A 60,948-nucleotide genomic window follows, 5' to 3' on the forward strand; every position below is an offset into this window, starting at 1 on the left:
GTATTCTCTAAAAATTTACTGAACACCTTTGACCCTCAAGGATTATGTCTTAGAAGATACAATGTTTTGAACAACCAATAATAAAAATTTTTTTAAAAAGATACAATGACTATAATTCATAACCCAGAGCTAGATTCATAAAATGCAAACCCTTGAATATCTATCCCAAAATCTGTAACACATTCAAGAATAGCCATTTAACTCTTGATTTCTGTATCAAAGTTTGGAATTATTCTGTATTCTTCAGAGCTTCCAAAAATAGTAATACTGAATAAAATTTGGTGAAATATAAAAGTTATTTAAAGGCAGGTGTCCTGGCTCAATCTTAGGCCTATCAATTATCTATTGCATGTTTTTCTCTTTTAACTAAAAGTTGGTAATATTTCCTGCATAGTTTTGTATGAGAGAAAGGAAAAATATAATACGTTTGTTAAGTGGAAGTTAACAAACGTATTATATTTAATGCGTTTAATATTTAATGCTATTAAATATATAAATATATTTAATAGCATTAAAGGGCACTGATATGCTTTCAGGAGTCAAGTTCTGATCTCTTTCCTTTTCTCACTCTGGCAGAGGCCAGTTTGGAAATAAAAATAACAGCACTGTAAATATTAAATAAAGGGCTATAAATGATTGTCACTAGAGATGGATTAGGAAAAAAGTTATTTCCAACCATACAAATAGAATTAATATTTCATAGTACCCAAGATACACTGGTTATGCCAAATTCCTAAATATTTACTTCCAGGATAAAAATTGTCAAGAGATTGTGCACAATGAACTGCCCACTTCCTGCGCAAACACAAGTTCTGTAAGTGTGGAGGATAATACAAGCAGCCTCATGCTCAAGAGAGTAGGCACAGAGATGAATTGGATGAGTTCAAATTCTAATTCCAACATTCACTAACTATGTATTATAGGGCAAGTTTCTTGGGGGTTTTTTGGCATTAGTTTCCTTACTTAAAAAAAAATAGTAAAGTTGTGCCTTTCTTGATAAGTAGTTGGTCGGATTAAGCAAGAGAATGCAGGGAAAGTATTTATTAGACAATAGAGTTAAAGCACTCAGCAAAGTGTTACACTATTCTGACAGTTTAATCTCACATGTGTCTGGTTGTCATTTCATCTTGAAAAAAAAACTTTTTTAAAAAATACAAAAGCTACCTTATGTGGATGAGCAGTGTTCTATGGCATCTAAAACTGGGAATGCCACCTAAACAGAGAAGTTGCTTCTACAGTCAATGTTAAAAAATAAATAAATAAATAAAACCTTTGATATTAAATAGTATCCAAATGGGCTGGGGTACAACTCAGTGTCAGAGTGCTTGCCTAGCATGTGCAAGGCCCTGGGTTGGATCTCCAGCATCACCAAGAAAAAAGAGAGAATCTGGAGACAATGCTGAATCAAAGCAGGATAATATCTATGTAGACTCACAATACATAGAAAAATTTCACTCTATGCCTAATGATTATAAAGGCAAGAATTTTTCACTTTCTGATCTGCCCCACAGGCTTTTAGGCTGGAGTCCATAGAAAAATTAATCTGTAAATTCATTATTTTTTTGATAGTAGATGCAAAATATTGCAGATAGAAATGCTTCATATTTTCTCATGAAAAGATATATATCTTTCATAAGATTCTCCAGTCCTTATGGCCTAAAAGAGGTTAGGAGTCTCTGGCCTAGCCTCATCCTACAAATTGCCCCACCTCACCGAATCAGTGTGAGCCCAGTGGTCTTCACAGAACCAGAAACACAAAAGTGTTTTAGCATTCTTTGGAACACCATACTTACTATCTAGTCCTAGGTGACCAAAACAGATCCAAAACATTTACTTATTCTGCTACTTAAAGGCTTTAAACAGGGTTGTGGCATTGAATATAAACATAAAATAGTCAGCAATACAAGGGATAATGATTAAATATTAAAATTGAAGGATACTGAAAAGGGAATACAGCAGGAAAGGGGAGATTAAGGAGTTAGGAAAGCCATTCGGGGAGATGAAAATTGCAGTGGCTAATGATGAGTGGCTGGGATTTGGCGTTTAGCAAATACAGTGATGGAAAGGTGGTAGGAGTAAAAGGTGGATCAAAACCAAAAGTCACTGAGAAAAAGAAGTGACTCTAGCCCAACTTGACTGTGGAGAAAATGCCTAAGAGACAGTTACATGGAAAGACTTGATAAGGTAAACAAGATCCAGATCTTGGAAAGTTTAAAAAGTAAGTAGCAGAATTTTATGAATCCAGAACTTTAGGGGGGAGGAGGGGCAAGACAGTACAGCAGAGAATAAAACATGGCTGGCATGTGAAGAATAAAAAATTAGTTTATTTAATTCTTGAGATATGAAAAGAGTGGAGTCATTTGTCAATAGTGTACTTTTTTTGGTAAATGATGTATAATGAAAACATTTCTGTATTTCACTGAGGAATGGAGTTGTGAAGATGTTACCACTGTTCAAAGCACAGCAGATACGAATAAGATGGAAAACTGTTTGCTAAATGAAAGAGAAGTGAATGGTAAGACATAAAACTTTCCCAGATCATTAACCATGCCTTGATAAAAAAACCCTCCTGGATTTTGATGACAAAATCCAGTGGCTCCCTGTCATTTCTGCACACATCCAGAAGTAGGCTGATACCCAGAGAGGCTGGTTCCATCACCGAGAGTCGTTTTCAGAACAGTGGCAGATACTGTCTGCTGTTTCTTTGTGGACATTATGGTGTTTTCCTCAAGCCACCTCGACTTTCCTCTGGGGTTCACTCCCATGTAAGAATCAGCTTTTGAAGAATTAAATCACCATCTATTCAAAAATGAAAAAGCAATAATAACCATGGGATTTGAAGTGTTTATTTTTTCCCTTTTTTCAAAAGCTGCACATTCTTTAAAGTAATACTCAGTTGTTGTTATACCTTCCAAAACATTTTTCTCCATCTTTATGCTTGATCACATTTGAACATTGTAAGCACTCCAGACTGTCCTACCTTCAACATCTCCCCTTTTGCAAATTTCTCCTCCTCCATCTACAAATAGACAAAAAGTTCCTACTAATTCAACCTTATGTGATTTTCATTGTCACGTAAGAGTGTGAACTGTGTCTGCCTCCTTATTGCTCATTCACATATCTTTTCTGCATTCTTACCTCTATTACTATCTTAATATTAATGTTTACAATTTTGGATAAAATAAACACAATAGTTCTTTCTTGTGGGACTATGACATGTAAATTCAAAAGGAAGGAAAAAATGAAAAAGATAGGGAGATTTCTCATACAATCTGAGTCAAGCATTGGATATTTATCTACAACCTTTCTATGGTTGGACATTTTCTAATTCATTTATGCTTTCCCAAAGACTGACTATCTATTCTGAAAAAAAAAATCCATGCATATGCCTCAAATTTTTTCTTGATTTTAAATAAAGAAAGTTCTCAATTTTCAAACCTAAAAGTTCTTGCAGCCCTCCTAGTCTCATTATTTACTGCAAATTGACTTCAAAGGGATAAATTCCATCAATGTATCCATTTTATTATAATGCTTTTTGATCCAAAAATGAAAACAACCTACTTAAGAATCCTAATTAGCCCTTGGGAATTATTTTAATAATTAGAAAGATTATTTTCCTATTAGTGTAAAATGTGGGGATGTGGAATGAAAGACAGACAACAACTCATAGCAAGGCCAGGGAACGACTGTCCACTTCATTATCAGTAGGATAATTGCTTGGGAACTAAATGGACCTCATCTTTTATTCAGATGAACTATACATTGAAAACATATTTCAATCACCTGATGCTCTCTCCTGGGGATCTGTCATCTTTGATTGGATCATACAGGATGCTATGTTCCTTTCTGATATTGAAGCCATTTCAGCAGAAGGCTTATTCCAGTCTTGCGCCCAGGTATGAAGGGAGGAATTCAGGAGTTCAGTCACCATTGAATACTCCAGCCTTAACAACCAAATCATCTTTGCTTTCCCTTCAACCAACCAATACAAACACACACACACACACACACACACACACACACACACACACCAACCAATACAAATACACAGACACACACACACACATATTCACAATAGAGGATATCACTCCTTTGAACAAGATTTTTCTTTACATCTAAAAGATCTTCGAATGCCTAGCAACAACATCTGTAATCATCATTACGTCATTCTGAAGGAAGTTTATCACTTTTGATAACATAATAGTTTTAGACATCAGTAGTGTCTAGAATTAGACACTGAGAAAAAGTTTGCATTTGTCTTGCTTGTATAAACCTTGTAAACTTCTCCATCTAGTTGAAAGCCTTTCCATCTCTATCGTCTCTTTACCCCATATATTGAAATGTTTTGCTAGACACACACTTCCTGAGCCTCTGCTATATATGCTATGTACTGTGTGGAAATTAGAATTCCCGCATTCTAGATAGGGAAACAGGTTCACAGAAACTTAAGTAATTTCATTAAGGTCACAGAAACAGTATGCAGCAGAGAGATTTAAATATAGGATTATACTTTTTGCACAATTACCTCTTTTATGATCGCACTATCCCAATTATCATCTCTGTATCCTACAGATTTCCCTCCTATGCCTCTTCACTATAGAACTTTTTGCCTGATTGAATACCCTAAATTATGGTACATTTTTATCCTCTTCCTACAACTGCAACCTTATTCATGAAAGTGAGGGTAAGGATTCTATAGCTAGACTAATAAAAATAATTTGATCAAAGTTATTAAGTAACAAATTGCCAAACAATATTTGCATTATAGGACTTGCTTTCAAAATCTTAAATACAAAAAAAAATGTAAAATGTCAATATACAAATATCTGGATTGGAAGAATGGCGAATGGAAAAAATGGAAGGGGAAGAAAGAGAAGATATTTTCACTGACATTTTACAAGTGCCCCTAAACGGTGTCTACTTCCATAACAAATGATATGATGTGCTTGTACAGGCAACTCTATGAGAATGGAACTGGATTCATGTTACCCATCAAGGAATATGGCCCTTTTCTTAGTGCACTGAGAGTTTTGTATGGAAAGACCAAGGAAGAAAATGGAGGGAAAGGAGCAAGAAGCTATAATGTTAGTTCTAGCAATTTCCTCCATTTAATTTTTGATAGCTTCCCATCTTAAACTGTCCGGCAGAAATGAGAGAGTAGGAGAAAAGCAAGACAGAAAGAAAATCTTGCAGAGAGAAAGTTATAAGAAAGATATTAACCATTAGGCTTTCTGCAGGCAGGCATGCACTCACAAAAAACAAAGAAAATATAATGGTGAAAATTTAGTGGGGTCAAAATAGAGGAAGGCTTCAAGACAATGTAGCCAACATGTATAACCTAATGCATTTATCTTTAGGTGATACCATATGGCAGTCATGAGATTGGATATGGTATTGCTCACAGCCCAAGTGATGAATACTTCCATTCCTGTCATTACTACTCATTGTACGTATGATTTATTTCATATCAATTCTTCATATCTCTTTACTACAAAGGCAATGATTGATTCTTCTTCATTTGCATTGTTTGCTATGGCAGGTGAGGAGATTATATTTCATGATGTAAAGCCAAATTTTAAAACAGGAGAGCAAGAGGAAGATGAGAAAGGATTCTGAATCAAAATCCAAGCACTACACAGAAACAAAATTAAAATTTCAGAATTATGGAATTCTAACTTCGAGGATACAATCTTTAAACTACTCATTTTAATTAGTAAATAGGCTCTGTAAATAGGTTCTCTTCTAGAGAATTCATGTCAATATATTCTAGAAATAAAAAAGACCTTCCTTTCAGACTCATTCCTTGTCAAGGGCTGGGTTTCACTCACTTTCTCCTAAGTTAGGACCTGGTAGGACCCCCAAGAAATTCTGAAACAACCCAGCCTTTTAGAGTCCTTGATATTATTAGAATCATCAAAACACCAAATCACAGGATCTAGAAAAGAGCAAATAATAATAGAACAGTTCCTTGGGTCTGGAATACCTCCCAAAGTCTGATTTATTTTAGTGTTCATGCCAATATCACATCTATCCTTGAAATATTCCCCATAACCTTGAATGAATGTATACAAAATAACCACAGCCACTAACAGAGAGAAGTCATGAAACCTAAGAAGCATTTTGAAAACTCTTTCTGATTCTATGTTTAAAATAAATCAAAGGAATGTCTTGCCTCATGAGCATTGTAATGATGCTGATTAAAACCGTAGCAAGGGCAGGGGCTATTGCTCAATGGCAGAGCATTTGCCTAGCATTCACAAGGCCATGAGTACAATCCCAGTACCAAAAAGGAAAAAAAAAGAAAAAAAAAAAACCTAAAATCAAGGGCAGGTAAGGCCGAGGTATAGGGATAATTATTTTGCCATGGACCCTTAAACATATAAAAGTATTTTTGAAAAAAAAGTACATGTTTAGAATTAAAATGTTGCATAATCAAAGGACGAATAAAACCTTAGAACAGCAGAAACACATTGAAAATATGAAACCTATAAAAGAGAAAAGGAGCTAAAGACAAGAATAAAATTTCATTACCTCATGAAATAATTTGATATTAATTGCCAATTCCTCAATGTGAAATTGGTATTTTCGAGGCCTTTATCAAGCAATGCTCATATTAGTCAGAGAATCCAGAAATGGTAGTCCACAAGCAATTACTGTTTTTCCATATTTACCAATTTAATCATTATTGTGACAGCTTCAAAATCTTTATCAATACTTTTCATTGGATAAAACTATTACTGTTATAGCCACTTACACTATTTTAAAAATATATTTACTTAAAACAAAATTCTATGCTAATACCATAAAGGAAAGTCAGAATTATAAATAGGTTAAGAATACAAAAAAATAAAATATTAAATTTAATGAAAGTAGTACATTGCTAATTCTTGCGAGGAGACATTTGTTCACTTTTAAAAAGACAGCCCAGGGGCTGGGGACATAGCTCAGTTGGTAGAGCGCTTGCCTCGCATGCACAACGCCATGGGTTCAGTCCTCAGTAATACACACGCACACACACCAAACAGTTGTAAAAAGTGTAAAAAAAACCTGTAGTACAACATGAATATAGTCTTAAAATTTTGTTAAGTACTTGAAAATATCTGGAGACTATCATGCTAAGTGAAATAAGCCAATCCCCAAAACCAAAAGTTGAATGTTCTCTTCTGATATGAAGTTGCTAACACACAACAAGGTGGAGGTAAAAAGAATAGAAATTCATGTATTAGACAAAGGGGAATGAACAGAAGGGAGTGGTAGATGGGAATAGGAAATACAGTAGAATAAATCAGACATAACTCTGAACACTGGTTATACATAACCAGTGAAATTCCACATCATATACAAGCACAAAAATGGTACTCTAATTAGAATAAGTTATATGCCACGTATGTATAATAAGACAAAATATACTACGTAATGTATATCTTAAAAGAAAAAAAAAGGAAAGAAAACCTAAGAAAAAATTAAATAAATAAATAAAAACATAATTTCTTTGTCTATAAGCTCCAAGGCTACATAGCCACATTCACATCATTCATGTGCCACCTAAAATTCTTTCAGCTGTCACTGGTGTTACACACAGCTCATGAAGCACTGGCGCCAGTTTTATAGTCCTCAGACTTCCCTATTTCTCATCTATTCTTTAAACATGAAAGATGCAGAGAAACAAATGAATTCAAGAAGAGAATTTTGAGAAAGCCTAGGACAAGTTGCCCACTTTTGCAGGAGAGGTACATAAGGAATAAGAATTAGAGTCCTCTAGGCTTTTAGTTTCACATGAGTTTAATTGATTGGGAATATTTTTGTACCAACTGTGAGGGTTCTATGAGGGCATATGTTTAAAACTCTTCTACCCTTCAGTCAGAACTTTTTTCAAATGCTATGTATTTCTTTTCTTATTACTGCTCAGATCTTAAATCCCATGAAAAACTGGAATCAAGGTTTAATATAAAATGCTTATTTTAATGTAAAAATTTAATCTCCATGAGGCTTTTGTTTTATAAGATCATTTAATATCTATTTTATTTATTTTATTACTGCACAGAGGAAGCAAGCCAGATTCTATCTCCATACTCCATGATGAAGACTATGAGAGTGGTCCTTTCCTGACTGATGACAGCCACGGTTTGTGCTGTAAGTTTGGGATGAAAAGTCACCTTCTCCTTCCCTACATATTACATATAACTAAACACAATTAAACTGGATGCAGTGGTGCATAGCTGTAATCCTAGCTACTTGGGAGGCTGAGGCAGAGGAACCCCAAGTTCAAGGCCAGCATGGGCAACTTAGCAAGATCCTGTCTCAAAAAAAAATAAAAAGGACTGAGGATGTAGCTCAGTGGTAGTGCACTCCTGGATTTAATCTCCAGTATAAATAAATATAAACAAATAAATACTATCAAGAAAACTGGAAGATAGAGATGAGATATACTTATCAATATGTGTTATTATCTATATATGTGTTATATATACATATGTGTTATCGATATATATGTGTGTTATCAGTATGTGTGTATGTGTGTATATGTGTGTATATACACATATACACACATACTGATAATTTCAAGGGCATCATGCCCCCTAGATGTCTATATGGATAAATAAATTAATAGAACAGAAATAAACAGATCACTAAGTTGAAAATAAATATTTAAATCTTACCAATAAAATATCAGGAGAATTAGAAAAATTTTCTCAATGGATTTTGTAACTTCACATCATCTAGAAATTTTTAACGTTTTTTTTTAAATTTTTTTATCGTTGGTTGTTCAAAACATTACATAGTTCTTGACATATCATATTTCATACTTTGATCTGTATACAAGGTAAAAAATGGGAGTTCATAACCCACTTGAATTAATGTTTTTTTTAATTGTTGTTTGTGGGTTTGATTTGTTTTACCCTCATCTAAAATGTTGTGATAACATAGGTGAGCAGATATTTCTTTATATATATATACACACACACACACCCATATACATATGTATACATATTATATATGTTTTTAATTTTTGTTTATTTTAATTAGTTATACATGACAATAGAATGCATTAATGAACTTGGATATATTATACATAGATGGGATATAATTTCTCATTTTTCTGAGTATACTTTTTAAAATTTTTAAAAACTTGTTTAATTAGTATTAATAGCCTAATTTGGATCTCCTACATCAGAAAAAAAAAGAGAGATTCAGTTATTGAAGTGAATATTAATGGCCTGAACTTTTCCTTTAGAGAAATTTTTTAATTACTTTTTTATTTATATGTGACAACAGAATGCATTACAATTCTTATTACGCATATAGAGCACAATTTTTCATATCTCCGGTTGTATACAAAATATATTCACACCAATTCGTGTCTTCATACATGTACTTTGGATAATAAGGTCCATCTCATTCCACCATCATTTCTAATCCCATGCCCCCCCACCTCTCTGCCCTATCTAGAGTTTATCTATTCCTCTCATACTCCCTCTCCCTATCCCACTATGAATCAGACTCCTTATATCAGAGAAAACATTTGGCATTTGGTTTTTCAGGATTGGAACTTTTAGCATTATCTTCTCTAACTTTATCCATTTACCTACAAATCCCATGATTTTGTTCTCTTTTATTGCTAAGTAATATTTCATTGCATATATATGCCACTTTTTTATCCATTCATCTATTGAAGGGCATCTACAGTTTAGCTATCGTGAATTGTGCTGCTATACATTTTGATGTGGCTGTGTCCCTGCACTGAGTATACATGTTGCAGAATCATATTGGTCATGTAGTTGCATATATACATACAGTAAGAATGTATTTTCTCATTATACTATCTTTCCTATCCCCACATACCCTCCCATCACTTCCTTCTACCTAATCTAAGGTAATTTTATTCTTCCCTAGTACCCCCTGCCTTATTGTGAATTAGCATCCATATGTTAGAGAAAACATTCAGCCTTTGGTTTTGTGGGGTTGGTTTAATTTGCTTAGTATGATATTCCCTAATTCCATCCATTTACTGGCAAATGACATAATTTCATTCTTCTTTAAAGCTGAGTAATTTTCCATTGAGTATATATACCATATTTCTTTTATTCATTCATCTATTGAGGGACACCTAGGTTGGTTCCATAGTCTACCTATTGTGAATTGAGCTACTATAAACATTGATGTGGTTGTATCACTATACTATGCTGATTTTAGGCCCTTTGAGTATAAACCAAGGAGTGGGTTAGCTGGGTCAAATGGTGGTTCCATTCCCAGTTTTCTGAGGAAGCTCCATACTGCTTTCCATAGTGGTTGCACCAACTTGCAGTCCCACCAACAACTATTATGAGTGTACCTCTGTCACCATATCCTGGCCAACATTTATTGTTGCCTGCATTCTTGATGATTGCCATTCTGACAGGAGTGAGATGAAATCTTAGAGTAGTTTTAATTTGCACTTCTCTAATTGTTAGAGATGTTGAACACATTTTTATATATTTGTTGATCAATGGTATTTCTTCTCTGTGAAGCGTCTGTTCAGTTCCTCAGCTGACTTACTGATTGGGTTATTTGGTTTTTTGGTATTAAGTTTTTGGTTCTTTATATATCTTAGAGATTAGTGCTTTATAGAGGTGCACATGGGAAAGATTTTCTCCTAATCTGTAGGCTCTCTCCTCGAGTTATTAATTGTTTCATTTGCTGAGAAGAAGGTTCTTAATTTGAATCCACTACAATTATTGATTCTTGATTTTACTTCTTGCACTTTACAAGTCGTTTTAAGGAAGTCAGGTCCTAGATCAACATGGTGAAGATTTGGGTCTATTTTTTCTCCTATTAGGCAGAGGGTCTCTGTTTTAGTGCCTAAGTCTTTGATCCACTTTGAGTTGATTTTTATGCAGGTTGATAGAGGTTTTTTTCTTTTTTTTCTTTTTTTTCTTTTTTTTATTGGTTGTTCAAAACATTACAAAGCTCTTGACATATCATATTTCATACATTAGATTCAAGTGGGTTATGAACTCCCATTTTTACCCCAAATACAGATTGCAGAATCACATCGGTTACACATCCACATTTTTACATAATGTGCTATTAGTAACTGTTGTATTCTGCTACCTTTCCTATCCTCTACTATCCTCCCACCCCTCCCTCCCATCTTCTCTCTCTACCCCATCTACTGTAATTCATTTCTCTCCTTGTTTATTTTCCCATTCCACTCACAACCTCTTATATGTAATTTTGTATAACAATGAGGGTCTCCCTCTATTTCCAAGCAATTTCCCTTTTCTCTCCCTTTCCCTCCCACCTCATGTCTCTGTTTAATGTTAATCTTTTCTTCTTGCTCTTCCTCCATGCTCTGTTCTTAGTTGCTGTCATTATATCAAAGAAGACATTTGGTATTTGTTTTTTATGGATTCGCTAGCTTCACTAAGCATAATCTGCTCTAGTGCCATCCATTTCCCTGCAAATTCCATGATTTTGTCATTTTTTGGTGCTGTGTAATACTCCATGGTGTATAAATGCCACATTTTTTTATCCATTCATCTATTGAAGGGCATCTAGGTTGGTTCCACAGTCTAGCAATTGTGAATTGTGCTGCTATGAACATCAATGTGGCAGTATCCCTGTAGTACGCTCTTTTAAGGTCTTCAGGGAATAGTCCGAGAAGGGCAATAGCTGGGTCAAATGGTGGTTCCATTCCCAGCTTTCCCAGGAATCTCCATACTGCTTTACAAATTGGCCTCACCAGTTTGCAGTCCCACCAGGAATGTACAAGAGTACCCTTTTCCCCACATCCTCGCCAGCACTTGTTCTTGTTTTGACTTCATAATGGGTGCCAATCTTACTGGAGTGAGATGGTATCTTAGGGTGGTTTTGATTTGCATTTCTCTGACTGCTAGAGATGGTGAGCATTTTTTCATGTACTTGTTGATTGATTGTATGTCCTCCTCTGAGAAGTGTCTGTTCAGGTTCTTGGCCCATTTGTTTATTGGGTTATTTGTTGTCTTATTGTCTAATTTTTTGAGTTCTTTGTATATTCTGGATATTAGTGCTCTATCTGAAGTGTGAGGAGTAAAAATTTGTTCCCATGATGTAGGCTCCCTATTTACCTCTCTTATTGTTTCTCTTACTGAGAAAAAACTTTTCAGTTTAAGTAAGTCCCATTTGTTGATTCTTGTTATTAACTCTTGTGCTATGGGTGTCCTATTAAGGAATTTGGAGCCCGATCCCACAATATGTAGATCAGAGCCAACTATTTCTTCTATCAGACGCAGAGTCTCTGATTTGATATCTAGCTCCTTGATCCACTTTGAGTTAACTTTTCTGCATGGCGAGAGGAGGGGATTCAGTTTCATTTTGTTGCATATGGATTTCCAGTTTTCCCAACACCATTTGTTGAAGATGCTATCCTTCCTCCATTCCATGCTTTTAGCTCCTTTATCAAATATAAGATAGTTGTAGCTTTGTGGATTAGTCTCTGTGTCCTCTATTCTGTACCATTGGTCCACCCGCCTGTTTTGGTACCAGTATCATGCTGTTTTTATTACTATTGCTCTGTAATATAGTTTGAAATCTGGTATCCCTATACCACCTGATTCACACTTCCTGCTTAAAATTGCTTTTGCAATTTTAAGTCTTTTATTTTTCCATATGAATTTCATGATTGCTTTATCTATTTCTACCAGAAATGCCATTAGGATTTTTTTTTCAGTTTTTTATTTTTTTTATAATTTTTTATTTTTTTTATTGGTTGTTCACAACATTACAAAGCTTTGACATATCATATTTCATACATTAGATTAAAGTGGGTTATGAACTCCCAATTTTACCCCAAATGCAGATTGCAGAATCACGTCGGTTATACATCCACAATTTTACATAATGCCCAATTAGTAATTGTTGTATTCTGCTACCTTTCCTATCCCCTAGTATCCCCCCTCCCCTCCCCTCCCATCTTCTCTCTCTACCCCATCTACTGTAATTCATTACTCTCCTTGTTTATTTTCCCATTCCCCTCACAACCTCTTATATGTAATTTTGTATAGCAATGAGGGTCTCCCTTCACTTCCATGCAATTTCCCTTTTCTCTCCCTTTCCCTCCCATCTCATGACTCTGTTAAATGTTAGTCTTTTCTTCCTGCTCTTCCTCCTTGCTCTGTTCATAGTTGCTCTCATTATATCAAAGAAGACATTTGGTATTTGTTTTTTAGGGATTGGCTAGCTTCACTAAGCATAATCTGCTCTAGTGCCATCCATTTCCCTGCAAATTCTATGATTTTGTCATTTTTTATTGCTGCATAGTACTCCATTGTGTATAGATGCCACATTTTTTTTTATCCATTCATCTATTGAAGGGCATCTGGGTTGGTTCCACAGTCTAGCTATTGTGAATTGTGCTGCTATGAACATCGATATGGCAGCATCCCTGTAGCATGCTCTTTTAAGGTCTTCAGGGAATAGTCCGAGAAGGGCAATAGCTGGGTCAAATGGTGGTTCCATTCCCAGCTTTCCCAGGAATTTCCAAACTGCTTTCCAAATTGGCTGCACCAATTTGCAGTCCCACCAGCAATGTACAAGAGTACCCTTTTCTCCACATTCTCGCCAGCACTTGTTGTTGTTTGACTTCATAGTGGCTGCCAATCTTACTGGAGTGAGATGGTATCTTAGGGTGGTTTTGATTTGCATTTCTCTGACTGCTAGAGATGGTGAGCATTTTTTCATGTACTTGTTGATTGATTGTATGTCCTCCTCTGAGAAGTGTCTGTTCAGGTTCTTGGCCCATTTGTTTATTGGGTTATTTGTTGTCTTATTGTCTAATTTTTTGAGTTCTTTGTATACTCTGGATATTAGGGCTCTATCTGAAGTGTGAGGTTTTGATTGGCATTGCATTAAACCTATAGAGAACTTTGGGTAATATCGCCATTTTGATGATTATAGTTCTGCCTATCCATGAATAGGGTACATTTTTCCATCTTCTAAGATCTTCTTCTATCTCTCTCTTTAGGGTTCTGTAGTTTTCATTGTATATATCTTTCACCTCTTTTGTTAAGTTGATTCCCAAGTATCTTATTTTCTTTGAGGATTTTGTGAATGGAGTGTTTTTCCGCATTTCCATTTCAGAAGTTTTGTTGCTGATATACAGAAATGCCTTTGATTTATGCGTGTTGATTTTATATCCTGCCACTTTGCTGAATTCATTTATTAGTTCTAGTAGTTTTTTGTAGACCCTTTTGGGTCTTCTAGGTATAGAATCATGTCTTCTGCAAATAGTGATAATTTAAGTTCTTCTTTTTCCTATTTTTATGCCTTTAATTTCTTTTGTCTGTCTAATTGCTCTGACCAGTGTTTCGAGAACTATATTGAATAGAAGTGGTGTTAGAGGGCATCCCTGTCTTGTTCCAGATTTTAGAGGGAATGCCTTCAATTTTTCTCCATTCAGAATGATGCTAGCCTGAGGCTTAGCATAGATAGCTTTTACAATGTCAAGGTAAGTTCCTGTTATCCCTAGTTTTTCTAATGTTTTGAACATAAAGGGATGCTGTATTTTGTCGAATGATTTTTCGGCGTCTATTGAGATGATCATATGGTTCTTGTCTTTAAGTCTATTGATGTGGTGAATAACATTTATTGATTTCCGTATATTGAACCATCCTTGCATCCCAGGGATGAATCCTACTTGATCATGGTGCACAATTTTTTTGATGTGCCTTTGTATCTGATTCGCCAGAATTTTATTGAGGACTTTTGCATCTAGGTTCATCAGACATATTGGTCTGTAGTTTTCTTTCTTTGAGGTGTCTTTGTCTGGTTTCGGAATCAGGGTGATTTTGGCCTCATAGAATAAATTTGGCAGAGCTCCCTCTTTTTCTATTTCCTGAAATAACTTGAAAAGTATTGGTATTAATTCTTCTTTAAAGGTTTTGTAAAACTCCGCTGTATACCCATCCGGTCCTGGGCTTTTCTTGGTTGGTAGTCTTTTGATTGCTTCTTCTATTTCATCCATTGATATTGGTCTGTTTAAATTGTGTGTATCCTCCTGACTCAGTCTGGGCAAATCATATGACTTAAGAAATTTATCAATGTCTTCACTATCTTCTATTTTATTGGAATATAGGTTTTCAAAATAATTTCTAATTGTCTTCTGTATTTCTGTAGCATCTGTTGTGTTATTGCCTTTTTCATCCTGTATATTAGTAATTTGAGTTCTCTCTCTTCTTCTCTTCCTTAGCATGGCTAAGGGTCTGTCGATCTTATTTATTTTTTCGAAGAACCAACTTTTAGTTTTGTTAATTTTTTTAATAGTTTCTTTTGTTTCAGTTTCGTTGATTTCCGCTCTGATTTTAATTATTTCTTGCCTTCTGCTACATTTGCTGTTGTTTTGCTCTTCCTTTTCTAGGGCTTTGAGATAAAGTGTGAGCTCATTTATTTGTTGGTTTTTTTCTTTTTTTGAGGAATGACCTCCAGGCGATGAATTTCCTTCTTAAAACTGCTTTCATTGTGTGCCATAGATTCCGATATATTGTGTCTGTATTTTCATTTATCTCTAAGAATTTTTTATTTCCTCCTTTATGTCTTCTGTAACCCATTGATCATTCAGTAACATATTGTTCATTTTCCATGTGATGTAGGATTTTTCCTTCCTTCTTTTATCATTGATTTTCAGTTTCATTCCATTATGATCAGATAAAATGCATGGTATTATCTCCACCCCTGTATATTTACTGAGCGTTGCCCTATGGCAAAATATATGGTCTATTTTTGAGAAGGATCCATGAGAAAAAAGTATATCTACTTGATGATGGTTGATATATTCTATATATGTCAGTTAAGTCTAGGTTATTGATTGTGCTATTGAGTTCTATAGTTTCTTTATTCAACTTTTGTTTGGAGTATCTGTCCAATGGTGAGAGAGGTATGTTGAAGTCACCCATAATTATTGTGTTGTGGTCTATTTGATTCTTGAACTTGAGGAGAATTTGTTTTATGAACATCGCAGCACCATTATTTGGTGCATAAATATTGATAATTGTCATGTCTTGTTGGTGAATGGTTCCTTTTAACAGTATATAATGTCCTTCCTTATCCCTTTTGATTAACTTAGTCTTGAAGTCGATTTTATTCGATATGAGGATGGCCATCCCTGCTTGCTTACGAGGACCGTGTGCGTGGTATATTTTTTCCCAACCTTTCACCTTCAGCCTGTGTATGTCTTTTCCGATCAGATGTGTCTCCTGGAGGCAACATATTGTTGGATTTGTTTTTTAATCCATGTTACCAGCCTATGTTGCTTTATTGGAGAGTTTAAGCCATTAAAGTTTAGAGTTACTATGATATATGGTTTGTACTGCCATCCATGTTTGATTATTTATCTTTTTTTTTTAATTTAGTTTGTTTCTCCATGATTAGCTTTCCCCCCCCCATCCTCTGTCATTACTGAGGCACTTCCCACTGATGGTTTTGGTTGTTGTTTTTCATTTCTTCCTCGTGTAGTGTTTTGCTCAAGATGTTTTGCAATGCTGGTTTTCTGAATGCAAATTCATTTAGCTTTTGTTTATCATGAAAGATTTTTATTTCGTTGTCATACCTGAAGCTTAATTTTGCTGGATACAGAATTCTTGGTTGGCATCCTTTGTCTTTCAGTGTTTGAAATATGTTGTTCCGGGATCTTCTCGCTTTCAGCGTCTGTGATGAAAAATCTGTTGTTAACCTTATTGGTTTACCCCTGAATGTAATCTGCCTCCTTTCTCTTCTAGCTTTTAATATTTTCTCTTTGTTCTGTATATTGGCTATCTTCATAACAATGTGTCTTGGTGTTGGTCTACTGTGATTTTGTGTGCTCGATGTCCTGTATGCATCTACAATTTGTATATTCTTTTCCTTTTTTATTTCTGAAAAGTTTTCTGTAATTATTTCATTCAGCAGGTTACTCATTCCCTTGGTTTGAATCTCTGTACCTTCCTCTATCCCAATGACTCTTAAGTTTGGTTTTTTTATGTTATCCCATATCTCTGGGATGTTTTTCTCATGATTTTTTACCAGCCTTTCTGAGTTGGCTAGACTCTTTTCAAGATGATATATTTTGTCTTCATTATCTGACGTTCTGGCTTCTACTTGCTCCACTCTGTTAGTGATACTCTCAATTGAGTTTTTAATTTGGTTTATTGTTTCCTTCATTTCTAGAATTATTGTTTGATTTATTTTTATAATCTCTATCTCCTGATAAAGATGCTTAACTTCTTCTTTTATCTGTTTATGTAATTCATTTTCAATGTGTTCTTTCACTGTTTGGATTTGCTGTCTCGTATCCTCTTTAAGTTTCCATTCCATCTGTCTAAGGTATTCCTTGAGTTCTTTATATGACCATTTTTCTGATGACTCTAGGTCCTCCTGAATATTTAGGCTGTCCTTCATTGTTTGTATTACTTTTCTTCCTTGTTTTTTTTTTATGCTGCTCATGTTACTGCTTGTTCTGTTTGACTGCTGAGTTACTGTTTACTCTTATAAGTTTATATGATGCTTGGGAGGAAAGATATTAGAAGGGAAGGAAAGAAGTCACTAAAGAGAATGAGAGTAGGCAGGTAGAATTCAAGGAAGGGGGTATAAGAAAATTGAAAAGAAATGAAAAGACAAAAGAGAAAAAATAGAAAAGAAAGAAAGAAAGGAAAAAAATTTTTTTAAATAATAATGATAATAAAAAAATGAAAATTAAAATTTAAAAAAAAATAATAATAATAAAATAAAAAATTTAAAAAAAAATTAAAAACATTAATTTTTTGTGTTCAGGATTACCCTGAACACAAAGTCAGCAAGTGCGGGACCGCATCCCAGGGCGAGGCGCCAAGGGAAAGTTGCTTCGCCGACGCAGGCCCAGGTCCCAGCCGTCGGCAGCCCCGAGGCGCCTCCGTAGCACAGGCCTCCGCTGCCGCCGCCGCCGCCGCCGAAGCCGCCGCCTTTCAGCTCTGGCAGAAGGTTGATAGAGGTTTAAATTCATTTTGCTACATATGTATTTCCAGGTTTAGCAGCACTATTTGTTGAATAAGCTATCTTTTCTCCAGTGAATGATTCTGGCACCCTTGTCTAGTATGAGATAACTGTATTTATGTGGGTTTGTCTCTGTGTCCTCTATTCTGTAACAATGGTCTATAAGGCTATTTTGGTGCCAACACCATGCTGGTTTTGTTATTATAGCTCTGTAGTATTGTGATGCCTCTGCTTTACTTTTCTTGCTAAAGATTGCTTTAGCTATTCTGTGTCTCATTTTTCCAAATAAATTTCATGATTGCTTTTTCTATTTCTATGAAGAATGTCATTGAGATTTTAATAAAAATTTCATTAAATATGTATAACACTTTTGGAAGTATGGCTATTTTGACAATATTAATTTTTCCTATCTAGAAGCATTAGAGATCTTTCCATCTTCTGAGGTTTTCCTCAATTTCTTTCCTTAGTGTTCTGTAGTTTTCATTGTAGAGGTCTCTCACCTCTTTTGTTAGATTGATTCCCAGGTTTTTTGTTTTATTTTATTTTGTTTTGGTTTTTGGTTGTTTGTTTGTTTGTTTGAGGCTATTGTGAATGGAGTAGTTTTTCTAATTTATCTTTCAGTGGATTCATTGCATGTGTACAGGAATTCATTTGATTTATGGATGTTCATTTTATAGTAATATTTGAGTTCTTCTTTACCCTTTAATTTTTTTCTTTTGTCTAATTGCTCTGGCTAGAGTTTCAAGGATGATGTTGAATAGAGATGATAAAAGAGGACATCCTTGTCTTGTTCAAGTTTTTAGTGGGAATTCTTTCAATTTTTTTTTTAATTTAGAATGATGCTGGCCTTGGGTTTAATATATATATAGCTTTTACAATGTTGAGGTATGTTCCTACTATTCCTAGTTTCTCTAGTGTTTTCAACATGAAGGTGTGCTGTACTTTGTCAAATGTTTTTCTGCACCTATTGAAATAATCATGTGATTCTTGTTTTTAAGTCTATTAATATGATGAATTACATTTATTGATTTCCATATGTTGAACCAACCCTTCATCTCTGGGATGAATCCCACTTGATCATGGTGCACTTTCTTTTTAATATGTTTTTGAATGTGATTTTCCAGAATTTTATTGAGAATTTTTACATCTATGTTCATCAGGAATATTAGTCTGAAGTTTTCTTTCCTTGGTGTGTCTTTGTCTGGTTTTGGAATCAGAATGTTTTTAGGCTCATAGAATGAATTTGTAAGGATTCTCTCCTATTCTATTTCATGGAATACTTTGAGGAGTATTGGTGTTAATTCTTCTTTGAAAGTCTTTTAAAACTCAGCTAAGAATCCATCTGGTCCCGGGCTTTTCTTGGTTGGTACGATTTTGATAGCATTTTCTATTTTAATACTTGAAATTGATCTGTTTAAATTATGCATGACCTCCTCATTGAGTTTGGGTGGGTCATATATCTCTAGAAATTTGTTGATGTCTTTGATACTTCCTATTTTATTAGAGTGTAGATTTTCAAAATAGCTTCTAATTATCTTCTGTATTTCAGACATGTCTGTTGTGATATTTCCTTCTTCATATTGTATTTTAGTAATTTGAGTTTCCTCTCTTTTTCTCTCCATTCGCATGACTAGGGATTTACTTATTGTATTTATTTTTTCAAAGAACCAACTTTTTGTTTTGACAATTTTTTTTCAATTATTTTTTGTTTATTTGTTTCAATTTCACTTATTTAGCTCTGATTTTAATTATTTCTTGTCTTCTACTTTTTTGATGTTGATTTCTTCTTCTTTTTCTAAAGCTTTGAGGTGTAAGGTTATGCCATTTATTTGTTGACTTTTTATTCTTTTAATTAGTACATTCAATGAAACAAACTTTCCTCTTAGAATTGCCTTCATAGCATCCCAGAGATTTTGATATGTTGTATCAGTGTTCTCATTTACCTCTAAGAATTTTTTTTATTTCATTCTTGATTTCTTCTACTATCCATTAATAATCCAACTGTTTATTATTTAATCTCCACTTGTTACAGTAGCTCCTATTTTTTATTTTATCGTTCATTTCTAATTTCATTCTATTGTGGTCTGATAGAATGCAGGGTATTATCTCTGGATTTTTTGTTTTGTTTTGTCTTGTTTTGTTTGTTTTTGGTATTTACTAATAGTTGCTTTATGGTCTACTTTAGAAAACAAGCCATGTACTCCTAAGAAGAAAGTATCCTTGCTCATGTATGGATAAAATATTATATATATATATACATATAGATATATATATATCTGTTAAGTCTAAATTATTGATTGTATTTGTATCCTTATTTTGTTTTTGTTTAGAAGATCTGTCCAGTAGTGAGAGAGGTGTGGTAAAGTCACACAGTATTATTGTATTGTGGTCTATTTGACTCTTGAAATTGAGAAGGGTTTATTTGATGTACATAGATGCTCCATTATTTGGGATAAATATTTATAATTCTTATGTCCTGCTTGTATAAACTTCCCTTAAAAAGTATGAAATGTGCTTCTTTATCTTCTCTGATTAACTTTTGTTTTAAATCTACTTTATCTGAAATGAGAATAGAAACCCCTGCTTATTTATGCAATCCATATGAATGGTAAGTTTTTTTCCCATCTTTTCACCTTCAACCTGTGGATATCTTTGCTATGGGTGAGTCTCTTGAAGACAGCATATTATTGGATCTTGCTTTTAAATTCAATCTGCCAGTCTGTCTTTTGATTGATGAGTTTAAGCCGATAACATTCAAAGCTATTATTGAGATATGACTTGTATTCCCTGTCATTTTGATTTATTTCTGGTTTTTGATTTGTCTTAGTTTCTCATTTGGTTGAATGTCCCTTTAGTGTAGATCCTCCCTTTACTGATTTTCACTTTTTTTTCCACTCTGTAGTGTAGGCTTTCTAATTGTGAATTCTTTTAATTTCTGCTTATAATGGAATGTTTTAATTTCATCTTCAAATCTGAAACTTAATTTTTCTGGATATAAAATTCTTGTTTGGCATCCGTTTTCTTTCAGAACTTGAAATACATTATTTCTGGACCTCCTAGCTTTGGGGGTCTGGGTTGAGAAATCAGTTGAGATTGAATCGATTTCACCCTATTCGTAATTTGATATTTTTCTCTCACAGCCTTTAAGATTTTTATCTTTATTCTGTGTGTTATTCATTCTCATTATAATGTATCTTTGTGTGGGTCTGCTGGAATTTTGTATATTTGGAGTCCTGCAAGACTCTTGTATTTCAAATTCCATTTCATTCTTTACATTTGGGAAATTTTCTGCTATTATATCATTGAAAATATTGTGCATTCCTTTTGTTTGTACCTCTGCTCCTTCATCAGTTCTGATAACTCTTAAATTTGGTCTTTTTATGTTACCCCATAATTCTTGGATGTTCTTTTCATGGTTTCTTACCATCTTCTCCACATGTTCATTTCTACTTTAAAGACTATATCTTCATTGTCTGATGTTTTGCTTCCAAGTGGTCTAGTCTGTTGGTGATGCTTTCTACTGAATTTATAATTTGCTTTACTGATTCCTTCATTTCAAGAATTTCTTCCTGTTTTGTTTGTTTGGTTTTTTTTGTGATCTCTAACTCTTTATTGAAGTGGTTTTTCATTTTCTATGTTTTTCTTTGATTTTACTTCTCTTACTATCCTTTCCTTCACATATCAATTTAACTGTATACAGTCTGAACTCCTTGGACATTTCTTCTACTGTGTTATCAGTAGCTTCTGTTGTTGAAGCATATTGTTTTGTTTGGAACATTTTATTTCATTGTTTTTTCATGTTGTTATTGTTTTTCCATCTGAAACTATGGATCTAAGGCAGGATAAATTCTACCCTGTAGACCTATAGTGTCCCTTAAGGTTTCTAGTACTTCTCCTCTACTGGTGAGACCAATATCAACAGCACCCAGTATACACAATATATACCCTTAAATCTGATAGCTCCCACTAAGGCATCTACTGTTTTCTCATATTTCACATAATAATACAATAAAAATGCAAAACATCATTCATATATCATTGTCCTTCACACACTGATGCATAAAAAACATTGTATTCCAAATATGGTAGGGAGATTAGTGAATCAGAAAATAAAATAAAATAAAATAAATCTTGCTGGAAGGTCAAACTGTCTCTGTCAGTTTCTCAGCCCTGTCTCTAACGTCACTCAGGATCAACAAACCCAGATCAACCCTCACAAACCCAGTCTCTATCCCACCAATCTGGGCTTCAGATACCTCAGGCTTGACCATGTTGCAATCCCAAGATCTCAATGCTGCTCCTACTTGCAGAGAGACCACTAGGGATACACTCATGCAAAGGAGCAACCCTGAGATACAGCAGCAAGACAAGGGCCATCAACACTCTCAGCTGAAAAACCTTAGGCTCCTCCAAACCCACAGGCACCCCCACATTGGACCACAGGTCCCAACTGGAATTCCCAGTCAGGGCTTCTGTGATGGTAAACCTGCTGGCATCCAGACCCCAGGCCCTGGCTGGTGTCCCAAAATGGGTGCAGCCACAAGCAACCAAACCTGGAATCTCTCCCAAAGCAGTCCTCTAGGCCATGGTAGCAGCAGTAGTGGTGGTGATTGTTGGCAGCAGGCAGCAGGTCAGCAGTTGCAGCGGCTGCAGCTGCACCTGTGGGGACAGCAACATCAGGCAATCTCTAGGATCAGCAGCAGTGTCCGCTTCAGTTGAATTTAGGGCAGCGGTTTCTTCTGTGGCAGCAGCACCCAGAAAGAAGTCCTCCAGATGACCTCAGGCTGGCAGCAGCGGAATCAAAGGCAGCAGCAATGGCGGTAGCAGTGAAGGTAGTAGTTGACTGACAGGAGACTTCCGGTTCAGGGGCAGTGACCTCAGGTAGGGAGAAAGTAACCAAGGCCCAAGGTCTTTCCCAGAGAATAGACCTACAGGCATGGCACCAGCATTTGCAGCAGCCTCTTGGTATACTTTTTAAGGTTAAAATATTTTCATTTAACAAAAGGAAAGGCTGGGGCAAGGGACATAGTTCAGTGGTAGAGCACATATTTAGCATGCATGAGGCCCTGGGCCAATCCCCAGCACAGGAGAATGTGCGAGCACGTGCGGGCGAGCACTCACATACACACACACACACACACACACACACACACACACACCTTTGTTACCTCCCATTAGTCACAGTTAATATCTATATTAGTCATGTTTTCCTACTTGTTGGTGCCTGTTTGCCAAGATCACAGGCCTAGAGGACTGCTCTCATCTTTATATGGGTATCTTCTCTGTCAATCTGTCTGATTTCTCCACATTCCTGACTTCTTCACCATCCTTTTGTCCAGTATTCCATCCCCTCAGGGCCATATGCTCATCCTTAATACAATAAAATCAGGTGAACTAATCCTTGCTAACTTCTTCCTAAATATGCTATTAAATCTCCAGTAAGTATTATGTAACCAAATACAGTAAATCGTAGTTTAATTCCAGAGAGATTTTATAATGTGACCAAAAAGAAGTGGCATTGATTTTTACCATAATCTGCATTTTCTTAGTAGACTTGGTCACATCTGACTAGCTTCTCACTTGCATATCGAATTCCAGAACGTCTTAATGGGGTACCTCCCTTATGAGTCTGCTGAATGAGAAGACATCTCTTAGGCTGATTATATAGAAGGACTTAGGTGAAGATGACTCCATGCTAATACTCATGGCTTGTTACATCATCTCATTCTGAATATGTGTATATTCCTTTAATGAGCAAGCAGCATTATCTTTAAAATTCATTCAATCTATTATGAGATAACTATTATTAATATTCACTTTATAAAGCATAAAACTAGGATTAGGGAGAAGATGCACTCCACACTCTTCTCTTTTTTTCACTTTGCTTCCATATGTTGAACCCTTGAATCCACTCCTAATTCTAATTCTGTGAGTACTTACTTAGTATGCATCATGGTCCCCAGTCTTGCCCCAGTTGTGTAATGGCATGTTTGAAAGCCTACAAAAAAGTTCTTGTGTGTTATTATTTCTATGAGTTTTCAATTTATACAAATAATTCTGCCCAAAAGTATTAACAACCATCAGAAGTATAAATTAGTTCAATTTTTTAATTTTAAGAAGAAGCATATCACAGTAAAAAAAAAAACATCCACTGAAGCTTTATACCTGTCACTAGGATAGGAAGAGTAAAGATAACAACATATATATTATGCTAGCTTAGCAAAGAGAAAAAAAATTGTATAGTTGAATGAACATGAGAATATTATGAATTGAAGTATACTATATGGTACATAAATGTAAGTGGCATGTATATTGAACATCTTAAAATTACATTAAGAATTTAATTGTACTATAATCTGTTTTTTGCAACTGACCTATACATTGGATTCCATACAATATAATGAAATTCATTCTACAGTAATCAAAAACCTTGATGCATAAAAGGACCTAATACATCAACAAAACCAGTCTCTTCTCTTTAGAGGTGAGGGCTTACAGATAAATTAGGGTGAAATGTGTAGCACAGTGCCTGATGGCTTGTCAGTACAGCACTGGAGCTCTGGTATCTTTTTTCCCAGAAGTGGGGATGATCCTCTGCCCAACTGTGAATACCATACAGTAATATAGAAGAAATCATAGAGGGAGGTGACTTTGACTGCTCCAGCATCACTAAAGAGTATTCTGATGAATCAAATAGTCCATCTAGCATGAGCCATACACAAAATTTTATTTTTCAAAGAATTTTATTTTTTTTCCAAAAACTTCAACTTTTCAATTGAATATGCATAACAGAAACTAAATGATATGTAACAATCATATGAAGAATTTAAAAGATTCCATGATATCTCAGCATTAGTGGAGCTCTAGAGTGCCAGTTATAAACCAACCACTTTGAGGCCTTACTTCACCTGTCTGGCTATGTGATCTTAGGCATATAATTTTACTGCCCTCTGCAGTGTTCACAGTGACATCATAATAGTAAACTGTACACAAGTACTCAGCATAGGGATGTTGATATGATTAGTTAATTTATACACAGTAGACACTTAGAGTACTTCTTAGCATACAAAAGAAGCATGGTAAATATTTTTAATTATTTCTGCAGTTAACATCAATTTTAGACATTGTGTAGACATTGTAGATACTTGATATGTTTTTAGAATCACTTCAGGGCATGCTCTGAAAGATGTTTATTACTAGTTGTGATAGCAACATATTTAAACATACATCACTTGCCTCTTTTTATTAAAAAAATAAAATAACCTAAAATATTATTGACTGTGTTTGTTGCTTGAATGTCAGATGACTGAGTGAACATTAATTTCATCTATGTCGATATGCCGGCCTATGTAACACACGTGTGTGTTAAACATACAGTTTAAACTGCCTTTTAGATCAGTTTTCAACCTGTTGCCTCTCCTTGAACTCTTACTGAATCAAGGAAAATTTATCTGTTATTAATGAATAATAACTTTTCATTCTGCTTTGTTTCAGCTAACCCATGGAGCTGTCATAATAAAGGCGACAACTATGATATTTTGCAAGATCAATGCAGTGACAAAGAATTGCAAACTATTTGTAAGGACATATGATAGTGTAAACACAATGAAATAGTATATATTTGGTCTTTGGCATTTGTGTATAAAGTAATAATCATTTTTTAGTCAGAATGGTTTGTGTAATTATAAAATACACTTTTCCGTGTATTCCAGGATTTAGATTTACAATTATGCTGAAATGAAAGCCTCTTCGGGCACAACTATAATGGAATGGAAGCATCTTTTGGGAAAGTTATGCTTTAAGTTGTTAACCAAAATTTATATAATATCTAACATCAGTAATATTAGGCATAGGCTACAAAATTGAATTTATTTTCTCACTTATGATTTTCTATTGATTTCATTGGCTTTTAGAAATAATTATCAAAAATAATTTTTCAAACATACACCCCTCTTTTAATGTTTAAATAAACATTGGTCATTTTATGTAGTTTTTCTACCAATAAGAATAATCAACAAACAGCTAACTTGGTACTTTTTGTTTGCTTTTTGCCCTTATATAATATCATATCCTTTGTCTACAGGGCCTCATTCTGAAGGCTAGACTCTCTTGCGAACATTGCAAGTAAAAAGTATCTTGCTAACTTCTCAGATTTGTCTGAGTTTCATTTGACTTAATGATAGGAATTTACATATCCACTTGCCTCTAACTATTAAAAAGTACTAGTCATACCAAATAAAAAATAGCTGGCATTTACTTCAAAATGAATGCCTTCGCAATGTTAATTTTTTGTTTGTTTGTTGTTTAGGAAAAAAATATATTTAGTTACTTAGGCTCAGTTTAAATTAAAGATAACTAGAGCTTTTTCTTGATTGAGAAAGGATCAACTCATTTTGTATGACCCTTTCTAGTTACAGATCTACCAAATGGACTTTTAAAATATTAATTCATGGTATACTCAAGCTAGAACAGTCTCTTCTTTATTTATCAAATCTGTGATGTTTGATTTATACCTGATATAAATTGATCAGGAACATTTCTGCTTTTCACATGACCCTTTCTATTTCTTTTCCAAATTTACTCCCTTCCCTCAAAAAAAGCATTGCATTTTGCCAATATTGTATTTGTGTAGATGACTGAAAAAAAAGAAAGTGAGATACAGAGAAATGAGTGAGTGAGAAATGAAAGAAGGAGACCAAGCAGAGATACACACCAGAGTTTATTTGTCAGAGCTGACAAGGGCATATCTCTCCATAGACCAAGAGAGAAGACAGGCGTGGGGTTAGGGACTTTTATGGGGCAGGCTCAGGGATTAGAGCCAGGTGAGTCCTAATACTGTTGGTTAAGGGTGGGGTTGGTATGAAGGAGTGGTAAGCCTTTCTCAGAAATGTCCCTGGACAGGAAAGAGAGATTTTTCTTTAAATGGAAGCTGTCACTTAAGATGGCCATCCAGATGCTAAGCAATGAAGGTAAATAAGATAATATAAATATATTTTCTAAGATGCTCTTATTCATCTTTTATTCATGATAAACCCATCACATTGGAAATTGAAACTAAAAAATGTTCATCAACATAAAAATGTGTCTTCTCCTAGTTCACAAAATATAATATTTTAAGTACCTACAAAACTAAATACTAAAGAATAGATTGATATGTTGACTTATATGTATAACTGGTACACTGTGTTACAGAACTGGAAATGAGACAATGAAAAAGGTATACTTCAAGCCAAGGAATTATTAAGAAGTTTAGAGTATCCCTGAACGATAAATGAACATCAATGTCTTTAGTTATTGTTTTTTGTCTGTTTATTTTCTTCAATTTTTAAATTCTAAGGCCTTTGGTTTTTACCACCAGTGAGAAATAAAAAAAGTCCTTTTGAACTAAAATTGACAAAATCCTTTATATTTATATTGATCTGTATAACTCATCGATGTTTTTAAACATTTAAAATCTCTTTTACTGAAAAAAATAATGCATATAAAATTTCAAAGATTTACATAACAGTATGAGTCAAATTTATATGTATTGATAATCCTACCACACAGAAATGATAATCAAATTAATCACTCATATAATTTTCACCCTGTGATCAGAACCAGCCCTAGAGATTATGAGAACCAGAGCTGATAATTGAGTATATTGGCTTTCTTTCAAAATTTAAATATGGATGAAATCTGGTTTATATAAAAAATACAAGGAAGCCCTAAATGAACAATAAAACTACCTGAAGTGGCCATCACAAGCCACAATATCCTTTAGATACTGCTTATAATGTACATTCAGCATCAGGAAATACTGCTTAAAAGGACATTTTATTGAACTAGCTAGGTAATTCATGAAGGATGGTAGTTTAGGATCCAAATCTAGAAAGTGGTAGCAGATGCCCTCAGTAGTGGGACTGTTTAGGTGTTGGTCACAGAGTGGTGTTGTCTCCATAGGAGCAGAGTTTATGGATTCTCTGAAGTGAAAGAAAACTCAAAATAAAGCACAGGCAAAGAACCAAGAAGCTTTGAACAGTTCATTTAAGGCCACAAAATACCCTAGTAAATGTGTCCATTATTCCACAGCAGGTTAAGTCCTAAGTGAACTAATCTTTAATGCTGGGAGCTAAGAACAAACAACGTCAAGTAAGCAGATTTACCCTCAGGTTTTTCTTGGGGTTTTTCATTTGTTTTTGGTTTTGGTAGTTGGAAATGTATTTGTGAGTGGAAAGATCTCAGGTTGATGCATTGTGTCAAGAAGACACTACTGTAAATAAAAAATAGCTCTGGCCATAAAAATAATCCAGTGCCCACTTGATGAAGAGTCTCCATATAAATGAAAACCTAAGTGGAGATTGCCAAGTTGTTACGCACTGGAGAATGCCTGCTGATTTGCTTTTCCTACATGTACAGTGGTTCCAGAATGAAAGTTTACTGCATTCAAAAAATCTTTTTTAAAACATGGAACAATAGACACTTAATTTCTCGTTTAAAGTGACTCTTTTTCACAGATGTGTCTGTAGATAAATAGTGTGAGAAATACCAAGTCTGGTGGTCCATTTTCAGAATATAGTATTCAGCCTTAATTGGATCTAATTGTAGCCCTTCCCTTTTGCCCCACCTAATTCTAATCCTTAGCCAATCACGTGGATTGTAACTCCAAACTCCCCAGAGTGAAGGGCAGCGCTGCCATTAGGTCAGACTGAAGCTGGCAGACTGTTTGGTCAGGTGTGTTTGCTAGCCAGGTTCCTGAAATACACTCTTTGGCAGAAGTTTTGCCTTGCCCACCAGCTTTCCAGCACGCATTTGATTTCTTACTGCCCCTAGTTATTTCTAAAAAACAGACTCATGATTCTGACTTTCATAAACACCATAAATTCAGTGGCAGATCCCACAAGCCCAGTCTCCTTATATGAAGGTGTTTTTCCTGAGCACCTCTTGATTTTGTTCAGTAAGATCACATATTGCTTCTTTCTGTTAGTCCACAGAAAGATCTCAATAAATATTTTCAGTGAATACTGAGTTAAAGGAGGATATAGAAAACACACTGGCTCACCAAAATAAGTTCCTTAGTTACAATCTGCAGGAACCAAATCCTCTCTAAAGCAAAAAAAAAAAAAAAAGAGAGAGAGAAAGAAACCAGGAAGCTCACAAAATCAAAGATTAGAAACCCAAAGGTCAGGATACACATCCCACCAAGTCACCTGATGTCAATGAATCATTTTGCATAACTCTCCCATGATTTTGTAAATTCCTGATTTCAAAAAAAAAATCAATTGACAAAAGTCAAACTCACAGTCTTTAAATGCCAAGGTGGAAGAAGGTAAGAAGGAGGAGCTAGAGAGTGGCATTGGAGGAGGGCAGGTGGCAGAAATTTGCATCTGGTTTCCAGAGATTAATTGCCAGGCAGTTGGCCTCTTAGGAGTATGCAGCTGAAATGAAAGAGAAGTCACCGAAACTAGGTGTGGCCATGAGCAAGCTGCTTTTCAAAGATAAGGTGGGAACTGAAGGGCTTCCTGGAAAACATGACAGATCTTTACTTTTTTTTTTTTCCTTTCTAGAACTTGGTCTCATTCCTTACCACATTTTATCAGTATACCTCAGCTTGATGAGCTTAGGCATTAATAAGTCTTCCGTTACGAGTAAGCATTTGATAGCATTTTTAACATTCACAGGCACCTGATACGTACCAAGCTCTTTACATGTGCTAACTATAATAATCCTTTGAACAGTCCAGCAAGGTAGTTTTTTCTCCTATTTTCTTCTCCATAAAATGACCACCAGTTTATTCCACCATATACTTACTCCCCACTTCCATCCACATACCCAGTAGAGACCACGGCAGTAGATCTGCTCAGTCTTTGACTAAAGCCTCCAAAACAGTGAACCAAAATAAACTTTCTTTCTTATAAGTTAATTGTCTCTGGTATTTCATTATTGTGATGGCAAGCTAATACAGAGGGATATTTGTGTGGGTTAGGAGAACAGAACTTGTGGAAAGAGTGTTTCAATTAGAGAGAAAATCATGAACAGGGATCTAAATTAAACAGCTCTTTTCCAGGTCATACATGATAAAGCATATGAAAGTCTACATTCAGAATAAAGGCAACAAACCTGAACTCCTCCAAATGAATAGACTGAAGTCAAATCCCTCAACAACCCTATCACCTGTCCAGATAGAAACTTCTGTCGTCCATGTGCAGAGTGATTACTGAGCTGATGAAAGTGTCACATAGAAACTGTAATGTAATTGATCCTGTGTTACTTTACCACTTCAATTTATTTGAGCCACATTGATTTTGTTTAGAATGTTTTTGCTCTGTATTATTTTTTACTTGGTTTTCACAAATACTTGTATAGTTTATTAATATAAATACGTAAAGTATATGACTTGCTGGAGTTTTCATGAAGACTCTTTAGACCACTACAAAAGAAGAAATCAAGTATCAATGTCCATGGAAGTTTTCAGAGTTAGGGTTTTGACGTGCCTATTATAAAGAACAATGGAAACAGCCATTTTTTTCAAGTCTTTGGGTTGTACATTTATGAAATTTCAGAGATCATTTAATCCTAATATCTTCTGTTCCATTGTCGGAAAATGTACCAGAAAGACACACACACACACACACACACACACACACATACACACACACACACACACACACATACATTTGCTGTTATTTTTTTTTAAATAAAAGTTTATTATGTTGTAGTATCTAGCCTACCAGTCATTTGTATCTCTCTTCTACACATTTTGTATAGAATCTTTTGGAAATAGGCATTAGTGAAAGGAATTTTATTTCACTGCTAGCTCTAAGTTCTCAAACACAGCCTATTATGCTATGAGGGCAATTTCAGATTAGAGACTGGAATCTCTCCATGCATTTAGTAGTTTTGAATTGCTTATGGTCTTATTTACACCATCAGGATAATAGATCCACTATGTACTTGCTCATATTCCTTCTCTCCTTTTTTAAGACTAAAATGTATATCCCAATGCATTCGTGTATGTGTGTATATATTTGTTTATTTGTAAATACATTTGTGTAAATCAGAGTAAGAAGTCAAAAAATATTGTGTTAAATAAACAAAACTGCTTTTTACAGTTCTATCTATTCCCCATTGCCAGTGAGATACTATTCAACAAATGGCATCCTGCAAATTGAATATAAGACCCTTAACAGTTGAGCCCAGCTGAGAGTACAGCTTTATATTCACTCCTCCACTTCTCACCTGTGCTCCAGCTTTGTTTAACTCATCGATATTCCTTAAGCATGCCATATTCTCCGAAGACCTGTGCTGTTCCTGCTACCAAAGATTCATTACTTTTTTATTTTCCATATCAATATCACCTCACATGTTAGTAGTCTTGGCCCAAAGCAAAGTGTATTAAAGTTGTTAGTCTCTATAATAATTTATGTTCTCTAGTACTTTTATAACCACCATTCACAGTAATTTATTCACATATGTACATAACAGTAGACCTTTTATTATTTGTTTTTCTACCACCATTTCCTTATATTTCTGCCTTCCTCATTTCAAATTTCTTCTTCATAGTTCTGTTCTATATTTTGCTTAAATTTGAGTCTCTTATACATCCGTGTGTAGTGTCTGGTATGTTATAAGCACTTAGGAAAGTTCTATTGCATTAGGTTAAATAGAATTCTAGGCACTTGTGCAATAGACCATTTTTATTAGTGCCATATGGTCATACATAATATTCAAGTTAATTGTGACATGATTAAACATGCATGAAATGTAATTTGCTCCATTTTAGTTCTCTTTCCCTCTCTTACTCCCTCCCCCTGTTCACCTTCCTTTACTTACTGAATCTCCTTTTATTTATTTATAGTTTTTTTAAGTGGTGCTTTATAGCTATACATAAGGTGAAATTCAAGGTAATATATTCACATAAGTAGATAACAGTAGACCTTTTGATGTGTCCCAATCTACGTTAACATAGAATAGTCCTGACTTCTTCCAATCTATAATGTATGTTCTTCAAACCAACATTCAAAATAAAAATTAGATTACAGAGCATAATTTTCTAATGCACAGGGCATTTTAATCAGTATTGCCCTTTTTCTTTCTTGTGATGTCATCAGGTGCCTTGAACATGCAGCCTAATTTCACACAGAGCTCAGCCCTCTGTTCTTATCAACCTCTTGCAGTCTATGAAAGCCTCAGTGTGTCTCTGTCCTTTGCCACAAACATGAGGTTCAGTTTTCCTCTCATGGCCTTAGGCCTAGAGGTGGCTATGATTGTTTTATTTGGATTATTTGCAGAGTATGAGACGGATCATGGTATGATATACCAACCCAATACCACCCAGATAACAGAATCGGAGAGATTCTTCCAGTTATATCCTCGTGAGTAGGCAATTTACTTCATATTATTTGTTTGGGGGTTCTTTGAGTGCTCAGAATGTGAAATCTTTGAATACTATAATACTGTAAGCTCTTGAGCTCCTTGTAGAATATGTGACAGTTGCAAGTGCTGAGAGTATTGTGCCTTTCTCCTGGGGCACTTGATCTTCTTCTCTCCATGATTATGATGATTGTTAGAATCTGTGTCTATTCAAGTGTCAGAACAAGAAACTGAAAATCAAAATAATTGGTCAGTTTTTTGTGTTGCTTACCACTGCCAGATGACTGTCTTTGTCCCTTGAATTGGCTACTCTTTCCATAAATAATAAAAATATTAAACCCCCTCACCATGACCACAAAGAGTTGAAGGTAACTTTGTAGGAGAGAGAATGGAAACAAAATGGAGTGATAGGAAAGGGATTCTGGGTCCCAGGTAGAGTCCTAAGGTGTGAGAAGGGGTATTTAAGATGACAGAGGAAATTTCTGAAATTCAGTTGAAGGGGATACACAAGGTTTTATAATATTTGAAAGAAAAGTATTTTGTTCCTTTGAGATGAAAAGGAAATTGTGAACACCTGACACATGATAAAAGCAGAATCCTTCTCTGGTAATAGTGACTGAGGAGAAATTGGGTTTTAAGCATGGAAGAGGCAGGCTATGAAACAGCTAACATTGGTAGCTACACTTCACTCAGTGCTTATTATGAGCCATACATACTCATTAGCTTGCTGACCAGAAAGGGAGATGATAGTCATTATTACATAGATGGTTTATTTTTTTAAATAAGGGTCAAGTAATTTAAATTTTAATTATTTAAATTAGTAGCAAAGCTTATTATAATTTATAGTGTGTTTAAGCTGTTTAAAAACAATACCTGTGTTTTCATTCCTATGTTTTCTGAAGGAGTTAATAACATGGGGAGTCCCATGTAGAAATTAGGACCTAGAGTGACTTAGAAAAAATACAAAATTGAAAGTTAAGAGTATGTTAGGACCATAGGTCAGAGACTCAGACTCTAAATCTAGTTGCCCTTACACTGTGTAGATAACTAAGCGGGCTCTTGACTAAATAAACTTTATAATTTTCAGGTTAAAGAGCAATAGAAAAAAATCAGAATCATGCTCAACTCTGTCTGCTTAGGCATATTTTATTTATTCATTCATTTATTCATTAGATAAATATATAAGTATCAAATATGTGCTATAGCAAATTTATTCAAAGAGAAAAGAAATACAGTGCCTTAATTGTAAAACCCCACTGGCTAGAAGAGATAGCAAAAACATGAAATAAAATATAATAAGCAAAATGCCAAAAATATGATCTAAGATTGTTATTCAAATAAAATCGTGTCGAGACCTTAATAATTTTTGTCACAGAAACTAAACTTTCTAAGTCCCAAGTCTAATCTCCTAAGTAACATTTTAATTCAGAATTTGAAATAAAAGATAATGCTAAGTGAAGCTAGACAATCCCAAAAAACCAAATGCCAAATGTTTTCTCTGATATAAGGAGGCTGATTCATTGTGGGATAGGGAGAGGGAGCATGGGAGGAATAGATGAACTCTAGATAGGGCAGAGGGGTGGGAGGGGAAGGGAGCCAGTATGGGGTTATAAATGATGGTGGAATGTGATTGTCATTATTATCCAAAGTACATGTATGAAGACAGGAATTGGTGTGAATATACTTTGTATACAACCAGAGATATGAAAAATTGTGCTCTATATGTGTAATCCGAATTGTAATGCATTTCACTGTAATATATTAATTTTAAAAAGACCAATGATAAAAAATGTTACTAAATTAAAGGGAAGTTACTAAAGATCTCAAGATCTGTCGTTCAGCATGTTTATGATAATGGATACTGTATTGCAAACTTATAATTTACTAGGAGAATAAATATGTAATCTTCTGACTATATACACTTACATATTCTTGCAGTGGTAACTATGTAGAAGTCATGGATATGTTGATTAGCTTTATTATGATGATCATTTCACAATGTACATACATATCAAAATGTACAAGGTACACTTTAAATATAAATAACGTTTATATATCAATTATATCTTAAAACAGTTGTTTTACACATATATTCTAACAGTCACAACTCTATTACTTGTAGGGAATATATAAATTCCTTCATTTTATAATTTGTTAAGAAAATAGTTATTAAGTTCCTACTTCTTGTCAAGAATTTTTAAGGCTTTAGGTCCTAGTCAGTGACTAAAACAGGCAAAATGGGCAAAACCCATACTGTTATGAAGTATAGTTTCATGGGGCAAAGGGGTGTGTGTGTGTGGGTGTGTGTGTGTGCGTGCACGCGCATGCATGCACGCACACATAATTGAAGGGTCATAAAATGCCTTGTCTATAAATGAAACAGGATTAGGAAAACTAATACAGCAGGACAAGGATGTCTTTTCAACCTTCCTCATCTAGGGTAATATGAGAGATCTAAGTCCTAATATTCTTGAGTGCAATTAATTAAATTGTCTCCTGTGCATCTGGAATGATACTCATATGAGAAAAAATGAATTTGCATGCACATTTAAATATGTAGATGTACATATTTAGATGGTAGTAAGATGCCACAAAGTAAAATTTTCACAAGGCAGCCTTCATCAATTCAAAATGCTGCTCATTTTCTCATCTATACACAATACTCTCTGCTGTAAGAGTGACTCCCAAGACCTAAAATCCTCATTCTAATATTTTAGCTCAACTACATACACTATCCTTGTTTAACATATCTTGTAGAATAGTCTGAGAAACTACATGATTGTGGTTCAACATATATTTTTCCTACATTTGAAACAATTATACAAAGTTTATGTAACAGCATAAGTCATTGGAGAACAAATTGTTAATATTCATTATTAGAAAACAATGTTCAAGTCAAATCAGCAAACATTTCAGGTGCCTACCTAGTGCCATGAAAGTGTTCCAAGTGCAGGGATTCAAGCATAGTGAGAAAGCTCCTTTTACGTCTTAAGAAATCCACAATAGTTCTCAGTTGCAGGTTGGTGAAAGTTTGGTTTTTTTTTTGTTTTTTGGTTTTTTTTTTTTGCAAATAGGTATAATTACTTATATTTTACTTGCTTTAAAGTGGATACCAGTTTGTTCTCCACAACCCTGCCAACTTATATTCTGCTGTGCTTCTTTGAATAGAAGAAAAGAAACAGTGTTATGTGACCCTTGGATTTGTACACATTCCTATGCACAACTGTGGAAGTGTGATATAATCTGAATATCATGCTTCATGTTATAAATGACCTCTGAGATACTCACTTGAGAAGCTAGCTATGTCCTTTAGCTTCTGTGTACCTGCAAAAGTGTTGATCATTCTGTTGAGTCAAAGAATTTGACAAGAACTGAAGCCTGAGTTAATTTTTACTAACATATAAACAAATCAGAGAAAACTAGAGCTGAAAGAGAAGGCCCTTTGAGGATCCTTTACATCCTATTAGAAACTGCACAAATGTTGGGTCATTAGTATGTAAGGGACATTAAAACCATGTCAGTGATCTATTCATACTCTTGTTACACTAAAATCCCTTGGTATATTCATTCACTTTCAGTGGATCATGTACCTATGTGTAATTTTGTAATATTGTTCATTGTTGATTTGAAACCTATTGACTCACTGAGTTACACAGATCTTCCATGTGTTAACACATTGCATTACAAAATGTCAAAAAAAGTATTTGTTAATACCACCAACAATCTCACCAAAAAAGTATTAAGAAGTAAATAACAGAAACTTGATAAGCTTTTAGTGACAAATTTTTTTGAAATTCGAATTTTTTAAAAACTCAGAAGATTTCATGGCAACAAATACTGTCAATTATTTTAAATGATTGGCAATTTCATTTTATCCATTTTGTAAAAAGTATCTGCCAAATACCCAAATCTGAAATCATTTTTCCACATTTTATTGGTATATTATAATAATACATAATAGTGAAACTTGTTGTTACATATTCATAAATAAAGATAATATAAAAGTGAAATTTGGTCAGTATTGGCCCCCAGTATTTCTCCTTCTCCTCCTCTCCTCCTTCCCCTGGTTCCTTTTCTCTATTGTACAGATCTCCCTTCAATTTTCATGGGATCCCCCACCTTTTATTTCCTTTTTCCTCTCTAGCTTCCACATATGAGAAAAACATACAACTCTTGTCTTTCTGAGTTTGGCTTATTTAATTTATATGTCAGTCTTTCTTTCAAGTAACAATGGAGTTCCTTAGAAAAGATTCTCAATCAGCAGCACAATTCACAATAGTCAAGCTATGGAACCAACCTAGGTGCCCTTCAACAAAAGAATGGATAAAGAAAATATGGTGTATATATACACAGTGAAGTATTACTCGGTCATAAAAAAAAAAAGAATCACATTATGGCATTTGCCGGTGAATGGATGGAACTAGAGACTATCATCCTGAGTCAGACTCAGAATGTTAAAGGTCAAATGTATTCCCTGATTTGGGAAAACTAGTCCAAAATGAGAATGAAAAGAGCAAGAGAGAAAGGGAAAAGTGGGGGGGATTCCATCAAAATAGAAGCAAGATCAATGGTGTAGAGGAAGGGGATTGAGGGTTGAGGGGAGGGAAGAGGGACAAGATAAGAAAAGAACAGTGAAATGGATCTGACCTGACTTTCCTTTTTCCTTTTTCTACTTTTAACGTTCCTATGTACATATATGAATATGTCACAGTAAATTGCACAGTCATGGAATATATATCCACAAGGCACTAAAGACACTAACTTAAAAAAAACTAATAATAAATACCTGAAAGATCCATAGAATAATAAAGAAAGGTAACAGGGGGAGGGGAAAGAAGAAGGGAGGGAAATGGGAAGAATCGGGGAGTAAATTAGAGCAAATTATATTCCATGCTTTTACATTTATGTCAAAATGAATCCTAATGTTATGTATAACTAAAAACAACCAATAAAAAAATGCTCATTCAGTGAACAACTCAAATAAACATAAAAGGACTTTTTTTTCTGTGATACCATTGCATTTCAGAAGGGCTATCTGTGTATTTTCATTTCACTATGCTGATTCACACATAATAGTAAGAAGACATTTGTGGGAGGATTAGAATGAATATAATTGATGATTTTTTTTTACTTCTTCATCAAGAAAATTCTTAAGTAAAACTTGCTTTTATTTTCCCTGCAAGCGTGTGGTGGAGACTAGCATGACTGCTATTTCACTTTGGTGCTGCTCTTTTCATATCTGCCAAAGCCAAAGCAGTTTTACATACCATTGTTTTTCGCCATGTGGAAATATCAACACAGTGAATAAGGCAAACAACATCTCAGAACTATCATGAACATGGGAGTCAAAAGATACATGACACACAGACACGACACAGAGAATTTAAATGGATAACAAGTCAAAATATTCAGTAAAAGGGCAATTTCGTTATAGGGGCAGTAATTAATTCAAAATGATTATTTATAAGAATATTGTATATATCCATATAATATTGTATCAATCAGTCTTGCATTTCTTTGGATGTTGTGGTAATATTGTGGTTTTTTGGAATGATGTACTTTCACTTAGGAGATAAGAACTTAAGTGGTTTGGGACAAAATATCACCTTACTTTTAAATGGTTTAGAAGAAGAAGAGTGTGTGTGTGTGTGTGTGTGTGTGTGTGTGTGTGTGTGTGTGTACAGAAAGGAGACAGAAAGCAAATATAGGAAACATTAATAACTGAAAAAGTGTAGGTGAATAGGTGAAACATTCAGTGTGCATTGTACTGTCTTTTCTAAATATTCGAAATATGAGGGGGGAGGAAAGATATTATCCTAAAGACACTACTCTCATAATAAACAAGAGTTCAACTTGTACATTATTTGTAAAACTGCAAATTAGTACAGACACTACAGAAATCAGTATGAATGTTCCTCAAAAAAGTAGGAATGATACCATATGACCCTGTTATACCACTTCTTGGTATTTTTCCAAAGAATTAATGTTAGCATACTATATAATACAAGCATACCCACGTTTATAGTAATTATAGTAGCCCAGTTCACAATAGACAAATTAAAAAACAAGCCTAGGTGTCCGTTAAAAAATGAATGGATAAAGAATATATGATATATTATATGAAATAAGCCAGACTCAGAAAATCAAGGGTCTTATTTTTTCTCAAGTGTGGAATTTAGGAAATAAGAGGAAAGGATCTCATTACATTAGAAAATAAAACAGCAGAAAAGATGAAGGGAATCAAAAAGAAGGGAGGAAAGGGAAAGAGGAAATGCTCGGGAGTGAAATCAACCAAGTTATGTTATATCATGTACAAATATAATCACAATGAATCACACTGTTGTGTATAATTATAGCACACTAACTAAAAAATACATAGAAGAGCTGGGGTTTTGGCTAAGAGGTAGAGCGCTCACTTAGCATGTGTGAGGCACTGACACCACATTAAATAAAATAAAGACATTGTGTCTACCTATAACTAAAAAATTATACACACACACACACATATACATATGAGAATAGTAGAATAAAGGAAGGAGATGGGGAGGAGAAAGAGAAGAGGAAAAAAAGTAAAGTACTGAGGAACAAAATTAATCAAATTATGTGCATGTATGTGTCACCATGAAGCCCACTATTGTGTACAATTATAACAATAGAAACATTTTTTACAAAGGAAAAGATGACCTCAGAATACAACCCTACTGACTCAAAAGACTGAGACTCACAAGGCCAAAATCCTATATGTACAGCAAACTTACTTTTGCCAGCCCCAAGCCACTAAAATAAGAAAAAATAAAGTCAATGAGCCTCTAATTGGAAAGAAGCTTTGCAATTTTCACCAGTAGACCTACAAACACATTTTATGAATAAAAGCCTTATGGTCTCAATTAGAGAAATTTCCAGTGGTCCTCACCTGTGACCCCTTTATTCAGGGATAGCTAAGGCATTTCCTGAAAAGCTGCAAGTGCCGGGATTTTTGCACAAGCTATCTGATGATTCCTACCTGCAGACTTCCATTCACTTTCTCCTGAAAATGTCTCACTGAATATGCTCCTTCTGTGGTTTGTTTGAATCAATGATAAATGAGAACACAGAACAACAAAACAAACATATAAGCAAATTAAATGCAAGAAGAGGGATATGCAGAAAGGTGCCTAGAAGTCTTCCAGTTGTGAAGATGCTGTGTGTGGGTGGATAGAGACAATTTGTGCAGCAGGCATGTATCTGAAGCAGAAGGAAAAGAGAGCTTCATTTCATTGTGTTTGTTTGGGGTGGTAGGGGATTAGAACAATGTTATGTTTTAAACATGTGGAGTTATTGGGGCTTGCCATACATCCTAGTGCAAGGTATATGTGGAAGTAAAATAGAAAAATTAGCAAAGTGAATTAAACTTTACTAATACAATGAAAGGGATGGTGCTGGAGAGTGGTGGTGGTGATGATGATGTTGATAGTTGAGTCCTGGCCGGTTTGGTGTCCAAACTTAAATCCAAATCCTTTGTAATAGCAAAGGATCATACATTTAATTTATGATAAAACCAGTAATTAAAATGAAGCTTAATTATAATGAAGCTTAATTGCATTTTTTCTAGTCCTCAGAAGAACCACTAGTATACATGTTAAAAAGAAACACCTATGATGAAGTTTGGGTTTAAAGAGATTAAGCAATTTGCCCAAGGTCAGATGGTTAGTAAAAGAAAAAGTCTAGTTGAATTCCAACCCTGGTTGTTTACCTCTAAACTTTATGCTTTAACCACTCCACTACATTATATGGGCAGTGTTGTTTACCAGGTTGGAATTTAGGCAACATCTATCTATAGATGTATTGTCCCAAATAGATTTTTAAAGTATTTTCTGAACTTCACAAACATCCATCGACTTTCAAAGGGCAAGAAGATATTCTTTGTGGGATAATGAATTTACTCAATACAACAAGATGAATGATTTTATTTTCCTTATTTTTAACAAATTATACTGTTCTAATCAATTGCTAAGGATACCCATAATAAACCACTGTGAGCATAAAGCATCCCACGTGCGTGCGTGCATGAGTGCATGCGTGTGTGTGTGTGTGTGTTGTGTGTGTGAATTTTCTACACAGGCATAAAAAGGTTTGATTATTTTATTTTTTAAGAGAGAGAGAGAATTTTTTAATATTCATTTTTTAGTTTTTGGTGGACACAACATCTTTATTTTTTTATTTTTATGTGGTGCTAAGGATCGAACTCAGAGCCCCGCGCATGCCAGGCAAGTGCTACCACTTGAGCCACATCCTCAGCCCAGGTTTGACTATTTTAAAATAGCTAAATTATTGTGGCCTTCCTTAAGACTGATCCTGAATGTGACAGTCTACTTAATATATAACAATACTAAGCATAAACTTTACCAAGTATACTGTATGCACCTGAGTTTTACATGCTTATTCTGTATTTAGAATGTACTCTGTCCCCAGCACTGCAGACTGGAGGAGATAAAAAAAATTCCAAGCCCTCTTGGAGACATATAAAGCAAGATTCATTTTACAAATGAGAAAACCAAGATTCGGGGAGATCCATTGATTATCCAAGGTCACATACAGCGTTTAAAATTCAAATAGAGAATTGAATTATTATTTTTTTATAGCACTAACATGGGTTGCACTTAGTTAAAGAGTGTGACACTTCCTTAAAATGTGAAGACACAATCATCTCAACCAGGGACATGAGAAGTCTAAGGACAATGTAGGATTCTCCACTAAGATTTTTCCACTTTTATATGTTGCAGTATCTCCATTTTCTATTTGTGGTTTTCAGGAAAATATTTAGAATAAAAGCACTAGGGGGTGTGGACTCAGGAAGCAGTAAGTAATGGGAGAAGGGAGCAAGAGAAAACTAGACCCCTGGTTCCACACCCCTGTTATCCTCATTCCAAACTGTGAAACTTGCCATGTACCAGGTAGAGAGTCTCAGGTACATTGAGGCAGACTTTTCTCCTTCAGTGTAAAATGTTTAAAGAAAAGCAAAGTTGTATACCACTCTGAATCCTTATAAAAGCATGATATGACTTAGATGAAGGTTTCTCAACAACAACACTACTAGCATTTTGAACCTAATAGCTCCTTGTTGTGAGGGACTGTCCTGGGCATTACAGGATATGTAGCAGCATCCCTAGTCTCCAGCCTCAGGACTTCAGCTTCCCCATCCCATCCACCCCTCACATTGTGAGAACCACAGACATCTCCAGATTCTGCCAAGTGTATCCAAAATGCTAAAACTGTCCTCTGTTAAGAATAAATAATTTAGGAAAGTCTTGAAAATCTTCAAAACTTTTTGAAAAATCTTACCAATGTGAAGATCCCTAACTAAATCCTTCTTTCCTCTACAAAATGCATACTTCATCCTTTTAGCAGCAAAAACTAGAACAAAACTAAATTTATGGCCTCTTCCTTGTTGGCTCACAAATTCTTTAAAACAGGTGTAAATTATAATATAAATAATAGATGAGGTTTGTGTGCCCTCTTGTGGTGTAATTCAGTAACAAGCATTAGATGGGGGCCGGTGGACAAAAACAAAACATTTGCACAGTTAATGCAGAAAACTCCCTCCCTTTATGGAAAATGTCGGGTTTTCCATCACAGGGAGAAGGGGACAAACCTGAAGGGTAACTTCTCCTGATGTAACACAGTACAAAATTATACAAAAACAATTTTTAAAATTAGTTGGTTACTGCAAACTTTAAAATCAGTAGATTATAGAGAGAACAAGAATACTCTAAGAAATAAGAAAAGAATGTTTAGGAAAGCAACTTTGTGTAATGAGTGTAACAGCGAAGTAAGTGGGTAGTAGCAGAACCTTGAAACATAAAACTAAATCTTTATTTTTATAGGATCCTTATTTTTATTCCAGTCTTTTACAAGTAACTCATTTAACTTCTCTGGGCCTTAGGTTCCTAACATGAAAATCAAATTAAATAAATATTAGATGACACTTTAGACATCATCTAATCCCCAAATCTTCCTTAGAAAAGGAGAAATGGAGTCCCAGAAAGGTTTAGTAAAATCATGGTTAATAAGAGTCATGCTTATTCTCTAAATTGCCCTCCAACTTAGTCTATTATATAAAGCACACATTTACATGTAAAAGTTAAATGGTGGCTATTTATAAAGAGAAATGAATATATATGGTCAACTATATTTCACAGGTTGGTTTTAGTTGACAGGTGACCATCAGTGGCTCAGGTACAATTCCAGCTTTGGGGTTCCCTGGGTAAGTATGGGATGAGGGTCAATGCCGTAATGATCAGCAGGAGAAGGGCTCAGCTCCTCCACGGGAGACTCTGAGGCTGGGATTGTCTATCTTTGGGTGGCCTTCTCCTGAGACAAGGGAATGCTTGTGTGAATCAGTCATGGGGTACAGACCACCCTGGGGAAGAGCTGTGACCATGAGCAAAACGAGAGCATTTTCCAGGAAGAACTGAGAGTTCAGTGCTGTCATCTGGCAGCACTCTGAATAGCTAATGCAAATTGGAGGTATAAGAGCTTTGATTCTGAGAGGACGTCTCATGGTCTATCTAATACAGAAGGCTGGCCTGAGTGGGGTACCCTGGAATCCCACCCTCAGAAACACTGCTTCCTGAGCCTGTGATGGAGCAGAAGAGGAGCCAACCCGACACCCCTACATGCCTTGGGAGACCAAGCAGACCTTGGTCATCTTAATACTCCCACCATGCTTGATTAATGGAAAAATGCATGGAATCAGACCTGAATTCCAATCCTGACACCACCTTTTATGAAACTGATTGACCTCTTATCTCAGCTTCCTCTGGGACATATTTTCTATACCTGTCTTTCCTGCTATCACTTCCACTTACACCTCCATGTACAATAATTACACTAATTCAACACCTAAAATTTTCTCCCTCTGGTTTCACATTTACTTCCAATTGAATTATTTTTTTGGTTCACCTACAATACTGAACTAAAGGAATTGCCAATAGTCAACAATTTTCAGTGGCAAGTTTGGCGCAAAAATATCGATTTGGGTCAGAGGGGAAGGTACCAGGGATTAAACTCAGGGGCACTTGAACACTGAGCCACTCCCCCAGTCCTATTTTGTATTTTACTTAGAGACAGGATCTCACCAAATTGCTTTCACAATCTCACTGATTGAATTCACAATCCTCCTGCCTTATCCTCCACAGCTGCTGGAATTACAGACATGTGCTACGCGCCTGGCAAAAAAAATATCAATTTTGCCTATCCAAACACATGTTTCAGCCACCTAAACTCTAGTTTCCTGAAGGAAAAGCCTATGTTTCACTATACCACATTTGACCATGTGTTTCATTTGCATAATATTTACTGTACACAAATACTTCCACATAGGTTATACCACTTAGAGTAGCCCTGTGTTATAAGATTTGTAGATGAAACACTGAAACCCATAGACAATAGGTGACTACTCAAGGTCACATAATCCTGAGATAGAATAGGGGAGCCTAAGCCCATGTTTCCAGAAACTAAGTCAAGTGCTCTTTCTTTAACAGGGCAGAGCTTTTATGTTTGTTTATAGCCTCATGGTTTTGTAAAGTGGTTTATAAATGTCTATAACAACATTTTCCAAATAGACTCAAATAATGATCCGGTAACACTTCCAGGGCTGGTACTATTATATCCATTTGGTAAATGGATACTCCTTATTTATTCGTTCATCCATCAGACATTTATTGCTACTTCTGTTATATGCAAGGTATCTTCCCAAATTCAAAGAGAAAAAGATAAATATGTCCTAATCCCTTCAACCAAGAAACTCACAGTTTAAGTCACATATGTAATCCCATGTCTGTAATCCCAGGGACTCAGGAGGGTAATGCAGGAGGAACACAGGTTCAAGGTCAGCCTGGGAGACTTACCAAGACTCTGTCTCATAATAAAAATTAAAAAGGGCTGGGGCTCTAGTTTAGTGGCAGAGAATGCTCCTGTGTTCAAACTTTAGCACTCCAAAAAAATTTTTTTTGAAGAACATCATACTAAGTAAAATAAGTGAACCTCAGAAAGTCAAGCATTGACTGTTTTCTTTCATGTGCAGAAGCTAGAGAGAGAAAGAAAACATAAAGGAATCTCACAAAAATACAAAAGAGATCAGTAGAGGAAAGGAATTGAAAGAGGGAAGAGGAAAGAAAGGAAATGGGTAAATGCTGGGGAACGAAATCTACCAAATTACACTATCTGTGTATGAATATGCCACAATGAATCTCATTTACATACATAACTATAATGCACTAATTGGAGTAATAAAATAATTATAATAGAAGGAAGATCAGTATAGCAAGTGGATCAGGAAAAAAGAGGGGGAAAGGAAGGTATTAGGAAATGAGATAGATCAAATTATTATTATGTGAACATAAAAATAAGGTATAATAAATCCCACTTTTTATTTTTCCATATTTTTAGTGTTGCACTATAATTATACACAATGGTGGTATTATATATAATTACAATATACCCATTAAAAATATTTTTAAATAAGATTACAATCCAGTGTAGGAGATAAATACCTCATGGACTAGTTAACCATTACAGTGTAATGTATGCAAGGTAAGTGCTCATGCAACTTGGCAAACAATAAAGCTGAGGTGTAGAAAGAAACTGTGTAAATAACAAGAAGAAATATTAATTTTTTCTGGAATATTGGGAAAGTCTTTCTAGAGGGAGTAACATTTATAGTGTGCTTTGGAAAGCTTTTCTTGGGTACAAAATCTCACACACAAAAAAAAAAACTTGGAAAATCTTTAGAGAATGAAAATCACATTGCTATTATAGTTTATAGTTTTCTAAGAAAAAATTCAAATTGTGCATAACTTGTCAATGTCTTGTGGCTGGTAAGTAGCCAAGTTGGCTTTGGAACCAACCTTTTGCATCCCGGTTGATGCTCTCCTTTTGTAAGTTTTTTATGTAAAGTTTTTATTTTTAATAAATGCTATGTACTATGATACAACACTTTCTTTGTACTCCCCTCATGAAGACTGTCCTCTGTTCTTTTTTAGTATTCCAAGATGTGCATGTAATGATATTTGTTGGGTTTGGCTTCCTCATGACCTTTCTGAAAAAATATGGCTTCAGCGGTGTGGGTATCAACCTGTTTGTCGCTGCTTTGGGCCTCCAATGGGGCATTATTATACAAGGGATCCTGCACAGCCATGGAGAGAAAATTCAGATTGGAATCAAAAAGTGAGTATCTTGGCTATTGTCTGAATGTTTTTGCCTCCTCCCCACCAAATTCATCTGATGATGAATAAAGTGATAGTAGGAGGTGGGCTCTGTGGGAGGTGATTGGTTCAGGAGGGTAGAATTTCCATAAAGGTAGATGCCTTTAAAAAAGAAGCCCAGGGGCTGGGATTGTGGCTCAGTGGTAGAGCGCTTGCCTAGCACAGGCAGGACCCGGGTTTGATCCTCAGCACCACATAAAAATAAGGGCATTGTGTTGTGTCCATCTACACCTAAAAGTATAATAAATATATATTTTTTTTAAAAAAAAAAGAACCCCAAGAGAAAATCTTCTCCCTTTCCATAATGTGAGGACACAGCTGGAAGTAACATCTATGAACCAGAAAGCAAGCCCTCACCAGACACGGAATCTGTCAGCATCTTGATCTTGATCTTATAAGCCTCCAGAATTATGAGAAATAAATTTCTGTTGCTTATAAGTTACCCAATTTATGGTATTTCACTCTAGCAACCAAAGAATAGTAAGACAATCCTTTATTTTTTAACCACTGTGTTTTCAGATCAGTTGTTTCTCTGTTTGGTTCATTGTCACTCTGGCTCTAAATTGTCTCTTTAGGCAACAGAAGAGTATTGAAATCTGAGGGTCCAAATCAGTGTCTTGCTCTACTGAGCTGAGTCATCCATTCATGTCTATAACATCTCTGGTTTAAAATGAGAAATCCCCATTCATAAAATAATTGTCCCTTTCATCTCAGCTATGAGTAACAAAAATCTGTCATTAGATTTTTTTTGAAGATTTTTTTTAGATGGAATTATGTATTCTTGTTGTGAGACTATCAATAATTGCTCTAGGAAATAATTCTGTCTTCAGATAAACAAAACTAAATTACTCTAAATGAGATAAAGGAAAAAGTGAGTTAAAACAAAGAAAAGTGAGTGCAACTGAAGAGCACATGGGCGAAAGGAGGTGGGGGAGGAAGTAGCAGTAAGAGTGGTCCTGGGAGGAATGCAAGATGAATGGAGAGGGGCTTGTGCCCAGCAAGGGTGGTGCTGTAGCTCTGCCTTAGCACTCACATACATTTTGTATGCATTACTTTTCAATTGATTCTTTTTTTTCCTCAGCATAATAAATGCAGACTTCAGTACAGCCACTGTTCTGATTTCTTTTGGAGCTGTCCTAGGAAAAACAAGTCCCATCCAAATGCTCATCATGACAATTTTAGAAATTGCTGCCTTTGCTGGCAATGAATATCTGGTTGGTGAGATATTTCAGGTAAGGATTAAAGTGTTTATACTTGGCTAGCTCTAGCCAAGAGCTCTGACCTCTGCAAGTATTGGGTAGCCTCTCTATTGCTGGGGCAAACCTCAATGACAGGTGATAGCACAGCAGTGACGATAGCCATGGCTTACTGAGTGATGTTGTAAACGAGGGTTTCTATACACCATCTCACCCCATCCTCACAACAGTGTAAGGCAATATAGTTGTGACCATTTACACACAATAAAACTGATGACCAAGCCAGGCGCAGGGGCACACGCCTGTAATCCCAGGAGCTCAGGAGGCTGAGGAAGGAGGATCACAAGTTCAAAGCCTCTGCAAAAGCAAGGCACTAAACTCGATTAGTGAGATCCTGTCTAAATAAAATACAAAATAGGCCTGGGATGTGGCTTAGTGGCCAAGTGCTCCTGAGTTCAATCTCTAGTACCCAAAAATAAAATAAAATGATGACCACAGATGCTAAATGATTGAAACTCACCTTTCTGGGATTGAAACTCACTGTTTTCTAACTCCGTGACTCATTTTCATTACACTTTGTTGCTTATCAAATGATTAACTCCTATTCATATTTCAAAATAGCCTATAAAAAGCCTTATGCAAGCTATTGTTAAGGTCTTGATCAAATTTCTTACTCTCCATGAAAATTTCATTGATTTCCCCAAGGTTTAGAAACAGATTATTTTCTTATTTTATCTGTACATCTATTGAACATTTCATGCAATTTTAAATATTTGAATTTCCCAGGTATTGGTGATTCACTGAGAAACAAAATAGTTGAGGCTCCTGTCTTAATAGAACTTAAAATCTAGTGAAGGAGACAAAAATCAAACAAATAATTACACATCCATCCCACCTGCCACAGGCACAAGAAATAAGGTGTAGGGTGAGGGGACATAAGAAAGTACTTAATTTAGATTATAGAGTCAAGGAGGGGCTTCTCTGAGGAAGTGACAGTTAAGCTGGACCTGAAGGGGAGGTGAGAGTTTCTCAAGTAACTAGTAGGGAGAAATGTACTATAAGCCAAGGTAACAGTAAGTACAGAGCCTCAAACTGGTATTGAGGAACCGAAGGGAAACCTCTAGTTAAAGCAAAGGGAGCAGGGCTCAGTGGTGCACACCTATTATCCCAGTGGCTCAGGAGGCTGAGACAGAAGGATCTCGATTTCAAAGCCAGTCTCAGCAATGGTGAAGCATTATGCAACTTAGTGAGACCCTGTCTCTAAATAAAAACAAAATAGGGCTGGGGATGTGACTCAGTGGTTGAGTGCTCCTGAGTTCAACCCCCCGGGTTCCCTAAAAAAATAAAAATAAAGCAAGGGGAAAGGTTTGGCTGGTACAAATGAAGCCTCCAAGTTAAGAAAATCAGATTAATCAAAGACCCTGCAGACATTTGGTGGCTCCAGCAGGAGAAACAGAACCGTTTATTTTGCCAAAAGTAACGTGGGCTTTTAAAGAGAGACACAGACTCATGTGATATTTGTAGAGTCCAAGCAGGATTAATTGCCGCCTCCTACTCTCCTGAAACCACCAGGTGAAGCTTAGCAAGGTTTCCCAACTGGGAGGGGACCCAGTGTTGGTGGGAGGCTGAAGGTTGACAGAAAGGTCAGAGGTGCTATGAGGACACCTGGAATCATTCCAGCCAAGTATGGCTCTTCAGGGGAACGAGATCCATCCATGTCCAGTCAAAGATGGACACATCCAGAATAATCTTTTTACTTCCCCTCAACCCAATTTGAAAATCTTTAATTTGTATCTTTCTCCTGACTGAACAAATGCTGGAGCAACCAAGTTGGCGTGGCACTCTGCTTTGCTCTAGAGGCAGGAAATTGCAGAAAACTGGGTCACACTGATGTCACGTCTCAAGAGGAAACTAAAACATGTTCTTTCAAGTTAGTCTGTCTCTCTGCCTCTACTATTTGTTTATTATATAACTAGTGTAACAGTCCTTTCATTGACATTCCTCCTGTGGTGAGTTTGGTTTCACCTCTATTTATGTGCATGCCATTTTTCCCCCTTAGGCCACTGATATTGGGGCATCAATGACCATCCACGCCTTTGGGGCCTACTTTGGCTTGGCTGTAGCAGGCATCTTATATCGATCTGGCCTGAGAAAGGGGCATAGGAATGAAGAGTCTACGTACAACTCGGACTTGTTTGCAATGATTGGTGAGTGGGGATGAACTTGGCTGATTTTTTGTCTCTTTGGTCAGGCATGCAGGAAAGTTATTTCAATATGGTTGCGAAGATGCTTAAAAAGGAACCTCCTTTAAAGACCACTCTGTTTATGCTGCCTCAATGCTCCTCCTTTCTCCTAAATCTAGATAACTAAGCCTAAAATTAGAAACAATGTCAGTGACCTCAGCAAACTGCCTCCTTTGCATGGTCTTCCCCATTCAGAACTAATAGTCCTTCGTATGATTTGCAGGGACTATTTTTCTATGGATATTTTGGCCCAGCTTTAATTCAGCCATTGCAGAACCTGGAGACGAACAGAATAGGGCCATCGTCAACACTTACTTCTCTCTTGCTGCCTGTGTGCTCACAGCCTTTGCCTTCTCCAGCCTTGTCACACATGGAGGCAAGCTCAACATGGTGAGTGCCCTGTCAACCCCAGTGCAAATTTCACTTAGTGAAGCTCGCAGTTGCTCCAATAAGTCAAGTCATTCCTGCCTTACTGCTGAGCTACCAGGACAAACCACAAAACCACAGACCTTGGAGAATGTTTTGAAGAAAAGTAATAACATTTATTCATTCACTCATCAAATGTGTACCCTGACAAATTAAGTATTCTCAAGAGATGTGCAGTCTATAGGAAAGGTACTTGTGTAAAAATCAAAGCTTTAAGGTATACTTCTTTCATAATAGACCTAACTGTTCCCAAGTTCTTAAAAAAAATAAAAAACAAAACTTCTTTAAATACAAGACCTGTCAAAGAATAGGAAAAAAGAATAAGATGGCATATGTCAATTTGATTTTCCTGACTGTAAATATTCCTCTCAAAGAAATAACTGCTAAATGCATTGTGGGATCCTGAATAGGATTCTGAAAAAGAAAAAGAACCTTAGTCAGAATAATAGTGAAAATCAAATAGGATCTTTAATTATTAACTCAGTGCTAATTTTATTTTTCTATAGTTATGTAAGATGTTAACACAAGGGAAGATGAGTGAGGTATGTAAGGAAAATGCCTACAGTATTTTTGCAACTTTAACATGTCTAAAACTAGTTCAAAAGAATATACTGTTGGGCTGGGGATGTGGCTCAAGTGGTAATGTGCTCGCCTGGCATGCTTGGGGCGCTGGGCTCAATCCTCAGCACCACATAAAATAAAGATGTTGTGTCAGCTGAAAACTGAAAAACAAATATTTTTTAAAAAGTTCTCTCTCTCTCCCTCTCTCTCTCTTCTCTCTCCCTCTTAAAAAAAAAAAAAATACTGTTTAAAATGCTCCCTATCTGGTGTTTTGAGCTTCTTGCTAGTGAAGCTAAAGAAAAAGTAGCGTAACATGGAACATGATGGCAGGTGGGTTCTTTGTCTTACGCATTTGAAGAATGAAATCCACAGACACAAGGATTAAAGCAAAGTAATAGGATTTATTAGAGTAATAGAAAGCAGAGCCCTCCAAAACAGGAGGAATCCCGAGAGAGATGATAATGGGCATCCACTGTCTAGGAGTTTTTGTGGGCTTCATCTGTCCCTATGGTTGGTGGGATAGAGGACTCAGAAAGGATCAACTCTCTCTATTTTGTCTTCCTCAACAAATCTGAGGAGTGTAGTTTTTCAAGCCTTTATTAACATAAGGATGGGGGTGAGGTTTCGTTGGCAAAAGAGGTAGTGCTTTAGAGATTGTGTAGCTGGCCATTGCTAGGGTTGGGAGTAGGTGTAACTAAGGAAAAGCTGTTGCAATTGAAGTTGTCAGCAGCAGTGACAGGGTATTCCCCAGACCCAATGTCTCTTTCGGGATGTCAAGGTCTCATTCCCTCTTTCCCTTCTCCAAGGCCCTTATCCTATCTGCCTATGGATGGTCTACCTTCCTTCCTCATTAGCCTGGGGAGGAAAAGGGTATTAGAATTTATTTCTTAAAGCATGAATTAAGTCATGTAGTTCAATTCTTTACAAACCCTAAGCAATTAGAAACCATGAGAAGAAAAAACATCACACATTTACAGCTCACTGTAAAACATACAGATCATCCTGGGGATATAGATCAGTGACAGAGCACCCTCATGTGCACAAATCCTAGCATTCAATCCCCAGTACCACCAAAACAAACAAACATAAAATACCCCTAACTTGAGAGGCTGAGGCAGGAGTATCACAAGTTCAAGGACATCCACAGCAACTAAGAGAAATCCTAAGCAACTTAGTTGAGCCCTGTCTCAAAATTGTAAAATAAATAAATAAAAATGCCTGGGGATGTGGTTCTGTGGTTAGGCATTCCTAAATCAATTCCCAGTACCAAATAAATAAATAAATAAATGTGCGGATAATCTCTTTTCCTCATGCAAACGACTAGATTGTGGTTTAGGAGGAATCCTAATAAGGAGAAACCAATTCCCCTCTCTGCATCCCCAAATGTTCTCAGTACAGTGTTACTTGTAAATGCTGTTGTCTTTCCAATGTAATGTGTATATTTCCATGTTTCTACAATGAATATTGAATGTTTGAATATTGGCACATTGCAGCCATAGTACTCTTTTGGATTGAGATAAACACAGATGTTTTCCAAAATCTGCATAAATAGGCAAAACACTGCTAGAATATTTGCTTTAAACTCTATGTACCCTGTCTCCCTCTACAAATTATTTTGGTTTTCTCACATCCCTCCCACCTCTGGTCCCCTCTGCTACCAAAGGACCCTGGAAAGATCAAATGTAGAAGATTTGAGAAAAAGTCTGTAGTTACCTCTTTTATTTTTAGCATGAATCATGTTATTTTTGTGGTTTCTGTTTTAATCTTTTACACACATGATTCTCTCAATTAATATTAATATATATATGTATATATATATACACACACGCATATATATGTATGTATGTATCAGTATCCCTTGCAGCTGAAGACTGTGTCTGTGAGCACTGAACTCCACATTTCTGTAGTCCTTCTGAACCCTCCCTCATTCCGCTCACTCACTCACGATTCTCCACACAGGTGCACATTCAGAATGCTACCCTCGCAGGAGGAGTTGCTGTGGGCACTTGTGCAGACATGGATATTAGCCCATATGTGGCTATGATCATTGGAAGCATTGCAGGAGTTGTCTCCGTGCTTGGATACAAGTTACTGACTGTAAGTATGGCAGATATTCTAAGCCAAATCTGGAATCTGTGTTGTTGTCTTCTCTTATCCCATCAGCAGAGAAAAGGCACAAAGTTTCCTTTCATAAGTACCTTTCCTTGCCTGGAGGATGTTTGCCATCCTTTCAGAAATACCACCCACATTTCAGGTGTCCAGTGGTTCTACTCTTTCCTAACCTCTGTGTGGAAGCTAGAGAAAGTCTGACATCAGTTACTTATAATTTAGTATGAATTTAATGTCAGGTGCTTGTGTGTGACTTTCCTCCACAGAATTTCCACTGTGTTGTTGTTGTTGTTGTTGTTGATTTTGTATAACTAAGGATTCTAGACTCCTTTAGGGTATCATCAGAAAGTGAGAAGGAGTAGGATCTAAAATCACTCCCTTTCCAACCCATCCACTAAAGATGGAAATGGTGGTTTTGCCACCAATATCCTCAAATTATTTGACATTGGTGGATTTTAGATATGGATAGAGAACCAAATTATAGAGAAGATTTCTTTTTCTGAGGCAAGGGAGGAAATGAGAAAGACATAGATCAGAGAATACAAAGTAGCAGATATGTAGGAAAAAGAACTTTAGAAATCTAATGTACAGCATGAGTGAAACAGAATTTAAAATGTACTGTATGCAAAATTCGTGGTAAATGAGTGTTTTTTAGTTCTCATGCCACAAAAAAAGGGGGGATAACTATAGAGATGTTAATTCACTTCACAATAGTAACTTTTTTACTGTTCATATGTATTCCATAACATTATGCCGTGTATTTTAAAGATACACAATAAAAATTAATTTATAAAATCTTTATTCTGCATGGTTATTTCATATGTAACATATCTAGCAAAATAATAAGCCTTTCTCCTTTTATAATCATAGCCTTGTTTTGCTACTAAATTGAGGATCCATGATACCTGCGGGGTGCACAACCTGCATGGCTTACCTGGCGTGATAGGAGGCCTCGCAAGCATTGTGGCCATAGTCATGGGAAAATCTAAAAAGTGAGTCAAAGAATGGCTTGTTCTCTTCCTGGTACTATCTTGTTTTCTCTCCTTCTTTGAGATATCCTTTAATGGAAGAATAAGGTTTTTTGGGGATTTTGTTTCGGTTGGGTTTGGTTGGTTGGTTGGTTGGTTTTTGTTTTTCTAGCATTTCAGGCCCAAATCTGTATTGTTTCTACTGAGTTCGAAGAGACACAAATGAGAGAACAGAATTGTATTGAAAGATGCAACTTAACAAATTATTAATGCCCTTTTTAAAAAATTAATGATGTTCATTTAAATTTCTCTACCATAGACAACTGTCACCAGACAGATTAGGCAATATGATAAGCACAATTGGATCGCAGTAGGCTTACTCTTTTTGGGGGGTCTCACCAAAATGGAGGAGAGGCACATGTGGTGAGTTGAAGCAGTCACTTCCAGGAAATTTACACAACCAAGGATGAGTTAGCCTAATGTTGGATCTAGCAAATATGGAAGGCAGTGTGTGGCCCTAAGACTGCTACCAACAAGTTATGTGACTTTTAACATGTTGCTCAACCTCTCTGGTTCCCCATTTCCTCCTCTATAAAATAAGAAGACAGGACTATTTCATCTCTAAAATCTCTTCTAGCTCTAACAGACTTAGATTCACCCAAAGGGGGCATAAATGTTTATTTAAATGGCCAGAGGGAAAATAGCAGTCAAGCCCAGAATGGAAGTGATACTAAAGGCTATCATTGCCACTTTTAGGCAACAAGACTGGAATAATTTGATATGATCACTCAGAAAGTAAGTAAAGAAGCAGAATTCTCAGTTTTAAAAGCCAGTTTTGCCAGGTACAGTAGCCCATGCCTGTAATCCCAGTGGCTCAGGAAGCTAAGGCAGGAGAGTCAAATTCAAGTCTAGTCTCAGCAACTTAGAATGACCCTAAGCAACTCAATGAGACTTTGTCTCTATATAAAATATAAAAAAGGGCAGGGAATGTGGCTCAGTGGTTAAGCACCCCTGGATTCAATCCCCAGTACCAAAAAATAAATAAAATAAAATAAAAATATAAAAGCCAGTTGAAGCATGAAGAAAAAGTGAACATGTATCTAGAAATGTCTCAGGATAACTACTGACTAGAGTTGCATAATTGGAAAAGAAAAAAAAATTTCTTCAATTTTAGCAAATTAAAATTTAACCCTATTGAGACAAGCAATAAGTTTTTAAAAATTTAATCATACTTTTTTCTGAGTAGAAACTGTGCTTCCAAATTTATACATATAGTTGACCCTTTTCATCTACATGTTATTTTTTAATCCCTTCTGAAATTTGAAAGACAACCCCCAAAATATTCACTCTTTCACTTCATTTCTCTCCAAGACATAACAAGCTATTGAGAATGAACATGAAAATATGTTTTTGCAAATCAAGCATGATAAAAGCATGTGCCAATGAGCTCAACTCCTAAGTGTTATAATGTGTACACACGGTGTAAAAACATTAGGAGCTGCCTCCTGATTGGGAATTCTTGATCATCATGCCCAGACCTGTAACATAGATGTAATAAAACAAGTCTATCCAGCTCTTGAGAGCTGGGCCTCACTGGGTGGCCAAACATTGGATTAGTCTCGTGGTTAAGGGTTTAGACTTTGCATATACAGGTTTAGTAATATCTTCTTCATTTATTTATGGAGGAGGGCGGACAATGGCAAAGGAACTGAAAGGAGCAAGCCTTGAAGGCTCATGTACCTGGCTAAAATTCACATTTAAAATAAAAACCTTCCTGAGAGACAAGACAATCACAAGTGTCCATTTGGAATATTAAAATTCAAATCAGGTTTTGGTATGTGAAGAACAAAGGGAAGTTAATATTCTTAAGAGACATTTTTGCAGATGATGGCAGCCTAACTCCAATGATGTTATTAATTTTGTTTAATTCATTGTTTTCCATACCTATTTGATAAAAGAATAATTTTCATCAAAAATACCTTTTAGCTCTGTAAATGATCTTAGCAAATTCCTGTAAAATTAGCACATAAATTAGAAAGAATAAAATCAAATAAATAATATGTATTAAATATTCAACCTCACTAGTGATCAGAGAAATGCAAATTAAAACAAGTTACCAGTTTTTTCACAAATCAAGTTGATAAAGAATAAATGAATAATAATTTTGAAAGGTGATCAAAGAAGAGAAATGGAGATATAAACTATACACTTATCTGTTTGGAAAAATCCATTATATATATATATTATAATAGCATTTTTAAAATGGATTTTATTTTAGGAAAATATTTGGACAAGTTTGAGATCATATTCAGAATATTCAGAGGAGGATATGTTCTTACAACATTTTGAAAATATGAAACACTGGGAGGAAACTAAATATCAACCTATGGGACTATAATTATAGGCTTTTATGCAGTAGTATGCTGTAGCAATTCAAATTATGATCCAGCTCCACATTTGATAACATGAAAGGATATTTCAGACATTTAATGGGAAAATAAGTGCTATATACATTTTTATTGTATAATTTTATTTATTTGTTTTTGGCACTGAAGATCGAAGCCAGGGGCACTTAACCACTGAGCCCCATCCCAAAATTTTTTATTTTTAGGCAGGATCTCACTAAGTTGTTTAGGGCCTTGCTAAGTTCCTGAGGCTGGCTTTGAATTTGTGATCATCCTGCCTCAGCTTCCCAAGCCATTGAAAATACAGGCATGTGCCACTGCACCAGGACTGATATATTTTTTTAATTCGTTATATTTTTATTCTGGCAGGGCTTGAGGAATATTAAATGTCTTCTTTTCCTTTTTATTCATTTGTGGTTTCTAATATTTAGATTGATATATTGTTCCTTGCACAATTTTTTATGTAGAAGAAAACTTTTTTTAACTTTTCAAATAAAGGAAAAAAATGAGTTTAATGTATTCTTCCCCTTGGATCATAAAGCTGAAACACCAATAAACTCTCATTTTTCAGTTGTTTGTTTTCCTGCAATTACTCATATCAGCTTTCAACAACTCTATTAATTGCCTTCTATGAGAGAGGCCCAGGAGACGCCCACATTCCTAATTCCTTTGTCACTCATATAACAGCCTGAAGCATTTCAGTCACCTTTTATGACATTCTCTGTTCCCAAAATTATAACGTATTTTTTTTCATCAATTTTATTTTGAGATAACTATTTATAAGATCACAGATATTTACTTAAGTATCTTCAATGAGTTCTCTCACATATGCTAAAATTAGCATTATTTAGCCTTTTAATAGATTTTCTAATTCTGTTATACGTTTCTTTAGAGTGTGATGAAGAAATAGTTGCTTTTTTAATATGTTAATTGCTGTCTAGAAGAGAAGCTGACACAGAGCTAGTACTTAATAAATATTTATTGAATAAATTAAATCAGGGATCAATTTTTGAGAGTGCTAAACTCTTTCTAGGGAAGACCTTCTTATCATTCCTGAAGATGCATCAAAAGATGATTCTTAAGTTTATTTAAGAATTTTCTACCACTACTCAAAAGTCTCAAAGAAATCAAAAGTACAAAAAGAAAATATTGGTCTGTTTGCTAGTGTGTAATTCTTTACTCTGTCCTGAAGATGGCAGGATCCCCCACTGTCAGCAGATGAGATTCCTTGGCTGGTATCCAGGAAAAACAAAATTCTTTTGTCTTCTTAGGTCTACCATAGCCATGCAAGCAGCTGCCTTGGGTTCTTCCATTGGAACAGCAATTGTTGGAGGTATTCTTACAGGTAAGTAAAAAAGTCAGTACTTCCCTGTACCCTATGGTCTCTGGAAAATACCTGGTTAATAAGCAAGTCAAATGGTAAATTCAGAGTATTCTAAGCTTCTGGCCATAAAATAATTATGTCAGTTTAAGGAGGTGATTTTGTAAAGTGTTTTAATTACTATTTCCTCTTCAGCCTCACAATATGATTTATTTTCCCTTTACCTTCACAGGTTTAATTCTAAAGATACCTTTCTGGGAACAGCCATCTGACCAGAATTGCTATGATGATTCTGTTTATTGGGAGGTACTGTACAGAATCCTAAACAATGTAGTTGGGAACTGTGGTACACACCTTTAATTCCAGCAACTCAGGAGGCTGAGGCAGGAGCATTGCAAATTCAAGACCAGCCTTAGCAATTTAGCAAGACCATCAGCAACTTAGTGAAACCATGTCTTAAAATTTAAAAAAAAATAATAAAATAAAATAAAAAGGACTGGGGATATAACTCAGTAGTTAGTGCCCCTGGGTTCAATCCCCAGTAACAAAAAATAAAAATTAAAAGAAAAAGAATGTAAACGATAGCTCCACTAGTAAAAAGTTTTGCTCATCTTAAGCATATATGTCTGTGTGGCATCCGTAAGATGAAAATGGATGATATCCCCGATTAGACAAAAATAGAGACTGTACATCCAGCCAGATAAAATCAGAATTTATGAGTTTTTTTCCAAAGCAGAAACTTATGAAGAAAAGACAAAATTTAGTTGACAAGTGTCTTGTCACTCCTCTGATAACAATTGAGAAGAGCTACTTATAAAAAGAAATAAGTCCTGAGCAAGAGTGTGAGACATTATTCCAAAGGTAAAAGTAGGCAGAAGCAAATAGAATGTGTAAAGTTGAAGACCTTGAGTGAGTACACATCAACAGACCCTATAATAACAAAATCAGCTTCTTTCTATTCTCCACTTTCTGCCTATTTACTCCATTGACATTTTGTTCTACTGTTTCTTGTAAAACTCAAGTGAGATAGATGTTTGCGTTTTTCAGCAGGACTTCCAGGGAGAAGAGGCTTGGGAAAGGAGGAAGTGTAATCAAAGTGGATGAGATAAATAGTTTTGTTCTTTAATTTTTTCCTCAACTCCAACTTATTCCCAGATCTTTCTAAGTTCAGATAATAATTAAGAAAATACCATTGTTTCAATACTCAACGTCTGTCAGACCCAGTGAAAGAATCTTGTTTTCTTTAAAGGTCCCTCCAGAGAAAGAATATGAGAGACACTTCCAACTCCACAACCTTCTGGAACCTGAAGCCTAATACCATTGCTGCGCTCCAGCTTTCTTTTCTATCACATTCAGTCAAGGTTAAATAAAGAAAAAAGGCAGCATGTGAAGAGAATATGGACCAGAGTGGACCAATGCTAATCCCCAAATAGCCAATGTAAAAATGTCTGTATATCGGATGCTGTCTCTTGATATTAGAATGATTGCTTAATTGAAGGGATATGGCTCATAAAACAGATGGTCAATGCTTTCTATCCAGAACTTAGTATGCTTTTGCCAGTAAGTAAGTTCGGAATGACAACTGATGTATATTCTTGAATTTTTCCCAAAAAAGTAGTCATGTCAGACTTTTAATGTAAATACAATTGATATAATTCCTTCAATCCTTATGATTATAAAAGGGAAGCCAATGAAACAACAATAAGTACAAGGAATCTACATAAGAAAAATGAAAGAAGTGCTTGTACATAAGCAGTGATATTATTGTTTTGGGTAGTGTTTGTTATTTTAATAGACCACATTAGTAATATTATATCTTGAAAATTTTTAATTCCTTTAGCAAATTTAGTATTTTCAGAAAGAGTTCAAATGCTATATTATCACCATCCATTTTGTATAAAATTTCAAAGAATTAAAAATTATAAAATAAAGCATTAGTCTTTAAATCTCCTTTTTGTTGGTTAAAAATTCATTTTAGTAACATGCACGAACACACACACTCACCCCCTCATATTTTATCCATACTTAATTAAATGTATTGCTAATGTATTTTAAAACCAAGTAATTGTCTTATAGGATAAGTTTTTTAAAAATCAATTTTAGGGCTTGGGATATGGCTCAGTGATACAGCACATGCCCAGTGTATGTGAGGCAAGGGTTTGATTCCCAGCAATCTAAAACAAAAAAGAAAAGAAGAAATGAAGAAAGAAAACTTTCAGGAAAATCAAAAAACTTTTTTTTTTTCTGTCTGGAAAGCTTTAAGATTTATCTTGTATCCCTGAAGTCCTGAAATTTTGCCAGAATGTGTATCAATGAGGAATTGGGCGCCACCATAATTAACAGAACTTTAGTTTCTGACTGCTAGGACTTTAAAATTACAGCTAGGAGTAGATTGCTTAATATTTTATTTCAGGGAAAATATATTATCATTTACTTATATTGCACTGGCTATTCAGGTGACTTCTTTCACCAGGACCTCCTTCAAACAACTCTTCTAAGTGTGCTGTCTTACAAGTAAGTCCACTATTCCCTCCCTTGCTAATAATCGCAAGGCTTTTGAGACTGCCTAAGGTTTTTGAGACTGCCTGAGTCCCTGCTGATCACAAGGCAGATCTCAGAGGGTCTTGGCTATATTCGGGTCTAGGGGAAAAAAAAACTATTATTTTTATTTACTCAAGAACTAAGTCATGAAGGCCATCACGTTCTGGGTTGTGAACACTCAGATCTGCCTCCCTGCAATGCAGTTTTTACCAACAACAAAGACTTATTTTTAAAATTTGGAGTTAACATCCTTTTTTCACAGTAGTATATCACCTCTTTCTTTCTATCTTGCCTGGGATTTACTGAATCACTTTAATCTGAAGAGCTGAATCTTTTGCTTAGATAAATTATCTTACTACTTAATAAAATTCCTCTCCTCTATTCATTTTTGTTCTGCTATCACTATATCAATCTCATGGAAAGTCTGTTGGATCTGTTATCCAAATCTTTCTCACTTTATTTCATTAGTCCACTTCATTTACTGCTTTAATTCATTTTTGCTTGTTTGCATGTTTGAAAATTGTTGTTCATTTTTATAGATCCAAGAAAGTTTTGTGTGTATGTGCACAGGTATATATGTGCTGTTCTTAAATTTCCTTAATTTCTTTCATAATTTTGTTTATTGGGAGGGGTTTATTTTTGTTCACTTTTGAAAAAGTCTAATCCCGCTCTTAAATTTATTTATTTTTTATCTATTCCCTGCAAATATTAAGATGTCAAGTAATACCAGTTTGTTAGCTGTTTGCTTTGATTTAAAATCTCAAGTTCTACCTAGATGATCAGTTTCAGGAAGCTTTCGTTATTCTTTGCTCCTTTGTCTATATCTGAAAGATTGGCCCATAATTATTAACTGCAATTTCAGAAAGTTTTGTGAAAGCTGAGATAGCTTCCGGCTTATTCCAGCCCTTGTTTTCATAGTCTTTAAGCTGTTTATTGCACTAGATAAGAAAGCTCTGTTGATGGGGTCATAAGGAGTCTCCACAAGCTCTACTTTGTTAGAAATCATTATTATTTAAAACAAACTCTTACTGGTCTCTTGATTCTTTACACTGTGAGTACTGGAACCCTACTAGATAGATTGTCCATTTCTTCTATCTATTCACTAGAAGTTAAGTTCCTGCGCTGAAGTATGGGTGCCGGAGGGAGGCAAAAGTCTTGAAAATGTAAACCAGGTATAGTGGCCCACACCTTTAATCTCAGTGGCTCCGGAGGCTGAAGCAGGAAGATAGCAAGTTTGAGGCTAGCCTCAGTAACTTAGCAAGGCCTAACCAATTTAGTGAGATCCCAGCTCAAAGGTTGGTGACTTAGCTCAGTGGTAAGTCACATTCCATTTGCTCCTAGGTTCAATCCCCAGCAACAAGAAAAAAAAAAAAAAAGTAGAGAGGCACAGCAATTTCTGAATGAATGCTGAGAGATTTCCTGGGGGTCATAATTCACTTCCTCTGGATTGACACCTCAAGAAAATCTGTATTCTAGTCTTTTCAACAAGCAAAGCTTAGCATTCTCCTAGAATTGTGGCTGAAAGTGACTTAATGTCTCTTTTAAGACCTTCTGCAGCTCCTGGGGGACCAGGAATACTTACTACCAACCCAGAAACATCAATTGAGAAGATAAATCAACAACC

At 35.5% G+C, this 60,948-nt stretch overlaps 1 protein-coding gene across 1 annotated transcript; it reads left to right on the plus strand.

Annotated features, from left to right (window-relative positions):
• Positions 1-32,152: 32,152 nt before the first annotated feature.
• Rhag (Rh associated glycoprotein) lies at positions 32,153-58,665 on the plus strand. The gene is made up of 10 exons (XM_040283694.2): positions 32,153-32,312; positions 45,333-45,516; positions 46,636-46,786; positions 48,810-48,957; positions 49,217-49,383; positions 51,940-52,077; positions 52,960-53,081; positions 56,734-56,807; positions 57,016-57,089; positions 58,033-58,665. The coding sequence occupies exons 1-10, from the start codon at positions 32,156-32,158 to the stop codon at positions 58,096-58,098; spliced, it is 1,281 nt and encodes a 426-aa protein (XP_040139628.2). The 5' UTR covers positions 32,153-32,155; the 3' UTR covers positions 58,099-58,665.
• The last annotated feature ends 2,283 nt before the right edge of the window (positions 58,666-60,948 follow it).

The sequence above is a fragment of the Ictidomys tridecemlineatus genome, chromosome 8 (assembly GCF_052094955.1).
Source record: "Ictidomys tridecemlineatus isolate mIctTri1 chromosome 8, mIctTri1.hap1, whole genome shotgun sequence".
In the NCBI taxonomy this organism is placed as follows: Eukaryota; Metazoa; Chordata; class Mammalia; order Rodentia; family Sciuridae; genus Ictidomys; species Ictidomys tridecemlineatus.

Bases quoted from the DNA above. Each gene is read 5' to 3' on its own strand.
- Rhag (XM_040283694.2), top strand. From the start codon at position 32,156: ATGAGGTTCAGTTTTCCTCTCATGGCCTTAGGCCTAGAGGTGGCTATG. The intron at 32,313-45,332 runs GTGAGTAGGCAA...GTTCTTTTTTAG, and splicing joins ATTCTTCCAGTTATATCCTC to TATTCCAAGATGTGCATGTA. The intron at 46,787-48,809 runs GTAAGGATTAAA...TTTCCCCCTTAG, and splicing joins TGGTTGGTGAGATATTTCAG to GCCACTGATATTGGGGCATC.